This window comes from Rattus norvegicus, chromosome 10 (genome assembly GCF_021556685.1).
Source record: "Rattus norvegicus strain SHRSP/BbbUtx chromosome 10, alternate assembly SHRSP_T2T, whole genome shotgun sequence".
Lineage (NCBI taxonomy): Eukaryota > Metazoa > Chordata > Mammalia > Rodentia > Muridae > Rattus > Rattus norvegicus.
Window position 1 is genome coordinate 90,385,546 of NC_141543.1, and position 71,481 is coordinate 90,457,026.

The 71,481-nt window shown below is 43.2% G+C and overlaps 2 protein-coding genes and 1 long non-coding RNA gene across 9 annotated transcripts; 1 reads left to right on the forward strand and 2 right to left on the reverse strand.

Moving 5' to 3' along the window:
* Window positions 1-8,183: 8,183 nt before the first annotated feature.
* On the reverse strand, window positions 8,184-28,915 carry Smarce1 (SWI/SNF related BAF chromatin remodeling complex subunit E1). Of its 6 annotated transcripts, NM_001399629.1 has the most exons (11): window positions 28,848-28,892; window positions 26,965-27,016; window positions 26,745-26,788; window positions 23,585-23,689; window positions 19,239-19,319; window positions 18,338-18,469; window positions 17,898-18,069; window positions 13,278-13,450; window positions 12,494-12,595; window positions 11,722-11,932; window positions 8,184-9,338 (listed from the first exon to the last, which is right to left on the reverse strand). In NM_001399629.1, exons 2-11 carry the CDS (start codon window positions 26,969-26,971, stop codon window positions 9,130-9,132), a joined length of 1,236 nt encoding a protein of 411 aa, NP_001386558.1. In that variant the 5' UTR covers window positions 26,972-27,016; window positions 28,848-28,892; the 3' UTR covers window positions 8,184-9,129. The 6 variants fall into 6 exon arrangements, with proteins under 6 accessions (NP_001386558.1, XP_087428334.1, NP_001020164.1 ...); XM_087572208.1 differs by lacking the exon at window positions 26,965-27,016 and having other exon boundaries at window positions 28,848-28,915; NM_001024993.2 differs by lacking the exon at window positions 23,585-23,689.
* On the forward strand, window positions 12,994-18,054 carry LOC148003101 (uncharacterized). The gene is made up of 2 exons (XR_015632102.1): window positions 12,994-13,948; window positions 14,156-18,054. It is a non-coding gene; the product is annotated as an uncharacterized LOC148003101 (long non-coding RNA).
* Window positions 28,916-32,766: 3,851 nt separating the features above from the next.
* Window positions 32,767-44,611, reverse strand: Krt222 (keratin 222). 2 transcript variants are annotated; one of them, NM_001398856.2, is given in 6 exon segments: window positions 32,767-35,209; window positions 36,023-36,158; window positions 36,349-36,425; window positions 38,308-38,528; window positions 40,199-40,327; window positions 44,446-44,611. In NM_001398856.2, coding segments are annotated over 6 exon segments (888 nt in total). In that variant the 5' UTR covers window positions 44,542-44,611; the 3' UTR covers window positions 32,767-34,980.
* Between the last annotated feature and the right edge of the window lie 26,870 nt (window positions 44,612-71,481).

A 71,481-nucleotide genomic window follows, 5' to 3' on the forward strand; every position in this document is an offset into this window, starting at 1 on the left:
GCACCACATAAAAACCTTTGTGTTGCCTATCTTGAGTTATCCTGGGTTTTCTGGAGCCGTTGGCTTTCAGTCTGTGTGTGTACGCTTTCGTTTTGGCAGCACAGACAGCACTGGAGGGCAGAGGATGATTCAGAAGGGGGTCATTTTTACATGCGTTTCTTCCAGTGTAAGAAGCTGGTCTCTGGGTGGATTTGTCTGCCTTGACTCTTGTCTCTGGGTGGATTTGTTTGCCTTGAATCTTTTGAATTATTGACTCATATCTTACGTCACACTTAGCACCTTGTGCTATAGCCTGAGGCCATTTTCCTCTTTCGCCAGGGAATGTGTTTTATGGGAGTTTATTTATCAACTCAGGCCAGAGATCACATAGATTGCCTTGGTAGAGCGATTCATTTTAATATTCACTGTAGGATTTAGATATTCAGTCAAAAGGGCTAGGGAGAGGGCTCAGTGGGTAAGAGGGTTTGCTGCACAAGTGTGGGGGCCTCAGTTCAAATCCCCACAGCCCTGATGAAAAGCTGGGTGTGGTCTTGTACACGAGCTTGTATGAACCAACACTTTGTTGGAAGGGTACAGAGACAGGGGGATCGCTGGAACTTCCTGGGGCTGCCAGTCTAGCCCTAGGTTAACTGAGAGACCCTATTTCTCCAAGGAACAAGGCAGAGAGTTGAGAGGACACTTGGCATCCTCTCATTTCCTCCTACCCACGTGTACTTACAACAAATACACACTCATATACACTTATATGTACACAAATAAATCTTTGTAAAAAAAAAAAAAACAACAAAAACAAAAATTAAAAAAACCCAGAAATTACATTAAAAGCACTCAGGCATAGAGTAAACATTCATGTTGGCTCTTATAATTGTTGGGGTGACTATGGAAGTAAACTTCCTCTTATAGAGTGTTCACTCTGTGCCCGAGTGCTTTTAATGCAATCCTAGCGACTTTGAAATTATATATATGTACACACACACACACACACACACGTACAATTAAGGGTAAGTACAATTAATAAAATATGTATTTAAGACTATTTTCTTTTGCAAAGAGCAGTAGTTTTATATTTCTGCTAACTGAAAATTTCTCTTTAAAATAGAGAAGTAGAAGAAGCTAAGTCCAAGAAGGTTGTTAGTAATGACAGTAGAGGTGGTACCTAGAAATGCTACTAACTGTGCCGTGAGCTTCAAGGATCCTGGGCTCAGAATAAACAAGGTGTGGCTTATTCCAAAATCCCAGCCCTGGAGAGGGGCAGGAGGGGAATCAGGAGTTCAAAAAGCATCCTTTGCTACATAGGGAGTTCAAGGTCAGCCTGGGATACATGGGGGTGTCTCATAAACCACACACCCCCACACACACGGCAGGGAGGGGAGAGGCAGACAGACAGACAGACAGTGACAGGCAGACATGCAGACACACACACAGAGACAGACGCAGAGAGAAAGAGACAGACAGACACACAGAGACACACACACAGAGACATAGACACAGACACCCATACACACACACACAGACAGACACACACAGACACACAGACACACACACACACACACACACACAGACATGCACAGAGAGAGAGAGAGAGGAGAGAGAGAGAGAGGAGAGAGAGAGAGAGAGAGAGAGAGACATAGACACAGGCACACACACATGGAGAGAGGGAGGGAGAGAAGGAGAGAGAGACAGAGACAGAGACAGAAAGACAGAGGGAGAGAGAGGAGAGAAAGAGAAAAAGGGAGGAAGGAAAAAAGTATTGAGTTGGTGAATTTTAACTGCATGCTCTTCATTTTGCTACCTATGAAAATACCTGTCACTGGCTGATAGGCACACACTCCTTTAATCCCAGTACTCAGGAGGTAGAGACAGGTAGATCTTTATGAGTTCAAGGCTAACCTGATCGAGAGAGAGAGAGAGAGAGAGAGAGAGAGAGAGAGAGAGAGAGAGAGAGAGAGGAGAGTTCTATGATGGGAAACCATGTATGATGGCTTGTATATGCTCAGCCCAGGGAGTAGCACTGTTAGAAGGTGTGGCCCTGTTGGAGTAGGTGTGTCACTGTGGGTATGAGCTTAAGACCCTCATCCTAGCTACCTGGAAGCCAGTGTTCTCTTAGCAGCCTTCAGATGAGGATGTAGAACTCTCAGCTCCTCCTGCGCCATGCCTGCCTGGATGCTGCCATGTTCCTACCTTGATGATAATGGACTAAACCTCTGAACCTGTAAGCCAGCCCCAGTTAAATAAATGTTGTCCTTATAAGGGTTGCCTTAGTCATGGTGTCTGTTCACAGCAGTAAAACCCCACCTAAGACACTATGTTTAGAAAAACAAAACAGAATAATACAACAAAATAAAAACCAAGTCTGTCAATATTCATGGAGGTTGGGTCTATTACACAGTTAAAATGCTTTGTGTTGGGGCTGGAGAGATGGCTCAGCAGTTAAGAGCACCGACTGCTCTTCCACAGGTCCTAGGTTCAATTCCCAGCAACCACATGGTGGCTCACAACCATCTGTAATGGGATCTGATGCCCTCTTTGGCATACATGCAAGCAGAATATTGTATACATAATCAATCAATCAATCAATCAATCAATCAATCAATCAATCAATCATCTTTAAAAAAGTTTTTGAGTTGTATGGAACCCTGAGATTTTATATGGTGCCCTGCCCCAGTTTATCTGATAATTCTAAGATGTGGTGATCTGATGCCTCGGTTGAGGGTCAAACAGGGAGAAGAATGGTTTTTCTGTAGCAGACAAAATCACTTTCGAGGGTCTGGACCTCAAAGGTAGACAAAGCAGAGTTGCATGCAGAAGTAAGAGGGTCATGAGCTCAGGATCTCGAGGGACACCTGTCCGTTTGTCTTGAAATTGTTCATCGTTCACTGGAAAGGACATTGCCTTGGTTCTATTTCAATCCAAGGTGTATTTGTAACAAGATTTCAGATTAATTTTTTAAGGAGGTCATGAGCTGTTCAAAGACGATGGGTTGGCCTAGACTAGAAAGTTTTCTTTTAACAGGATGTGATGCCCTCGGGGACCCGTGGACCAAGTATTTGGTGGGAACTGGAGGTGGCTCATCTAAGCTTGTCTCTCCTAAATGACACACCTGCCTTTCAAATGACACACCAAAAGAAGCCACTGTCTGCAGATTCTATCTGAGTTTTATGTAAAGAGCAAACTGCGCTCGGGAATTCCCCCTCCATACTTAACATTTTTAATCCTAAGTAAACATTGTTGATAGTGAGAATGAGGAAAAACTTCCTTCGTAGCGCGACCGTGTAAGCATAGAATAGGTGGTTTGACTGTATGGCTCCTGGGGTGTGCGTCCCAGCGTGTTGGGGCTGGAGAGAGAGCTCAGTGGTTAAGAGCCTTTGCTGTATTTGCGGAAGACTCAAGCTCAGATCCTAGTACCCATATAAGGTGGCTCACAACAGCCTGCAGTTCCAGTACCAGGGCACCTGGTGCCCTCTTCTGGCCTCTGATGGTAACTGCACTCCCATGCATGCACGTCACACATAATAATGAAGTTCAAAATAAGTCTTTAAAGAAGGTTAGGTAGAGCGCTTACCTAGGAAGCGCAAGGCTCGGGGGTTCGGTCCCCAGCTCCGAAAAAAAAAGAACCAAAAAAAAAAAAAAAAAAAAAAAAGAAGGTTAGGATGTTAAGTACTGAGTCCCTTGGGATTTGAGTTTTAATCTGGGTTCCCATGAACACCCGAACTACAAGGGAATGCTGGTAGTTGGCAAATTGCAAACGTCATTTCACACTCAAAGCTGTGAGCAAGCACTCGTTCTTGCAGAGTAAGATGCATAAGTGCTAGTAAGCAGGTAGAACTGTCATTCTGTAGATAAACGGTGGGGAGGTGGCTCAGACAGCAAAGTGCTTGTCGTGTAATTAGGAGGGCCCGAGTTCGAATCCTTCATGTCTGTGTAAAATGTATGTGCCATAACCACTCTTTTAAAGTTAGGGTTTCGGGGTTGGGGATTTAGCTCAGTGGTAGAGCGCTTGCCTAGGAAGCGCAAGGCCCTGGGTTCGGTCCCCAGCTCCGAAAAAAAGAACCAAAAAAAAAAAAAATAATAATAAAGTTAGGGTTTCTCAGGGGCTGGAGAGATGGCTCAGCGGTTAAGAGCACCTGACTGCTCTTCCAGAGGTCCTGAGTTCAATTCCCAGCAACCACATGGTGGCTCACAACCATCTGTAAGGAGATCCGATGCCCTCTTCTGGTGTGTCTGAAGACAGCTACAGTGTACTTATATATAATAAATAAATAAATCTTTAAAAAAAAAGAATTAAAAAAAGATAAGGTTTCTTTATGTAACGGCCCTGGCTATCCTGGAACTCATTTGTAGACCGCACTGGCCTCACACTCACAGAGATCTGACTGCCTCTGCTTCCCATGTGCTGGGAGTAAAGGCTATGTATCCTTTTTTATTTTTAAAAGTAATATATATGTATATAATGTGTATATATATATATATATATATATATATATACATACATACATACACCATAGTTGGAGGCACACCAGAAGGCATTGGATCCCATTACAGATGGTTGTGAGCCACCATGTGGTTGCTGGGAATTGAACTCAGGACCTCTGGAAGAGCAGTCAGTGCTCTTAACCACTGAGCCATCTCTCCAGCCCACTGTGAGCTCATTCCTAATGTTCAGTGGATTGCGAACCTAGGGTCTTGCTGGTCAGTCAGACTCGTCAAGACAGTGAGCTCCAGATTCAGTGAGAGATCCATTTAAAAAAAAAAGGTGGAGTGATAGAGAAGAAGGCATTTGTTGTCAATCTCTGGTCTCCACATGCACACATGCACACATGCACACACATGAGCATGTAGACACATGTACACAATGACACATGCAGTCAAAAGCAAACAAAACCTACACAGGCAATTTTATATAGTTCAAGATGACAATTAAGACATCTATAAACAGCTTTAATGACTATTAACAGCTCATGTCATTTTGTACTACACTGTTTTCCTAACCAGACCCATGGAAGAAACATTTTCACAGCTTAAACCAAGTAATGTTTCAGCATGGTGTTGTCTAAAAAGACTCAGAGTTCCTTCAAGCTTGTTGCCCCACAGTTTGCTCTCCGTTTGAAAGGCATTAAGCCCCCTGCTAGTTGTCCCAGCAAGTTTGCCCAGGGCGAAGGGAATGAGAGAAAACCCACTCAGGAAGTGGAGCAGGTGGACTCACTAGGGTAGTGCTTCGGGGGTAGAGGGGAACTGTGTTTCTAAAAGGAGGATTTAACAAATTATGATCTCCGCTTCATTGCCTGTTCCCATGAATAACTAAAGCTTCAATTTAACTGCAGGCGATAGGAGTCTCACACTGTGGCACCAACTGTCTCCTCTCCAGCACTGGTATGGAAACGGGGAGGGTTACTAAAGAGCTAGACACAGATTAGCCGCACTCAGTAGCTATCCATGACCTCAGCTCCCCTTCTTGGATAGTCCTTGAATCTATATGTTCCATTTGGCCCTTACGTTATCACGTTGAAATGAGATAGCTCTTTGCTTCTCCCCAATGCTCTGCCAGGCAGAGCTGGGTCACACCTTTAATCCCAGGACTGGGGAGACAGAGGCAAATGGATTTTTGAGTTCAAGGCCAGGCTAGTCTGTATACAAGACTGTATACATACAGGCTAGTCTGTATACATACATACATACATACATACATACATACATATATATGTACATATATATATATGAATGGTTTAGCCAAAAGTATATTTTTACTTTAAAAAAATCTACCATTGTTTGATTTTTGTCAAGCAAACACCATGAACTGCATGTGTACAAGCCTATCCGGCTATACAACTGGGCTACAGAGGATTGCTACTGTTAAGTCCCTGAATAAGGAGGGAGATACAGCTCCATGCAGCCATCTTGAAGCCTGGGTTCTCTTATCTTTCAGAGACCTGAGATCATTGGCTTGGCCATAGAAACTAATTTTAGGATAAGACAGTATGAAGCAAACTTGGGGCTTATTAAAGACATCTTAAAAAAATTTTTTTTTAAATTTGAGTGTCTTGCCTGCATATATGTCTGTGGACTGCTTGTGTGCATGGTGCCCTCAGGGGCCAGAAGAGGACATTGGAGCCCTTATAGCTGGAGTTATTGAAGGTTGAGCTGCCAAATGTGTGCTAGGAATCATACCTGGATCTTCTAGAACAGTCGGTGTTCTTAACCACTGAGCTGTCTCTCCAACCTTGTATTAAAGGTATCTTAATTTAGATTTTATAAGCCATAGTCAGAGAGGTGTTCAGAAAGAAAACAAATACCCAAGAGCATGTGTGTGAACTTCTCAGTCACACTTCATCGTTTTTTACAATAGTCATATAGAAAATTTTGGGTTTTGAAGCTATTATCTTCAAAAGTATGCTAAGAAACCCAAATGAGATCACACGGTGGTTCCTGTGGGGTGCTGATATGATTATAAACTGTCAAGGGTGAGAGACAGGAAGTAAGGACAAATAACAAAGTGTTGAAATTCCTAGAAAATGTCTGGGTGAAGGAGTGAGATCCCACAAGACCACATACTCCAGGGCTTAAGTCTGCTTCATTGCTGTTTTCATAACACAGCCATGTTGGAAAGGAATGTCAAGGGCTGGAGAGATGGCTCAGCGGTTAAGAGCACCCAACTGCTCTTCCAAAGGTCTTGAGTTCAATTCCCAGCAACCACATGGTGGCTCACAACCATCTGTAAAGAGATCTGATGCCCTCTTCTGGTGTATCTGAAGACAGCTACAGTGTACTTAGATATATAATAAATAAATCAAAAAAAAAAAAAAAAAAAAAAAAGGAAAGGAATGTCAACTCTGTCAGCCTATGTCTTCTCGGCAAATGTCAACTGTGTTCTTTCCTTTCTGCCTTGCCTCATCATTCAGTATTGTGTTACCATATTCAGTAACTTAGGCAGCCATAATTCAACCGAAAGCCTTTGTACCTAAGCAGGAGGTACAGCAGAAGTTCTGAGCAGTAGGGACTGTGTGTATCTGTGTGATGGTCTCTCACACCTGGCTATTATCAGGTCAGAGTCATTTAGAGAAAGGCTTGGAGGTTGTCTAGGCAAGTTGCAGAACTTGACATTTCTACAAAATCGCATGACTGTGAATTCCCCTTTTGGTTTTCTTAGAATCTAGTAAGACTTAAACCTACAAATTTTATGCACTCATAAATAAAACAGATGCACTAGATATGAAAGTAGAGAGGCTTAAGATATTTCAGTGTATTTTATACTTGAAATAGACTGTCTTGAGTTACTTGCCCAAGCCTGTGAGGTCTTGTCAGACTTCTGCTATCCTCTGTGTTCTTTTTTTTTTTTTTTTCGGAGCTGGGGACCAAACCCAGGGCCTTGCGCTTGCTAGGCAAGTGCTCTACCGCTGAGCTAAATCCCCAACCCCGTCCTCTGTGTTCTTGAACTAAGAACCATTTCACAAGTCGGTGTCTACATGTACTTGTTTAACTGAAAAGATCATTTCTATCTTTTTCCATCGAGGTTGGCCCCTTTTGGGCAGGTGACAGCCTGTCCTGCCTGGGCAGCCTTGCTTCAGGCCTCCTTTCCCAGTGCTGTCCTCAGTAGAGGAGGGGTTGTGTCTGTGCTCTTGGCAACTGATGGTGCAGTTAGGAACCCAAGCCCCAAGTTTTCTGCTCTTACTTGGCAGCTCTTTCGCCCATCTCACCTTCCAGAGGATTTTATCTGTGGTTATCCAATTTATTTAAGATGAGACATTTTTTGAATTTTTAGCTCTCCATGCTCAAAACCCCAAACAGACCTGTTCACAGATAAGTTTTTTTGCCAGGATAGTCAGGGCTACACTGAGAAATCCTGTCTTGAAAAAAAAAATTGTTTGATTTTCAAGGAAGGGCAGAACCACGGAAAAACTGGCCTAAGGATGACCCCACACATCAAGCTTCCTCTCAGGAAATTGCTTGTTGCTGTGTAAGTCACTAAGTGGGGAGTGCAGGTACGGTTCCCCCATGAGCACAGGCTATATTCACTCGTTAGCCACACCAAACAGATTCCTTCACAGTCCTGTTAATACTGACAGTTCGTGAGGCAAGCTTCCTATGAGTGACAGACATTTCATGATTGTGGGTCATTCCATGATGTCCTGGTATCATAGGGACCAAATTATGTCGATTTTTTACAGTGCAATAAAAACACTGAGACCTTTGTCTTAATTTCTTTATTATGTTTGGGCCTTTAAGAAACATATAACATCATATATACCACTATTCAGTAAAAATCTATTCTAGATATCAGAGAGCACGCACTACAAACTATCTCATATCTAGTCTCTAACACCACTAAAGGGCTTATCAAAAAAGTAGGTTCGGCTCTGATCTATGGGATCTCGAGCCTTGAGGTTTTCATCACTATGAAGTATGCTCAAGTGGATGAACGTAGTTCCTGTTTTCCTTTTGCAATAGGCCAATCACTTTGAAGTCTGCAGTCCATTATAAGAATATCCCATTCCTTAGGCTCTGCTGTCTATCATGTCTTTGGAAAACCAATCTGGTAAAAACACATTTCTTTTCCCCCTGTACAATAAGGATGAATTTCCCAGAACACATCCCATAATAACTGCACAGATATGGATATGCACGTGCAGGGCTCACCTAATGAGAATCCACAGCAGTAACTACTCCCCCGGCCCCTCCAGGGCCATCTCTGCACAGTCTCATCTGTGTTTCGCTGGTTTCAGGCTACACCCTACCCTGTAAGAGGATGCCTGGTGTCTGATATCAGAGATAAAGAGGGCACTCTGTATAAATACACACGACAGGGGACTCGGAGAGCTGTAGTTGGTCTGGGAGGGGTTAAAGCTATGGCTTTGATGAGCACCCAAGTGAGCTGAAGGAAGGCATTTGGAAGAGCAGATTCTGCAGCATCCAAGTGGTTCTCAAAGAGATGGGTCTCTCGACTGATCTCAGTTCTGAGGTTTCAGAAGTTGAGAGCTAAGAAAGGTGAGCAGATGGCATTAGGCTATGCTATTGAAGACCTTCACGGTATCAATGGAAATAATACACAGACCACATAACACCATTAAAACCAAAAAAAACACATTTTTTTTTTCATTTAAAAAAAGTTTTAGGTCACATAAAACAAGGCAACATTTATTCCTTCTTCTCGTCTTCTGGCACAGGGTCCGTGGGCGGCTCCTCCACCGTTGCGCTGTTGCTCTCTGAGCCGGTGTTACTGTCACTGGTCCCTTCCACCTCCATGCTGTCAACCCCCTCCTGCCCACTCTCCTTGTCCTCAGGAGTAGATGTGCCTTCTTCACCATTCTGCTGGTTCTCCGCAGTGTCTTCAAGGTGTGTCTCCTCTGTAACCACACATTTGCACCATCAGTTCCGTTCACTCTAACTCTGCTGACGGCATTAAATGACCTGTCCAGTCTGACCGCCACTAGGCACACGTGGCAAGCAGTGAAATGAGCCAGTCTTGTGACTCAGGAATATTCATGAATATCTGAGACAACTCAGGGTGCGAAAATCTACATTTTTACCTACAGTATTAAGAAATTTAAATACATATCAAACACTTTTGTGGTGAGAATTGAGCTTTTGGGAGAGGGGCTGGAGAGACGGTTCAAAGGTTAAAAGCACTGGGTGCTCTTCCATAGAGGACCTGGGGTTCAGTTTCCAGCACCCATATGGCAGCTCACAACTATCTGTAACTCCTGTTCCAGGGGATCTGGATTGATACCCTCACACAGACATACATGAAGTCAAGTCACTAATGTAAATAAAATAAAAATAAATAAAAAAGAAGTATATAAAATACATGCTAGATTTCAAAGATTTGATACAATAAAAGAATGTAAGACAGCGAGAGTCTTGTATGTGTGCGCATGTCAGAGGAGAACCACAAGTGTTCTGTTCCTCAAGAACTGTCCACTTTAGGATCTCTCACTGACCTGGGAGTAACCAGGTAGGCCAGGTTGGCAGGCAATGAGCCCTAGGAATCTGCTGATCTCTAGCTCCTGTACTGGATCCTGAGGATGTAACCTGCTTTTCCCATATGCGCTCAGGTCCGTCTACTAAGCTTTCTGTCTAGCCTAGAGTATTAATTTTTAAAATCTTATAACATGTAAATATTTTTTTGGAGACTTGGTTTAAATGTAACATTAAAAGGAAGCCAGAAGCCAGAGGTGGTGGCACCAGAAGATTGCACTCCGGAGTCTGAGGCCAGCCTAGACAACACAGTAGAGCAAGATCCTGCCTGAAATACACAAAATGAAGGCACAGAAAGAAGCAGATGCTCTGTTTAAAGTGGTGCTGGCCACTTCCTTTAGGAAACTGAACACAAGGTTCTAATATCTTTAATTTTTTCCCTTCAGTTCTCCCTCCGTTTTCTTTCCTTAAGCTAGCAGACAGACATCTCAGTAAACATCCCAGACACCCAGACGCCGTCAGAGGGAGACAAACCTCATTTGGGGCAAAACAGACTCAAGACTGAAGACATGGTTTGGTTGCAAGATGAGCAAAGAACCACACTCTGGTTCGCCCAATTTATGGTAAAAAAATAACAAAACAAAACCAAAAACCAAAACCGGGTTCACAAAACCAGAAAGAGGCCCAGACAATGAAGACTAAAACCAGCCTGTCTGGAAAGGAAACCCACTGAGTTAAATACTGTGTAAATGCCTGGCAGAGATACTGACGTTTCCTTAAACACTGCCAGGAATTACTGTTGAGTACAGAGTATGCCCATGTCCCTTTTCCCAGCAAGTGCTAGTGTCCCCTGACTACTTTTGGCTTACTCCTGTTTATCCACTAGGCAGGGTCAATCGTGCTGAGAGGCAAGGTGATCTCGAAAACTTCAAGAACAACCAAGTTCATCAGTATTTGATCTAAGTTTTACCTTTCTTTTCTTTAAAAAAAAAAAAAAAAAATCCAAACCATGAGGAATGCCTTTATTCAGGAAAACCAAAACATCAAAAAGCATTGTTCCGGCTGGAGAGACGGCCCAGTGGTTGAGAACCCTGACTGCTCTTCCAGAGGACCTGAGTTCAATTCCCAGCAACCACATGGTGGCTCACAACCATCTGTAATGGGATCTGATGCCCTCTTCTGGTGTGTCTAAGACAGCTACAGTGTACTCATATGAATACAATAAATACATCTTAAAAAAAAAAAAAGCACAGTAGGCTGAGGTCGGTTGGCACCAACATGTAAGGCTTAGACGGTCATCACTAAAGGCTGTTGGCCAGGAAGTCTGTTTCAAGTCCCAAACTACACCCACACACACGCACACCCACACCCACACGCACACACACACACACACACACTCTCTCATGTCACCTCAAAGCTGTCACATGTAGTGTGACTCACAACAAGTGAGTCTGGCCATCTTCTAGTCAAACTTTGCCATCTAAGGACTAAGACAAATCTCGGGCCCATGACACATCTTATGTAAATAGTAGCCATAAAGGTTAAAGTATTATTGCCTATTAATCCTATGTCAAATCCAGCAGCAAGTAGCTGTTCAAATGAGGAGATGAGAGAAAGCTCAGCAAAGTCAGTGTCAGCAATGGGCAAACAGACAGGGCCCTGCACGCCCGTCTCCAGAGCCACCCCCACTTGAGTACTACCAAGAGCTCACACGGCAAGACTGATGCCACCATGCTGCTCTGAGAGAGACAGGGAATGGCAGAATGCCGGCTGTCAGGGCCCTCACACTTCCTGGGTTGGGGAGGCGGTTACCTGTCTCCATCGGGATGTTCTCCTCATCCTTCTTCTCCTCGGCTTTGTTCGCCACTTGCTCTTCCTCGGGGGCGATGCTGCCCTGGCTGCGCTCAGCTTGCTCGGCTGCCTCCTTCTCCCTCTCCTCCTGCCTTTTGCGGGCCTGCTCCTCCGCCTGTGCGATCTCTGCTGCAATCTTCTCCATGTCCACTTCCACCTTCAGACCACACAGCTGCTCGGGAAGAAGATCAGTGAGTGAGCTCAGCAACGCTTCTCCTTAGGACCTTGGAGTCAATAAGTTGTTTGCTGGCTTATGTAATGGTGTTTACATGGGGAGAAAAAGAAGCAGTGGCCTCAAAGTACAGGGCGAAGAGAGCTGCTCTAGTAGCCATCAGACACACAGGGGCAGGGGCTGCTAGGGCACCTCCCCATTCACACCTCCGCTGCCAAACACGGAACTTACTCCGGCTTCCTCAGTGGGGGATTAAAGGTGCGTGCCACCACGCCCCACTGAGCTGATACAAAAATGCAACTGAATTATATCTAATGCAGACATCTATGAATAGATTATAATAAAGTGAAAATAATTTACAACTACAAAGATTTTAAAAACGCACTGGAGAGTTCTAGCACCTGTGGCCTAGTCTTTATGTGTACTACATGACACTGCTGATTTATTATAAAGATTGTAGGTTTGTGCTGTGATGTTGGTATTGTTTCAAAGTGACCGACACTCAGTAGAAACATTAAGAACAAGAGCAGCTGGCACACGGAAAGTGAATGGAATGGGTACCCTTTTAAGCTCATTGTTAAAGGAGTCTGTGCTTTCCAGGAATTTCCTCTTCTTTTCCTGGTGTCGTTCCTCTATCTGAAGAAGCTCGGCTTCTAGTTTCCGCTGTAAGGTGACAGAGCAGATGTGTATAGTTATACGTTTTCTCTAAGGCAGATTAAGTGCAGAAAGCATGCCATTAGTTAATACTTTCAAGTATAATTTAAATTTTAAATTGTGTGCACGTGTGTGGGTAGGTGCACCAGTGCGGGTGCCCATAGAGCCAGAGAGGCCATTGAATGCCCTGGAGCTGGATTTACAGATGGTTGTGAATGACCTTACATGGATGCTGGGATTTGAACTCAGGACCTCTGGAAGAGCAGAATATGCTCTTAACCACTGAGCCACCCATCTCTCCAGCCCACTAATTTTGCATTAAAAAATTAAATCTAGCTATGTTTTTAAAAATGTTACATAGAGGAATGGCTGTGATTAATAAGATGTTAATGACTATTTTTTTGGGGGGGGAAAACATATTATAGTAATGCAGCAAAGGCAGATGGGGGCCCCTAAATTCTTCAGTTTGCATCCATCTCTTAACAGATAATATTTGCCACCACAATGTTCTATTACAGTTTTCAATGACAAACTTATTAAGCTTCCTGAATGGTCCCCTTCTTTCAGCTTCTGTCTTAAACCATGCACAGGTGGCACTACTTCCCAGGTGTCCTCATGACTGTGCAGAGTCACATCACCTGGGATGTGTGACACACACCCCTTCTATTATAATCAATGTTTCTGAACTTACCTGATGAACCATTAAAGACTGGACCTGTCGCTTGAGGACTTGCATTCTAGCTGTTGTGACAACCGACCGCACATCAGGTACCACACTCTCACTGAGGATCTCACTGATGAGGCGGTGGTTTCTCTGGAAACGGGCAGTGGCTGTATGCTTCATTGAAAAGCCGTCATCATAATCTGGAATGAAGGAAGTGTCCTGGAAATTAGGTGACCAGTTACCACAACAATGTTAACAAGCAGTCACTTAGTAAGTGTGGTCCTCAGTTCCCTAGCAAGTGGCCTTGCCTAACATCAGGGGCACCTGGGCAGACTAGTTATGAAGCATGCAGAGACAGAAGATACAACCCACCCAGGTGTTGTTCTCAGAGAGCTACTAAGGCAGTGATTCTAACCTGTGGGGCTTGATCCCTTTGAGGATTAAACAACCCTTTCACAGGGGTTCAGGATGCACACTGGATATCTGGCATATTTATATTACAATTCATAACCGCAGAGAAATTACAGTTATGAAGTTGGTACAAAAGTAACTTTATGGTTGGGGGTAAACACACCACGAGAAACTGTCTTAAAGGTTAGCAGCATTAGGAAGGCTGAGAAACTGTGTACTAAGAGATGATAAGTGCCTGATAGCACTCGATGCGCACTACACTGTGACGGGGAGGTATTTTTATCACAGTTTTTTTTTTTTTTTTTTTAATATTTATTTATTTAATGTGCATGAGTACACTGTAGCTGTCTTCAGACACACCAGAAGAGGACATCAGATTCTATTACAGATGGTTGTGAGCCACCATGTGGTTGCTGGGATTTGAACTCAGGACCTCTGGAAGAGCAGTCAGTGCTCTTAACCACTGAGCCATCTCTCCAGCCCCTTTATCACAGTTGTTAATGAAAATATCCATTTGTAAAATTAACTCATCACCATCTTCTCTAGTAATATTTACTGTTTTCCAGGTGGTTTTTATGTTTTATCACATTAAAAAAATGGTAAAGACTCAAACTAATCTTATAGAAAAAAGACAATTTGATATCAAGGATGGGAGATAGTTTTAAGATAGTGTTTACCAGGCAAGCATGAAGATTTAAATTTGGATCCTAGCCAACATCCAAGTAAAAGATGGGTGTGGCAGATTCTAGAGGCTCAATGGTCATTCTAGCTAAAATGGCAAGCTTTATATTCAGAGAGACAGAGACTCTGTCTTAAAACAGTGCAGAGAAGCCATTCAGGAAGCCATCTGAATAGCACCTCTACCTTCCACATGAACCTGGACAAGGAGTATGAGTGCACACACCAGACCCAACCTTATCACAGAGAGAGGTGAAGAAGACACCCAACACGCACGCATGCACATACACATGCACACACACTACACACTCATAGATACTTGAACATGCACACACACTACACACTCATACTTGATTCTAAACTTATTTTTAACTTTGCCAGTTTATACATGTACACGGCAGTTATTAATGTGTAAAGGTGCCACCTAAACTTAGGTACATATAGTACACATTTGGCTTATATGTTTTTTATGTGTGTGGGTTGTTCTTTTTTGGTGTGATGCACCCATATGGTCTACAGGTGTGCACACACGTGTACATACATGTGGAGGCCAGAAAAGGATAACAAGTGTCTTCTCTCTTTTTGTTTTATCCCTTTAAGACAACACCTCTCACTGAACTGGAAGCTTACCATTTTGGCTAGCTTAGCTGCTCACGGAGGTGAGGTGCCAGAATTTGCCTGTTTCAGCTCCCCAATGCTGGTGTTATCAGTATGTGCCAAGCCAAGCAATTTACATGGGTACTGGAGGTCTGAACTTAAGTCCTTGTACTCACAGCAAGAGCTCTGGAGCTCCAGAGTGTGTGATATTTTTGAGACAAAATTTCACTATGTAGCCCAGACTGGCTTTGAACTGAATTCTTCCTCCTACTCAGGTATATGCATGTCTTTGGGTGTCATTACTCCTCCACTGTTATCTCCCTAAACTCTTCAGAACTTCCTCTGGTATTTCCTAAGTGGGATCTTAAATTACACTCTTGCTGTGTTTGTGGCTGGTAGCTACTGCTTCCAATTCTGTCCACGATCCAGTAGAACACAGAGCAAAGTAAACACTTACCCAGCATGCTGGGTGTGTGGATGAGCACCCTCTTTAATGGAAGTGGCTATCTTGGACCCCTTGCAGCTTCAGTTAAAGTTAAATGCCTTTACTTGGCCACTAAGGGCCAGAAGAGTAATCTGTCCATCTGTACATAGAACGCTAACTCAGAAGCCTGGCTGTCTGTGTGTAATGTGTACTCATGAGTGATGTTATGGGTGGCATTCTCATACTCATACTGGATTTTAAAATAATAAGGCTTTTATAATACACTCATTAAATTTTGCTCTAAGAGCGCTTAGTTTAATTTGCTCCTAAGAACAAATTTAGGTAATTGATAAATTGGATAAGCCGATTAGGAGCATGAACAGCTCTTCTGGAGGACCACAGTTCAGTTCCCAGCACCCGCGTCAGGCAGTTCCCAACTCCCTGTAAGTCCAGCTGCAGAGAATGGCACCCACTCCTGGCATCTGCAGGCACTACACTCACGTGTACAAAACTACAGGCTTGCTACACACATTTAAAAAAAAGAAGACTGGGTGTAACTGTAAGGCATTTAACTTTTTAGAAAAGAACCTGGGTGTGGTGGCACACACCTTTAATCCCCATGCTTGAGGCAGAAGAAGGAAGATCTTTGTGAGTTTTAAGGCCAACTTGAAATGCATAGCAAGTTCTAGGACAGCTAGTGCTATGTGGATACCATGTCTAAAAAAAAATACCAACAAACAAAAAAGGAAGTTAAAAGGAAAGGGGAAAAAAAACCCAAAAAACCAAACACACACAAAGGGAAATCATATATTTTTTTTTTGGTTCTTTTTTTCGGAGCTGGGGACTGAACCCAGGGTCTTGTGCTTCCTAGGCAAGCGCTCTACCACTGAGCTAAATCCCCAACCCCCCGAAAATCATATATTTTATCAGGTTAGAGTGTGTTACAATTTGTATAAGCTTGCCCCAGGGAGTGGCACTATTAGAAGGTGTGGCCTTGTTGGGGTAGGTGTGTCACTGGATATGGGTTTTAAGACCCACATCCTATCTGCATGGACGCAGTATTCTGCTAGCAGCCTTCAGAAGATGTAGAACTCTCATCTCAGCTTCTCCTGTACTATGCCTGCCTGGAAGCTGACATATTCTCTCCTTGATAATAATGGACTGAATCTCTGAACCTGTAGGCCAGCTCCAATTGAATGCTGTCTTTCTAAGAATTGCCTCGGTCATGGTGTCTGTTCACAGCAGTAAACCCTAACTAAGACAGACATTGGTACTGGGAGTGGGGTGCTGCTGTGACAGGCCTGATCATGATTTTTATTTAGATGAATGTGGACTTTGGGACTTTGGATCTGGAAAGCACTGGAACGCTTTAAGTGGGGCTTAATGAGGCACCTAGTAGGAATATGGAAGACACTGGTGCTGAGTTGGATTTGAACTTACAGACCTGGCCCAAGAGGGTTCAGTGGAAAAGAATTTCAATATGAGGCCTAGAGACTATTTTTGTGGTATTTTGGTGAAGAATGCGGCTTGGCTGCCTTTTGCCCTTGTCTGAAGTCTGCCGGAGTCTAAGGTAAAGAGAAATTAATTACATGACAAAGGAAGTCTCAAAAAAGCCCAATAGAGACTTTGTTCTCAGGTTACGTCTCATGAAGAGGGTTTTGAACAAGTGTAGCGAGCTTAGAGAGGAAAAATATAAAATACATGGTTCAAGTATTAAAGGGGCACCGGGAAGTGACATGGAGCTGAATCCCGTCTTAGGAGGTAACAGATTAAGGATTTGGTATCATCCCATCCAGCTAAGTTTAGATCCAGGCATGGTGGTTTACACCTTTAATCTCAGAAGACAAAGCCAAACAGATCTCTGAGTTCAAGGCTAGCCTGGGACAAAGCAGGTTCTAGGTGAAGAAAAGCTTAGATCCAGGCATGCTGGCACAGGCCTTTAATCCCATCCAGCATTACAGGAGACAGAGCCCTGCAGATGTCTGCCTTCGAGGTCAATCTACAGAGCAAGCCAGTAAGCAGCACTCCTCCATGGCCTCTGCATCAGCTCCTGCTTCCAAGTTCCTGCCCTCTGTGAGTTCCAGCCCTGACTTCCTTTGGTGATGAACAGCAATGTGGAAGTGTAAGCTGAATAAACCCTTTCCTCCCCAACTTGCTTTTTGGTCATGATGTTTGTGTATGAATAGAAACCCTGACTAAGGCAAGGAGTGTCAGCAAAAACTTAACCCAGAATTTGGAAGCTGAGATTGGAGAATCAGGTAAATCTGGACAACACAGTGAGACCCTGTCTTGAAAAAAATCAAACAAATCCTTTATTCTAAGTATAAAGACTTTGAAAAGTAAAAGTACAGCTTTTTTTCCCTTAACAACTTTCCACTCTGTAAGGAGTATTTTTTACCATGGGAAAGTCATACACAAAAATCTTATTATTGAAAAGACAAAATTATGCTTTCCCATTTAAAAAAATAAAAGCCTTGAACTAAGATTTCTTCCCTAATTCAGAGAGAGCACACGCAACGCCCCACTTTCCACCTTACCGTCTGGGTCCTCCGCAGGCTGAATGCTCATGTAAGGCTCTCCTTTCTCCATGCGCGACTGTCTCTGTCGACTTTCTTCCTCTAATGCAGCTTCCGCACGACTTTTTGCATTAATATATGCAAGGTATGCAGGGGAATTGTGATAGGCCTTCATAGATTCATTGTACTCTATCTGAAATTCAAAGGGTTGGTTTTTAATGTACATTCCACTCTCCAGGTCACCGTGGGCAGCTGCATTGTTCATCTGAATCAGAGGGCAAAGGTGAACAGACGGGGGGGGGGGGGGGGGGGGGGCCCTCTGTGACAGTCATCTCTCCTTCTGAACAGAGAATGTGCCACTCAGGTGAGTGGGGCTTGGTGGACAAAACTTTAGTGCTGCCTCAGGTGTCTGGTCATGCTTTGCTTCTTCTATAAATAATGAGTGAAGGTGGTCCTCCTACCTTTTCTGCTTCGTACTCGTTTAAATATTCTTGTTTCTCTTCATCAGTGAGATCTCGCCACATGCCACCAATAATCTTGCCAATCTCCCACAACTTTAGGTCAGGGTTGGAAGCCTTTACTTGGTCCCAGACCTTAAAAAGTTAATAGTTGAAAATTCAGTATTAGTGACTAAAGTATATAGTCATTTAAAAATACTCTAATATGGGAACGTTTAAATACAAACAAAAGCAAAGACGACAATATCAAACTCATCTGTAGCCATCAGTCTGCTTCAAAACTGCCAACTTATGATGTCATTTTATCTTTACCTCACTGGATCTCATCACCACTGTCATTTCCTCATCAGTACTTCAAACTGATTAAGCTAAGAACACCATTAACCACTGTTCACACTTATATTGAATTAACTGAACAATTAACTCTATGTCTCTAGCTGTTAAGTGAATTTAGACGTAGTTAATTTGTACCATACTATCAAACACATATGTAATAATTATGATCAATATTTTTACTATACTTATTAATTATTTTGTATTCTTGGAATTGAACCTAAGGGCTCTTACATGTAGGCTAGACAAGCGTTTTACCACTGAACTACCTTCCAGACTTGTTATTTTTAATAAAAATAAGGTATCAATATATACAGTCTTATACTTAACATCCTTCTCATGCCTTTCAATATTCTCAAAAAGATATCATTTTCATGGCTATAGACTAATCTGTTTAAAAAGATCTTAGCAATTTATTTAACCATGCTCCTGAGTTCTAGAATTCTGAAATGAGAACGAGCTACTTAAACAATTACAAGTTTTTAAATTCTTCCCTCAATATGTCTATGGAAGGTGTCAAACCAGCCTGGAACTGCATGTAGAGCCAGTGGGCGGAGCTTCTGGCACCCACCTTTCTGCTGTACCTCATGTAGGGCATGAGCGGCTTATCTGGTGGCTTTGGAGGCTTTGGGATTGTAATGCCGGAGGACGCCTGCAAAAGAGTGAAATACATTCATTATTCAACTGCAGGACTTCACTGCCACCTGAAAAGAAAGTCCCTTAAAAATTCTAAGGCGCCTTTCTTCTACTCGTCCATGGGTACAAGATTCTTATATTTCCTCCAAAGAAAATAGATATCACTGCAAATTCAGAAATGTTTATATCAGAAGAAATGACTTTAAACACATATTTAATGTTTTACTTAGCAGTTTATTGCCACTGTTTTGACAAGCTGCCTGCAAGAATAAAATATTATATAATAATCCATACACTGAAAATGGAGTTATATGTCAACACCTCACATTTAGGACATTACCTGTATCCTTTTATTTTGCTTAGTACCGTTACACATACAGTCAACACTGGTTTATCCTTAGCACTTACCATACACACACTGTCTACAGGGGGTCTTGTTACCATGTCAGGAATGTACCCTCATACAAACAACACAAAGACTATCTTCCAGGTTAAAAAAAAAAAAACAAAAAACCACAAATAAGAAACAGAGATCTAACAAATAAACTAGAAATCTAGCAAATAAAAAAAAAAAAAGGAAAAGAAAAAATTTCCTTTAGAAGTAGAGGTTTATTTCTGTTAAATTTTTAGTCTCATAGTTTTCTGTTTTCTATTTTAGCAGTCTTGGGGCATATTTTCTTACAGGGATCAAGTTGTGTGAACTCAAGTCATACTTTTCTTGTCTCCAATGCTATGGTCACAGAAATAAAGAACCGTCTAAAGCACTGAGCACTGGCACTCCGGGCCTTGCTATGTTACTTCTGAGGCCCAGTCCTCAATGTTGCTTCTGTGGAAAAGCAACAAGGACAAGGAAAGGCAGGCCACATGGAAAAAGAAAACTAAAGAAAAATTTTTTTCAGAAAAGTAGTGAGGAAGTTAGTTGGTGAGAGAGAAAGTACAAAAGGAAGCACGGAGAGAGTTAAGTGCTAAGTCCTATCTGTGTGAGGAAACACAGGCCAGGAGACATCAGGTGACTTGTAGCCGAAGCCCCATTTAAAGCTGCTGCTTCAACAGCAACTGGTTCTGAACTATCTCCTCGTTTTATCAGTGCTTTGATGGAGGAGCCAAAATAAGAAGTAACGTGGCCTATCTCATTGGCTCTGCTGTCACTAGGGGGATCCTGACCCCAAATGGGAAAGAGGACCACTTTGCTCTAATTACAAAACACACACTTGCTGCTCTGACTCAGACAGATCTGGTCTTAGCCAGCAGTGGGCAAAGGAATGGAATGAGACCTGGAGGCACAAACTGTCAGTGGTTAGGGCAGCCGCTCAGGGAAGCAGGCACCAAGGAACCCACTTGGGTTCCAAAAAAAAAAAAAGTTGTGCCAATATTTGAAGGTACCAAAATATTATTAACAGTTAAAAATTCTAATGTGTGGGGGTTGGGGATTTGGCTCAGTGGTAGAGCACTTACCTAGGAAGCGCAAGGTCCTGGGTTCGGTCCCCAGCCCCATTTAAAAAAAAAAAAATCTAATGTGTACTTTTAAAGTTGTAAGTATAAATCAAAACATTTAAAAGACAAAATTTAGTAATATTTGCTCATATGTTCCAAAGAGTATTTTAGAACATTAATAGATTTGCTAATTCACCCCCTTTCCAAAAAAAGTACCAAATAATACTGAATTCATATTATTACACTATCATTTACAAATAAAAAATCAAAACAAAACAACACAAAACAATGCCCCCCATTCCCTAAGAATAAATTCCAGTTGGTTTGAGGATCTTTAGCACCACACATGACCAGTTTGCTTAATATCTCAGACATCTTTGAACTACCTCAAACATGTCTGTTCTGCTTTCACTGAGCTCCTTCTTTAACCCTCCCTCGTTAAGACTCAACTAGAAACAGCTACTGCTGTGTATGCTGTGCTCCTAGTTTGAAAAACTGCAAATGGCCTTTCACTAAGTGGCCAGGAACGAGATTTTGGGGAGTTCGACTTTGCTTTGTCAATGAAGATCTTTTCTGGTTGCTATCAGGAAACCCACCCTTGGCATCACTTCTCCATCTATCCAGTTTGTCTTCCTATTTCTATGAATTGAGGGTAGGGAAGCAAACACTCAGGCTTGTTAAAACTGTTCTTATCTAAGAGTCAGGTCCTAGGCAATCTGTGTGATAAGTTCACCATCCTGTTTGATCTTGAATAGCACAAAAGGGTTTTTTTTGTTGTTGTTGTTTCTTTCTCAGTTCTTAGCTGTTTCTCTGGTAAGGTCTTATTTAAGAATTTTCTACTGGAGAGAGGATTTCTACTAGCAAGAGGTAGGCTGCTTTTAACATTTTGTTTGAATCTGTTTACAAATCAGAGAGCATGAACCATCACCAGAACAGAGTGATCAGGTATGGGCTATACACTTAAAAGCTGTCCTAAGTCCTCCAAAGGTCTCAATCTGGTACCTAAGTGCTTTATTTTCTGAAAACTACCCACATGGAGCAAAGCTCTTGCTTAGGGTTGCACAGATCTATTCCACCAAATCACTGTGGCTTTATCTATCATAGCTTACTCACGAGGAGCATTCCCCAGGAGGTAGTGCAGCACTGGGGTCTCTACAACACCTTTTATAAGCAAGTGAGTCCCGAAACAGTTAAGTCAGGATAAAAGAGAATGCAAACCCCTCCGTTCTAGCAGTTTGCTCAAGTGTCAGTCTGGTGATAATAGGACAAAAGGACAAGAATACAAGGAAACAACTACAAAGAACGAAGATACCAAAGTTCTCAGCCTAACTGCTCCCCTATATTGGAGGCTAGAGCTCATTCCAGAAATTTTCTGAGTTCTTCCACTTCCCAGGAAGAAAAACATTGAAACAGATGACCAACCTAAGCCTAGACAAGGAGTGTCTCCTTTGTTCTAGTTCCCACTGTATGATCTAATCTTTCTAGCAACAGAGAAGTCTCATGGTTACATACAAATGAAGAGCTGGCTGTTTATACAAACCCCGAACTAAGTTACTCTAGGAGCACACTGACCGTTCCACTAGCATGGCCACCAAGAGCCTTAACTATATAGAACTATTCAGAACCATCTTCTTACTCACCACCCTTAAATAAATTTCTGTGTTAACACAAGTGATCCAAAACTAGCTGTGCTTACTGTGTGAACTATAATGTTCTTTATCATCTGATAACCTTGCCTCTCATTCCACTTAGGAAACAACACATTTAGACCAGGGAAAAACATGTACTGCTGCACACAGAGACTCTGTGCATTGTACAGTATACATATAAACATTCTGTCAGAACCCCTTTCAGATACTGTGAAATACGTATGGCACATAGAACTTGATATGCTTATGAAGTACAGATTATGCAGAAACAATGAAAAAATTAGACAAACAAAACCTATCCAGCTAAGCAATATGCTTACCAGGACAGACACACAGTTGATAGTGACAAGTTTTCAGCTCTAGCTTTACTACAGGGTGAGAGGGCTTTTTTATGAATACAGAAAATGAAAGCCAGATGCTACAAAGTTTACAGCCATCTGTGTCATAGATATTCTCACCAGTACCACATTCTGTTGGAGGTATTTGACTTTTGGATTTATTACCTTAATTTCTTTTGAGTTTAAGATAATTTTAAAATAAAAGCTTTGAAATATATCATCCAATTTGGATTATCTTAGCTGAATCAATGAAATGAAATTCCTCCAAGTTTTAAGAATCATCTGTCTATAATGGAAAGTTATACTTATCTAACACTTGGAAATTTTTATTCCAAAATTCCTTGAGGAGACAGTAAAATGCTTTTCTGTATTAAACTGGAAAGAAACAAGTTTCAGACATGTCCATTACTAAATCCAAAAGACAAACACTGAGTGTAGGTTGGCAGGCAGGTCTGCCAAGAGCTTTCTAGTTCAGACAAAGCCAGGTCTTCAAAGTCCTAGCACTCCTTTAGAAACTGCCCTTGAGAATAACGCCAAATACCTTCAACAATGAAAGATACTCTTCATGTCATAAAGAATTTTAACCAAAAGAATTCTACATTTGTTTACATATACAGCATGAGCATTAAGTGTTCAAGGCTTTATCCCTACTGATCACCAAGTAGAATGGGATTTCTTTTCTTCCAGGTACATAGCCAGACTGCACTTTCTTGTTCAGTGTAAGACTGTACAAAATATTTGAAAAGTCAGGTTAAATTGTTTTTAATGGCTGTGCTTCTGATTCAAGAGAACCTAGCTCTGGAGGCATTTCTGGTCAATTCCAGTTGTTTGCCGGAGGCTGTAATAGTTGATTCTCCTACCGTGACCCGGCTGTTGGTGCCCGGGTTCCCTCCCAGCCTGTAGTTGTTGTAGGCGAGATGACTGTATGGATTGTATCCCACAAACCCTGGTGTGCTGGGCATTTGCTGATGGAAACAAATGAGACAAAAACACGAATGAGAAATGAGCTCAAACGAGGGGAACACAGAAATGAAAAATGATCTGCATATGGCATGCAAAAGCAACCTGACTTAAACAAGCAATGATGTGTTGTAATTGGTTGTTTGTTACTATTTTTTTCCACTGAGAAACCAGTCTGCAAGTATGCATGTGCAGGGGTGTATGCATGTTTCCTCTTTCCTATTCTTCCTTGGCAGGGGTTAGGGATGCTTGAGAGACTGAGTATGTTGTGTTTTGTTCTGAGGAAAGCATCACACTGCAGTTGCAAACGTCTAGAACTACTTCATGGTCAACAGTATGAGATAATTTAGCAATCTTTAATGTCTGAGATAGGAAAGCTTCAAGTATGATAAACCTTAAAGTCTGAAAACACTACATGCAAACAAAACATGATTATTTGACAGTTATGTGGATGCCACCAATGCACTCATTTACTAAAAACAAAACAAGAAATGGATCTGCTTTTCCAAGACAGCTTTAAATACTTTATATGTGACAAATGAAAAGAGACTCAGATCAGGAAGCCAGGAATTGTCAATAGGATAGAATATGTCAATGGATGTCACATGCATGATTTCAAAACAAGGACTTGTAAGAAATGCATAGATTTCATACTGGGGTGCTATCTGATCTTTAACCCAGTCATTCTTTCACAGACTTTCTCCTCCATCTCTTCTTTGATCCATCTTCCATGGGTATCATGAACACTTTATGCATTTAACTTTAATGGGAACTACTGTTTTTAGTTGACAGACTTGAACTTCCTTTCTCATCTGGTTTTCTGAAGTCTCTCAGCCTTTCCAAATACAACTGCTCACCGCAGCAACAAAACTCTTGATTTTTGTGAATTACATGTTGATATCATCACAAATGGGTTCCTATGTAATTGTGGCCTTGTGGTTAATACAATGACATCCAGTGTTCATAAAATCAAGACAAAATGCATAAAAAGAATGTGGTAAAGAGACCAAAAGTGTAGCTGGTTTAGTGACACTCAGTCATAACAAGTGATAGCCATTTTTACATGCAATTAACATACTCTCCTCAGTTCTACAAAAGTACACTTGAAACATCCCTGCTAAACTTTAGTTGTCACAAAACAAATGCCATTTCCTAAGACATGCCTCGTATACATCCTTAGTATCCAAAGACATTCAAGCAGGCAGCACATGTGATACTTTTTAAGAGGAAAACAAAGTGATCAATTTATAGCCCGTAGTTAGGAAAGACGCTGATTAAGCATATTTAAGTAGCAAAACACAGATGAAACCATAAAGCACAAGAGAAGGGCGTGTTCCGCGTGGAGTGGTTCATTCAAGCGGTGGCAGTGGAAGGGGTGAGTGGTGGTAATGGTGGTAAAAGCAATGACATTTAAAAAAGAAAAGACTAACTCATTTCGGATCCCTTCTGTGGATATTAGAAAGCCTAGTTTCTGGATTTGTGTATAAATGTGCAATTATGATGAGGGTTAAAAAAAGGATCCCTTCCTTTGTGGGAAAACTCAGAAGGGGATCTCAGTCTTTAAAATATTTTATTTAAAAAATAATAGCAAGTTTGTTCACGTTACACTCCTGGAGGTAGTATTTACATAAACTTATACCTCCGAACACTGATTAAAAATTAATATAAGCAAATAAAGGGCTTTAAAAAAATGAAACTAGTATATTGCAATTATAGTCTAAAGTTTATATTTTTGAGGTGAGGCTTTTAATTGCTCAACTCAACCTGCACACACGAGTGTAATGTGATGGAGACGGTGGTAAGAAATGTTCTTTAAGAGAGAGCAAAAACGAAGCACAAGACTTTACAGTCTCCTGGGAGCAACTTTACAGACTGCAATTCACATGAAGTGACCTTGAGAATGTATGATGTGCCTTTTAAAAGGAGCATCTGAGGAAAAACAATGTAACTAAAACATTCACCAAGGGTTAGTAAATCAGACTAGTTACCTACTGGAGAAAACAAAAGACACAGGAACTCATTAGTAGTAAAGTAGACTAGCCTGAAATTAGTCGGTAGAGGGTATGGAAGGAAGAGCTAGCAGACATTAAAGAATCAATTCTGGGCTGGGCATGCTGATAACTCCAGCGTTTGGAAGGCCAGGGGAGAAGGATCACCATTTGGAAGCCAGCCTAGGCTACATAAAGACCCTGTCTCAAAACAAAACAAAACAAAACAAAACAAAACAATCCTGATTCAGATTTTGAAGGGTATGGTTAAGTGGTCTTTCATGGTTGTTTTAAAATGGAAAGAAAGCCATTTCAGCATTTTAGGCAAACCTGCACTGGTTGCCGTTAAATCAGAACTGTGGATTGGACAATTATTTTACATGCTGTTCAAGCTGGGTAAGAAGAGCTCAAAGCCGTCAGACACCTTTAAGCAGAGCAGTTGGCAAACCAACCTGAACAAAATTTAGAAACGAGATCTGACCCATGGGTAATGAAACCCTTACTTGAGCAGCTTGAAAATAAGATTTATGAGTGTAGTTATCCTTAGAACAAGACACTTTATTTAATGTGAAAATTTTATACACAGATAAGAAAGTTTAATTAAAAAATTTGTGCTGCTGGGGTTCCAACCTAGGGCCTTGCGAATGCTAGGTGAGTGCTGTCACTGAGCTACCCCAGCCCTTACTTACAGTGAGAGAAAAATGTAACCGGTTGAAGGTTAGGTTTAAAAACAACAAATAAAGGAATAACCAACAGCAGGATGAGCACTGACTCACTGTCAGCTGCGAGGCCCTTTACCAGGGGAAAGGCTAGAAAGGAGTGTCTCACTGATTTCCTGCTAGGAGAAAAGAGAGCACAGGAGGTGGGGAGTTCATAGCATGTAATTTTAAATGTTGGGTTTGGTTCAAGGTAAGGATGAAAGGAGTTATTTTATTTAGTAGGAAGTGCTGATTTTTAGCTGAATTTTCTATGCTGTGGCTGTGAAGACTGAGTGACTGTCAGTGGAAGACATCTGGGTTTTTGTATCAAGGCCAGACTTGGCTATTACATTAACAAGAAAATTAAAACTTACTGTTGCAGGAGCTGGGGTGGGAGGTGGGGCATAAGATGGTCTTTCTGTTTGAAAGAAAATAAATAACTTCTTGTAAACAACTGAGATATAATACTATGCAACAAAACTACCAATGGTCCTGCTTTGAAGAAAAAAAAATGAGAGTATTTTGGAATTCCCATTTGCTAGGGCATTAGTCTCGTATTAATACAGATTGATAAATATAAAAATTGAAACTTACTTGACATTTTGGAAGATTAAGTTCTCAGTTCCTTAAGAATGAATCTGAGACACTAAAATAAAAAAAAAGAAAAAAAAGAAAAAAAAAGAGAATCAAAACTCAGCAAGCATAAGAGAATGTTTTCCTAAAGAATAGGGTAGTTTGGTATTTCTGAGCAAAATTACTTCACTGTTAATTGCTAGTAATCAAGCCTTTTTGCATATTTTAACTAGTCCTTATATTCATTTGATTGATCAGAATTAAGTGATGAAAATGAATTACTGGGAAATTTAGAGTTCTATCAGAGATGGATTTTTTTTAGGTTTTTGCTTATGACATTGAGAGCCACGTCTTGTATGGAAAACATTTTGCTGATGCCATGCGAACGATTACTTAAGACTGATAAAAAAAAAATAATGACAATAGAATGTGATGTATTATCAGGGTGACCCCAACAAGGCCTACCAGATACTGACCAATAACCCCTGATCAGAAGCTCTGCCCTATCGAGGGGGCCTCTTTTATCGAAACAGAGCAACGTCTTATTCCTGGAGGCAGTGTGAAAGAAAGATAACTCATGCTAACAAACTTTACATTCTCTTTTGTTGGTAAATAGTTCCCTAAGAGCTGGAACAATTTTCTCAGGTTACTGACAGGACACCTGTTGTTCCTTTACTGTCCATTTCAGAAATTACCTCAGGTCCTCTCTGGTGAATTATCTGGACAGAACTAATTGCCTTGTCTCTGCGTTCCTACAGGGCTTACTAAAGATCAGTGGCATTTTCCCTCACACAACATGTGAATGTGGCTGGGTTCTGTCTTGCAAGAGAGGAGGGATGGTCTAACCTATTACTCAAACGTAGCTCGATTCTTCATAAATTGGGTCCTAGTATTACCAGCTCAAAACACGGACATTATCTGAGCTTGCTCCTTTCTCAACACAGACCACAAATGGTAATGCATAAAGAGATGAAAATTTATTTTTAGAAAGATGGTGAATACATTTTTTTCTTTCTTCTAGTTTTCATTTAAAGGAAGTGCCTCAAACCATCAGGGTTAAGAGTTTTTGATGTGTTAATTGCTAATTTTTTTTCAACCCATCTCTTTTACTTCCATCAACACCCAGTAGGCCTTGCTGTGGGGAGCCCCGACAGAAACTGTGACAGGGTCCCTGGCACCTTACACTTCACTGCTAATACTTACAAATGATTGCTCTCCTGGGCTACAAACTCTAGTAGAGAGTGGATCTAACCATAGTGCCTGGCATGCAACTCAGTATTTGTTGAATTAATTACCTTACGGGTCAGGCTTTTAACAGTCTTGTTCACTAGTCACAACGACCCTACCAGATACGTATGGCCTGTCCCCATTTTACAAAGGAAAAAAACAGTCCCGGGGCGATTAAGTGTCTAAGGCCATAGGCCCAGAAATGCCAGAGGTGGGTTTAAACCCAACCCACACCGTCTCAGACTTCATCCAAGCCACCCCGGGTGTCTTTAGGCCGCTACTTGAGCCCCACCCCCCACCCACCAAAATGGGAACCACCTTCCTGGGTGAGGACCCCCGCTAGCCTTGCCCATTGGGCTTCCCGAGATCCTTTCCTTTGAGTTTGTGGCGGGCGGAGGGTGAGCTTTTCTGGAAACTCCCCCGCAGAGGGTTGTGCATGGGTGCTCGGCCAGCGTCCGGAGTCCAGCATAAAGGGACTAGTGGCGCCTCCGAGAAGCTGTCCCGGATGGGGCTCCCCCACCGCCGCTAGGCCTCTCAGAGGCCGCACCGGCTCTAGCTCCCGCCTCGCAGCCGAGGCCGAACCCCAGCACCCCGCGGGAACTCGGGGTCCCGCCAAGCCGAAACACCACAGCTCACCACCCTCCCCGACCGGGTCGGGCCCACTGGGAAACACTCACCCGCGGGCCGAGAAGGCGCCCGCAGCTCCGGCTTCGCTTCCCTTTGTCCCGCGCTCGCCCCGCCCCTCGCGCCGGAGCTTCCGCGCTCGCACTTTCCACACGCTCCGGGGAATTTTCTGCGGGCTGCGGCCGGCCCTCCTCCGACGAACAGCCCTTCCAGTGAAGACGCGGCAAGGTTTAGTGCGCCAAAGATTTTTTTTTTCAGGCTCCTCGGATCCCTCAGAAGTCTTTCAATTTGGATCCTGTCCCAGCCGGGCGCCGATTCGTCACGGCGAGGAGGGCGGAGAAGGTTGGGCCGCGTTGCGGGCCCTGGTTCGCGGCCCGGCGGCAGGAACTGCGCAGACTGCGTACCCCGGCTTCACTGAGGCGGTGGGTTCCGCTGCGTGAGGCAAGCGCTGGGGGAAGGCTCGCTGGAGCCTCTCCCGGGAGAGGGCGGGTCGCAGCTCCCGCACACCCCAAACCCTGGCGTTCCCCTTCGCTCTGATCCTCTGTACTCCGCTGATGGACGTGTGGATGGAGGATGGAGAATGTAGGCGGGGAGGACCCGGATCCCCGCGTTTTGGTCCTTGCTGGCGCTCGGCAGGGCTCCCTGCCTCCACCTAAGCGAAAAGCAACACGGGAGTTTTGTAGTTTTTCCAGATGCTTCTAGAGGTTGAATGATGGCGACAGGTTTCAGAGCCTAGGGTCCTCATATGTCAGCTCACTCTTTCCAGCTTGCATACCTGTGACAATTCACATCTCTTACCAGGAGGGCTAATTCAGCTCACCCTCGCTTGTCTTTAAATAGTCAGCTCAATGTTTCTTTGTGATGCCCTCCTAGAACTTTTCCAGGGCCTGTTGAAACCCTCTTGATGGGATTGGGCCATCTGCAATCTTGGAGAGTCTTGAAAACCAAATTTCAGGCATCTGGACTGGACAATTTCATAATTACCAATGATTTCGAAGGGCTAGACTTGTAATTAGGTGCTCAGTAAGTGTGTGTGTAGCCACCTTTCTGGACTATTCCAGGGCTTTTTTTTTTTTTTTTTTTTTTTTTTTTTTTACAAATTACAAGTATTTGGCGGACCATAAGAAGTTGGCTAGTGTGGGTCACGTCATGGTGGAGGAAAAAATGAGCAGACCGTCTGTGGTTATCTAAGGACAGTGTTAGCATCTAGAGAAACTGGTTGAATTCTGGGACTACCTCTTGGCCCTTATCCTCGTGAGGTATCTTTAGAAGTCTGCAGAGCCAGGAATAAATGATAATATTGTTCAGTTCTTCCATTGTCCAATATTTTCATTCTGGTGAGATGAAATTAATGAAATAAAAGTGTATTGAAAGGAAAGGCTAAAGGAGAGTTTTCCAGATGAGTGAATAGCATAAGGAAATGTATCTGAAAATGTTTTTTTTTTTTTTTTTAAAACACAAAAAGCATAGAGAAGATGAATGTAGGATCCACACAGTTACGTCAGGGATCCAGTGTCTTCTTCCTCTGTCTGCCCAGTAACTCCAGCCTTGTTACGTCCCTGCTTTAGCAACTGTGGGATTAAGGAATGGTAGGAAAGAGGGTAGAGGGCACAGTGCTCTGAGGCATGTGTGCACATACGTGCCCCAACTGGGCAGTTCTCTGAAGCTCAATGGTGGTAGGACAGGGCTGGCACAAAAGTGGTTTAAAAAACGAGGGGATGGAGTTCTAAGTGGACAGCGGGATGGGTGTTCTTTCTTAGTCTTTTTACTTCTGTGTGGTGCTGGGGTTCGAATCCAGAGTCCTGAACATGGTGAGCCTATGAGTTACATCCGCAGCCCTCTAGTGTGCCTTTATTCCAAGGGAATCTTGATAGGTCTTCTGACCTAAAATCAGACCTGTTTCCCATCCCTTGCTTCCTCTTGATGGCCTGTGTTTCATTGGTTTGCTTTTTACCCCCTCTGGCTTATATGTTATCTGTAAATACTTCTTTTATTTCTTCGTTTTGACCTCCTGTTGGAGTGAAAGCTTCTTTGTAATGGGGATGTTTGATATATTTTTAAAATTAATTTTGAAATTAAAATATAATTATATTATTCTCCCCTTTGTCTTCCTTCCAACCCCTCTCATGTTCCTCTCCCTGCTTCCTCTCAAATTCAGGGCCTCCTTTTCTTTGTTTTATATATATCTCGATATTTAATATATAGCACACACATGTGCATGTGTATATTGTATAACTATATGACTACAACCCATTCAGCCCATTTAATGGTATCTACGTATATGATTTCAGAGCTGAACATTTGGTACTAGGGGGTTCATACCTGGGTGAATAACCAATTAGGGGCTTCATCCCTGGGGAAGACTTTTTCTCCTGTTCTCAGAATTCCCTGGTTGCCTGTAGTTCTCAGTCTAGGGGTCAGGATATTTGATATCTTGAGCAGTGGTTGATATACATACACACTTATCATCTGTAAAGTTAGAGGATGAGGATCTCAGTATCCGCCTTTGGTTCTCCCTTCACCCGTGAAGATTTCAGCAATGTATAAAGGGGCTGTTAAGATGGCTCAGCTGGAAAAGGTGCCTGCTTTACAGCTTGACCATCTGAGTCTGACCTCAGGACTCCTGTGGTGGAAGAGCAGAACCAAACCCTTCAAGTTGTCCTCTGACATCCACACGATCCATGTGGTCCACATGAACATATATGTACAGAATAGGTAAATCATAACATACAATATACATACAATAGATAAATCACATTTCTAAAGTAAATTATTTTAAACCTCAGTATAAAAATTGTCCCTCTTTCTTTAGACATTACTCGTACATCAAACACTGTCTCACAGGACAGAACAGTCCAAGTTGGTAATTGCCCAGGAAAGAGTCATTTTTTTTTAATAATTGAATTTAAAGTAGCTACTGTACTTTGAGATATTGCCTAATCATCGTCAGCTATAATTTTCCTCACACATTCTTTACTCCCAGAGACGGTTTTCATTTAAGTCGAATTGTATGTTTGAGTAGGGCCTTGCCAGGTATTTCCATGTGCATAGTATTTCAAGCAATTGTGAGGCAGGGAAGGCAGCAACTAGAGGCTTGTCTTGCCTTCGCTTTGTCTTCAGGGATGAACGTGAGGCCTAGGGGACAGTGTGATTTCCTCTCACACTGCTTCTCACTGGCGGAGTCAGGGCTACGATCCTATGCCTGTTGGTAATTGCAATTACTTTTTGTTATTGTGTTTTGTTATGAGCTCAGACATTTGAAATATTTCCAGGAGCTGGAGGAATATTCATTTCTATTCCTCTCTAAAAGAGTGTTTTGCAGACTTCCTGTGAAGATTACAAAAAAATTTGCTGACTGTAGTGCCTTCGGTCCTGCAGCACTTTGCAGATAATGCTGTCTGCTATTATGTAAATCCAGAATTATAGGATTTTATAATTATGGTTATGGTGTGTGTGTGTGTGTGTGTGTGTGTGTGTGTGTGTATGTCTGTGTGTATGAGTGTGTCTGTGTATGTGTGTGTCTGTGTGTGTATGTGTGTGTGTATGCGTATGTCTGTGTGTGTGTCTGTGAGTGTGTATATGTGTGTGTGTCTGTGTGTGTGTGAATGTGTGTGTCTCTGTGTATGTGTGTGTGTCTCTCTGTGTGTATGTATGTGTGTGTATATGTGTGTGTTATGTGTGTATGTGTGTGTGTGTGTGTGTGTGTGTAGGACCTTATATGTACTTCAGGCAGGCCTGGAACTCAAAATCTTTCCTCTGCTTTCCAAGGGCTGGGATTGTCAGTATGTACTGTCAACACCCACTGGATTTTAAAACGTAATCCTTAATTTATCTTGAAAACCAAGTTAAACCCATCATCTCCTGTGACTGCAGTTTTCTTTCTTCCTCAAGCGAGGTAGCTTTGTTTGGCTTAGCGGTCGTGCACAGACATCTTTGAAATATGAGAGCTGAAATACAAGGAAGCCTTAAGAGTTCATGTTTAATTTTTTTTTTATTATAGTGGTATCATTTACTTTGGTAAACTCATATTCTGATTTTTAAAATGCCTCAAAGCAAACAGAAGCAAACTCATTTAGGAATTCAAGTACTGCATGTTACACACATAACTGCGGCACAGAGGGATTTCTCTAGCAAGCGGTTGATTTACAAGGCCCAGCACTAACGTGGCGGGTGACTGCACTAAATGTATCGCCGTATTATAACCGTGGTTGCATAATACAGTAGCCAGCACAACAGCTCATATGACTGCAGTCAAAGCTTTAATAAAGTTGAAGCACTTAATGATGAATGAAACTCCCCCTCCCCCCACTTTTTATTCCCTGAGGTCCAAACCCAGTACCTCCTGTGAGCTACGTGTAGCTTTGCACCCTGCCATACCCCAGCCCTGAAGAAACAATTTTATGTAGAGGATACAATTTTAGGTCAGATGCTTATTCAAGAACAAGCCCTTAATATGCCGTTGTGACTTTACACTTGATCTTAGCCAAGAGGCCGAGAAGTGATGCCGTTGTGACTTTGACAAACAACATCATTCCTCTTTTACTAACCAGACTGAGTCAGGCTGAAAGAAACCTAGAGTAATGGAAAAGACGAACGTTAAACCCCTGGATTATACTGAAGTAAGTTAACCTAAGTTCCTTGTGGCTAAAGCACATTTACTAGTCAACATATATGCATATATACACACACGTGGAGAGAGAGGGAGGAGGAGAGGGGAATGGGTTTTGAAGGCCCCACTAAAATGCTAGTATAGCTGTAGCCCTTAGATGATACTTCAGCTGCAAACGAAGAACAGTGGCGAATGGTTTGGGTTCCCTTTTTGTAGTTTAGGAAAAAAAGCCTAGAAATGTCTAATGTCGTAAGACAGGTATTTATTACTTAAGGTCTCAAAGTAAATGTACCCGCATTAAATTTAGGTTTTTAAAAAAATTTTGCAACAGGGCTGGAGAGATGGCTCAGGGGTTAAGAGCACTGGCCGCTCTTCCGGAGGTCCTGAGTTCAATTCCCAGCAACCACATGGTGGCTCACAACCATCTGTAATGGGATCCAATGCCCTCTTCTGGTTTGTAGAAATATACATATAGTAAATAAATAAATAAATTAAAAAAAAAACAACAGGAAAAACCCTTGCAACAATTCACTTATTCACAAATATTTTTACTTCTCTATTTGTTATAGTTTGAACAATTTAAAAACAAGTCCTGCAGACACTCTTAGCTCAGAGAGCAATGATATGCTGTGAGTTCACAGAAATGACTGCAAGAACCATTTTTCCAAGTTCACAGAATCTCTCCTCTGAGGCCCATAGTAAATGCTACTCACACTTCATTTTACAACTGGAAGAGCAGAAGTGAGCTGTTGAGAAACTGTCCTACTAACTGGAGTCACCACCTTTTCAATGTGCTTTTAAAAGGTCTGTATAGCTGGAGTGTGTGTGTGTGTGTGTGTGTGTGTGTGTGTGTGTGTGTGTGTGTACACAATCTGTATCTTTCAACAAACTGACTCTTCTCATACTGATTTTTAAAAACTTTTAAGATATAGAGTAACCAAATTTTATTAATCAGCAAAATAGCCTGGGGGCATGCTTTGCACTTCACTCAGAATTGCTCCTGGGCAGAACACTTCATAATTCCCAGGGTTCCAATGATTGTCTCAAAAGCAGAAGTCCTAAGTGAATATCGAGCCCCCCTCCTTCAACGTTTGTCCCTAACTGCTGCCTTCTTAGAAGTAGAACATTTTAGGTTCAACTGGTCCTGGAACCACGGAGAGAAACTCATTGTAGCTCTTCAGGCTTCAAACAAGCTATTCTATTTTCCTTTGGATGTTCAGCCTTTGAGGAAAATTACAGACTTGATGAGGCCACCTTAATACTTAAAGTCTCTGATAAAGCTTGCCAGAATAAAGACTATTTAGATGACAAATAAAACAGAAACCACACTGGATTTCTGATTTATTTTTAAGCAACCCTGCTCAAAAAAAAAAAAAAAAAAAAAAAAAAAAAAAAAAAAAAAAGCTCCTCTGGAGTCTTAGCAAAGTTCCTCTTTCTTATGTGTTTTCTGAAGAGAGCCACAGCCCACAGCATCCTCTCACTCTCCGTACATATAAAATAACTTACATTTGGGACTGGGGGGTCTGTACGGCCTACTTAGGTCCATCCTACCGTCCTTGATAAATACGATCTCTGGGTTAGTTGGTTCCTGGTGGGGGTTTGATGGAGGGAATACTACAGGACCTTCTCATGATAAGCCTGACTTCGATATCTGGCAAATTATCTTGTCTACTCTCTAAACAGCCCTCATCCGTGGCTGCCAAGTGGAGATCGAACCGGAGGGAAACAGACTTTTTCCTCAGTCGAGGGTTATCCTTAAAGAACGAACCTTCCCATTCTTTTATAACTTCATCCACTTTCTCTGTCCTGAAATGAGAAAATAAACTTTTTTTTAATAGACGAAATAGACACAATGTATAATTCATCTTAATGAAGAAGAAATGTGTGTAGTGTATAGGTTGTAGGATTTTAACAATTCAGATTTCTTTATTTCATGCGTGTTTTGTCTGCATGTGTGTATGTGTACCACTTGCATGCCTGGTGCCCACAGAGGTTAAAAGAAGGCCTCAGCTTCCCTGGACCTGGAGTAGCAGTGGTTGAGAAGCAGCATGTGCTCTATACCTTTGAGCCATCTCTCCACCCCCAGGCCGCGGGATTTCTAATTGACACATTTAACAACCTTATAAATATGATTTTTAATATAGAACTGTATGGGATTTCTACACCTTTTCTAAAATTTCGTATTTCTTTTTGGTTCTTTTTTTTTTGGAGCTGGGGACCAAACCCAGGGCCTTGCGCTTCCTAGGTAAGCGCTCTACCACTGAGCTAAATCCCCAGCCCCAAAATTTCGTATTTCTAATTTTATTTTTGAGACAAGAATACTCCTGCCTATTCTAGAACTCACTATGTAGACCAAGCAGGCCTTGAACTCACAGTGGTCCTCCTGCCTCTGCCTCCCGAGTGCTGGCATGCTATACAATTCTTATGCTCCGAGTTTAGTTTTAGAAAAAAGAAGTGAATTCTTTACACACTCTCTTTGTGTCACTATGTGTGTATGGCATGCCTGCCTGAAAAATTGCAGTGTCCTGGAAGTGTTTGAAATATTTGAAAACGACCGCTAAGACTGCTCAATTGAGGTGACTTTCCTCCCACTTTGCCCACAGTCAAGCAGTCACTTACTGAATGGTGCCGTGGGCCTCCGCACTCTCCTTCGCCACGTCTCCATTCACCACTGCCTGTTTGGTCACTGTCTCCACACTTTCATTTTCATACTTATGTGAGACTTTTGTCGAAAAAGATATTTCATTTATAATGGCTGTGAAAACGTTACACGAAATTACAATGTTGAAAAAGAGAAGCAGAATAAAGTCCATTTCAGTGTGGGGGTGGAGTCCCAGCATGGCAGAACTGGACGGCTCTCTTTTTGCTGCTTTGGAGGGATTTCTGTCTCATCTCCACAAAAATCCCATCTACTTTCAAATGAGGTTATTGTGGCAGAAACTCACCTGAGGGGAGAAGAAAGCCAACTTTACTTTTGGCAGGCTTGTCTTCTTTTCTCTCTCCTTGGATACAACCGTAATACCTGAAATGGAAGGAGTCAGAGAAACAACACTGAGGTAGCAAAACTAAATAAAAACAAACAAGGAAAGAGAGAAGACAATGGGTAAGTCGCTACAGTCACACAATGGGAACTGTTCAGCACTCACAGTGGTGAGCTGGGCCATTCAGCATCCCAGTGAATCTCCCAGGCACAAGGAAGGTGGAGGGAAACTAGGAGCTAGTTTTATAAGGGTTGAAATAATGGATCGATTTTCTACACTGTATACAGCTGCATCTGCATTACCAAAGGAGCTGGGTGAGATAAGTTATCAGATTCTGAGCCAGCCTGAGGTGCGGATGTAGAGTGCATGTGAGGGGGGGGAATGGGGCAGGGACAACTTCAGAAATGTTACTTCTTCGACTGGAGAAACTAGGAGAAGCATGTTAACAGGTCAAAGGTCGTAGGGATACAATGTATAATAATAACATTGCTCATTATATTTTCTGGGTTTTGTATAATAACATTGTTTATTTGTATTTTCCTGTATTTATATCTTAGACATAATGATACAAATATAGAAAATTATAAAATATTAACACCCAGTTTGTCAATATCTTGAATGATTAGAAATCGACTTCTACCATCATTATTTAATAATATATTACACACACATCATATATAAAATTGTGTATTTTTTTTTACACAGCACAATGTGCTAGATAGTGCCTTAAGCACTTCACAATGTTAGCTCATTAAGGCCTCAGCAATATTGTGATGTAGACACTATCATTCCCGTTTCGTCGGGAAAATGGAAGCACAGTGAGCTTAAGTAATTTGTACAAGGTCATTCAGCTAGTAAGTGGTATATTTTGAGTTGCATTTATGATTTTTAAAGATTTAACATATGCCGAGGCTTATCATAGGCTAACCCTATTCCATGCAGAAGATTCAGGATTCTGAAACAAGCAAGAACAACGATTTATTTATTTATTTATTTATTTATTTATTTATTTTGGAGCTGGGGACCGAACTCAGGGCCTTGCGCATGCTAGGCAAGCACTCTACCACTGAGCTAAATCCCCAACCCCCAAAGATTTATTTTTATGGGAATATAGAAACTTGGAGGTGATTCCACTGTTTAAAGATCTAAGACCTTATAAATGTTGTAAAATATAATACTGAATAAACAAGAGTTCCCCGGCTAGCACATTTGTCTTTTAGGATTATTCAAAGCCTTAAAACTGTGACTCCAGCCACTATTGCTTTTCATGCTTGTGTAATAGAATCACATTATTATTATTTTCACTTTTTGAGAGGTCTCTTGTAGCCCAGGCTAGCCTCCAACCTGCTACGGAGCTGATGATAATCTTGAACTCCTGGTCTTCCTGTCCTGACCTCCCAAATGCTGGGATTATAGGCATGCTGGATTACGTGAAGTTGGGGAACAAACTCAGCGCAAACTCAGGGTTTCATGCATGGTGGTCAAGCCCTGTTCTGGCTGTGCTCCCCCCACCCCCCACTATAGTGTTATTATTTTTTTACTGGGGGTGGGAGTGGGCCCTTGGGCAGGGTTGTGGTGATGTCTGAGTCTCCAAACTTCTTGGGGTGATCTATAAAAGGCAAAGACTAGTCCTAAAAGGAACAGTGGGGAAAGTGGGAAGACCGAGAAAAGCCTCCGTAGTGACCAAGAAGTGTATTAGCCAACTCTGGTTATTAACGTGTCAGTTTTAGCAGCAGACACAGCTAGTTCGTTCTTCATGCTCTCAGGAAGGTGCGCTACGCCTGCGTCACAAAAGAAGCTCAGTGAACAGGCCGTGGTGGTGGAGGGCTTTGGTTTGGATTTGATTTCTCTGATGGCATCACCAGTGGCTCTGTGCATCTGACCCAGAACCTCTCGTGCCATTATTGACGAGGATTTAAGTACCTGATCTCTTCCTGTTCTAGCAGGCGGCGGTACGTGGCTATTTCCTGCTCCAGCCTCATCTTCGTGTTGAGAAGCATCTCGTGCTCTTGAAGCTGCCTCTCGATGCCACGCCTCACTTCCTGCAGCTCCTTCTCCAGTCGGCCAATCACCGACTCCAGATCTTGCAGCTGCATCTGATAATGCTGCTCACTGGCCTGCAGGGAGTTTTCAAGGCCCCTTTCCTGTTGACAGACATCCTCAGCAGTGAACCAGCAACAGGACAAGGGCTTCTGAAATCTCATTTGCAATGTTTTCCGCCGTCTAGACCACGTATTTACCTCCTATTTATTTTTTTCCTTTCATGGCATAAGCAAGCAAATCAGGGTCTTGAACAGCATCGCCACTGAGTCACACCCGTAGCCCCACCTTTTTTGTTTGTTTTGTTTTAATTTAAAGGTTATAATAATCGTGCTTCAGTTACTCAAGAGGACTTTTTCTTTTTTGCTATTTGAATTTTTTATTTTTATTTTTTATTTACTATTTTTTATTTTTTTACATTTCTCTATTTGTGTATGTGAACGTGTCACAGCACACATCTGGAAATCAGACAGCAGCTTTCAGGAATTGATTCTCTCATTCCACCATGTGGGTTTGGGAGATCAAACTTAGGGTATCGTCCGGCTTTGTGGCAAGCACCTTTACCCGTTGAGCCGTCTTGCTGGCCCCTCTTTTGCTGTTTGAGACAAGGTCTCGTGATGTAGCGAACCCCACCTGGCCCTGAACTTGGAATTATGGCTGTGTGTAAGCAGGTCTAGTTCATTTTGTAGTTTCAGATGACCTTGAACTAAGGCCAATCCTTCTTCCTCAGCCTCGCAAATACTAGATTGTAGACGTGAACCACCACGCCTGACTTTCATCTTTTTTTTTTTTTAAAGGAAATTATATTTAGTGGCTGAGTACGATGACACTTAATCTGAAATAACAACTATTCAGGAAACAGAGGCAGGAGGGTCACCAGTTCAAGGCTCAACTGGGCAACTTTGTGAGTTGATGCCTCAACAACATCAAGGAGCAGGGGGTAAGGATGCAGCCTCATAGTAAAGCGCTTGTTTAGCAAGCACAAGGCCCTGGGTTCAGTCTTCAGTACTGGATATTTAAAAAAAAAAATAACTAGATAGCTTTCTGTATTTCAAAATAATCTTGTAATCATTCTTTTGGCAAGAAAAAAAGAAGTCCTTAACACTGGGATTAACTTTCTGTTATTCTGAATTATTTGATTTTTTTTTTTTAAAAGGATTGGAAACAATGTCAAAGGTGAAAACGGATGCTCGGGGCTGTGACTTGGCTCTCTGGATAAAGGTTTTGCTGCTAAGCCTAGCAGTCTGAGTTCAAATCCCTGGTCCCACATGGTAGAGGGAGAGAACTGGCTCACAAAAGTCCTCCTCTGACGTCCACATGTTTGCACACACTAAACAAACAGACAAATGAACGAAGAAATGAGCAAACAGACATAACTCCAAAAAGGCGTGCTAGAAAAGCTCTTAGCTATTTTTTTCCCATTAGAAGTCTCACCGACACGAATGCAAGAAGCCAGCGGTTAGGAGACTGTAGATAGTAGTAACAGTACACAATCCATTTTCTCATAGCGTCAGTCAGGGAGGCCCAGACTCTCAAGCAAATACAATGGAATTCCTCCCAGTACAAACCGAACCTCGAGTGAGCTCATTACAGCCAGGGAAAGGGTGAGGATCTGGGCTAGCATTCGGTGGCCTCCACTGTAAAGTTCTGGTGTCTCGCTGTTGTACACACTGGGTAGATGCTCAGCCAGCAAGCTCCCTTCCCAAGCCCCCTCCTCTCTCTAAACCACATAGGCTCTGGGGTGAGGAGCCAGCTGCTTTGGGGTCTTCCTTACCACAGCATGGAGAGACTCGATTTCCACTTGCAGGTGGTGGCACTGCCGGCGAGCCTCCTTGAGTTCAGCCTGAGCAGCCTTCAGAGCCTCTCCATCCTTGTCCATTTTTTTGGTTAAATCTTCCTCCAGCTGCAAGAAAGCCAACAACAGCAACAGGGAGCAAGAAAACCAAAGACGCTCTTGAAAGGGAGGCATTCGAAAGCAACCACAGAACAATTATACAGGGACCAAATAACCTTTTCTACTTCTATCAGATTACAAATGTGCATTCTGGGCTGGAGAGCTGGGTCAGCGGTTAAGAGCACTGACTGCTCTTCCAGAGGTCCTGAGTTCAATTCCCAGCCACCACACGGTGGCTCACAAGTGTGTGTGTTCTGGTGTTTCATTACTAAATCAATCGAGCCAGTCAATTATGCTTTCTGCCCCAATCTTCTCTGCTATAAAGTGATCTCAAAAGTTCCTTCCGACGATATCAGCCTATGAAATACAGGAAAAAACAAACCACATCCGGTTAACAAAAAGTTTTCGAGACAAATTTGCGACCTCCGATTCTTTCACTTTTTGAATGTGTTAATAAGAAAGGTCGTTTGAAATTGGTGATTATGTTCCCGCACACTTTGTAGGCTGCTTCACAGAAGCAGATGCACATCTGTATATCCCAAAGGGGTTAATTCTGCCTGTATGGACTAGGAGCAGACACCGCTAAAAAAAACCGTGTTACTAGTAAACTGGAAGCTTAAGTTGTCGTGGGCATCAATGTTCTCAAATGAAGTTCTGTATTACAGAAACCTTTTTACTGCTCTCAAAATGATGTTTTTAGGAGGGCTCTTCAGTTTGGATATTTAGGGTGAGAAGAACGGTCCCCTGTGTGCACGTCCGCGTGTCCATGCAGGTGTGAGTGAGTGTGTGTGTGTGTGTGTGTGTGTGTGTGTGTATCCATGCAGATCTATGTTTGTGTGTATGTATAACCTACATATACTATATGTTGGAATCTGCCTCAGGTATAGTTTCTCAGAAGTTTTGTTTTTCATTTTAATTTTTTTGAGATGCTGTCTCTCACTGGGACTTGGGCTGGTTGATTAGACTAGAATGTCTGGCCAGTGAGCCCCAGGGATCTATATGCCCGTCTCTAGATCTCACTGCTGGGATCACAGTGTCCACACCACGTTCCACAGGTAGTCCTGCAGATCAAAATCAGGTCCTCGTACTTTTACGATAAAACACTGATCTATCCTCCAAGTCCCTTAAAATACATCTTGATGATCATTTTCTTTTTTTTCTTTTTTTTGTTTTTTTTCGGAGCTGAGGACCAAACCCAGGGCCTTGCGCTTGCTAGGCAAGTGCTCTACCACTGAGCTAAATCCCCAACCCCTGATGATCATTTTCTAACTGTTCTCCTATCATAAAAATAATTGGGGGAAGACTCTCACCGGTAGATCACCCGTCTAGCAAGTGCAGTGGGAGAGTGGGGTTATTTTCTATTTTGCTTTAAATGTTTCCATTCTGATGGAATTAAAAAGAAAACACCTGTCAACAGTGTTACCAACGCCGATCTCATAAGGATCCATGTGTTGAGTTGATTAGAAGTTTAAAAAAAAAAAAGGCAACTTTTAACGTTTATTTAAACTTGTAAATTTGTTTATATGGTGGATTTTGTTGAAGGGAAGTTTTTTGTTGTAAAAAGTCTGTGAATAAAGTTTAGGGCCAGTTATTAGAGCCCAGGGGAGGTGGCTCAGTAACAAAGTGTGGTCATGCAAGATTACAGACAGGAGATCTCCAGAACCCATGCAAATGCTGGGTGGATATGGGCGCCTGTAATTCTAGCCTGGGGAGGTAGGATAGGAAATCTCAATCCTATATATCAGTGAGCTCTGGGTTCAACTGAGAGACCCTGCCTTAGGTAACAGTGGAAGACCAATGGAGAATGATTCTTGAGATCAACCCTGGCCCCTCCGTTAGCGTACAGACCAACATGCATGTAAATCTCACTCAGTTGCAGTGTACATGCAAGCATGCACACAGACAGACAGACAGACAGACACACACACACACACACCCTCCCTCTGAAAAAAAATGGAAAAAGAGTGACACGAGGGAATTTTCCCCTCTTCTTCTGCCAGCTTGTTCTTAGCGTTAACTTGACAAAGTCAGGCAACCAGTATGTACAGGAGAAACTCCAAAATAGAATGTACAGACTTTTGGAATCGAGATAAAGTTGCGGGACCACTGGCATTTTGAAGTCCCATTGGAGAGCTGGCAGATAAACTGTGTGTTAGATTCCCAAGATGGTTCCCAGTGGGCCACACCTCCCCAAGTTCGTCCTGTGACTCAACATCAGGTTGAATCAGCCATCCTGAGTCTTGCTGTGACCACTTAGCTATGGAAGAGGCAATGCTGTGCCAATTCTGGGCTAAGCCATAAGGAGGCTGTTGGCTTCCACGAGATGCTTTTGGGAGCCTGGGGCATCATTTTAGAAGTGTGGATGCCAAGCTGGAGAGGTCATATAGGGAGGCTCGGTGGAGAGGGACCCGAGGCCACATGGAGAGGGCGGGTCGCAGGCTCAAGGCTCTCAAGCTTGCCTTCCAGCAATGTTTTGCCAGGTCCCAAACACATTAACCAGTCACTTTGATTATGCCAGTCAGTAGGGCACCATTCAGCAGCTCATCTTGTGTAGCACCAGAGTCCTCCCCCGACAGCCTCCTCGCAGCCTCCTCACCCCACAGAATTACCAGACAGGATACCTTGGTCTAAATTTTGGTTTGTTGAGTTTTGGGAGGTGACTTGCTAACCAAAGCAACCATGTATTTATTTTCTTTATTTTCTTGTGTGGTTCTAGGGCTTGAAACCCGCCCCCCCCAACCAGGGCTTTGCAATATGTTATGATAATAAAAATAAACCGACTTTGTAAGTTATTCGGGGAAAACACATTTCTCTCAAGAACTTTTATGTTATAAAACTCTTTTTTTTTATTATTCGAAGTCAGTTTAGCATTGACTTGTAAACTCAACTTAGATCTCTGCTTTGTAAAATATTTATTTGGGTTTGTAATTTTCAAAACTTGTCACATCTTTCAGTATTTTTCTTCTCTACTGTGTGGAAACTTCTGCATCTAAACCAGGTAACTGGCGACCTCATTTAATCTACAGAACTGATCATTTTTTTTTTTTTTTTGGAAAACTGAGAATATCACCCACAGGCAAAATTTATAATGATATCGCAATAAGTTGCTCACGAAACAAAGTCCTGTGATTTTTTTAAACTACCTTTTCTTTTTCTTTTCTTTTCTTTCTTTCTTTTTTTTTTTTTTGAACCCATCCTTAAGCTAACTCTTTGCTCTGTCTAGGTGCCGGGAATACAATTTGAACTTGAGTATAAGAGATAAACTAATAAAGAAAAGTCCTAAATTTTTGAAACTTTGTTTCCCAAATATTTGCTTTTAAACTTATTTAGATTCGAGACCTTAATTATTAAAAGGCATTTAAAACTGAGCCTATGGAATTTGAATGGATCCCTGCTCTGAGTTGGCTCTCTTTCGTTTATTATTTATTTTAAATATCTTGCAAGCTTTGTGTCGGAAGTAAACAGTTCTCATAGCTCCAAAGCTAAAGTGGGTACTTTTAAGGGCAGAATCACTCACTACTCAGCTGGGGGATTTTTGGTTGTCAGAATTTGTATCCTTGGTTCTGAAAGCCATCTTCACGTGCCCCCGATGGTTCTATTTATAACCATCAGTGTAAAACCGAATGCTTGGAAAAAGATGATAGAAACCTTCTAGAAATATTTTTTTCTCCCTTTTATCTCCTCCCAGAGTGTGCAAGGCAAACAATCTTGACTATCAAGCTTCGATTCTACAGATGTTATTTAAATCGCCTCTATAATTAACTCCGTAATATCTTTGAGGAGTTGTTCGGAATGCTCCCTTCCTGAAAAAAAAAAATCTAAAGAGGTCAGAGAGCGCCGTTTTATTGCTTATTGACTCCATGTTTTAGTAATGACGGTCACCTTACGATCTCTATCAAATTCCAATGCATCAATCGATATTTATTGAATGGTCGTCCAACAGCACAGCCAAAGGGTTTTTCTCCCTGCCTGTCACCCCAGACCCGGTGCAGAAACACCTACATTGCCTCCCCAGTAGATGCTGCGTGGAAAAGGAGATACTGTACCTCAGAGAGGCCGGGACAGGAATCGGGTAGACAGGGACTGTCTCCTTATCCTGAAGGTGCCTGGTTGAATGAAATCATTACCTGGATCCGTGTTGACAGCACCGTGTCTATCTGATTTCTGGTGAGGAGCTGCTCATAGTTTGCCCTGATCTCATTGAGGAGCTGGGACAGCTCCATTCTTTTCCCATCCTCCACCTTGGCTAACTGGACCTTAGCGATGGGATGAGTCGCTGCGGCAGAGCCTGCCCTGCCTGCGTCGCCGGAGCAGACAGCCCGGCGGAGCCTTAAAGATGCAGAGATCCATTTCCCCCACCAGAAGCCAGGGAAACTCCGGGCTTGCTAATTAATCATGCAAATGTGAGAAGCCATTCCCTTCCAATGTTACTACGGCAGAAATCTCCAAGTCTCCAGGAAGAGAGGAAAATGACACCCACAGGGTCACTGCAAGGGTTTCCTATGCAAGAGAATGCTTTGCCTGTGGGGGCGGGGCGTTCGGTTATTTTGGGGTAGGGAATGTGGTTCCAACATTTTGAAAATTGTAGTTTAGCCAGTCACAGTGGGCAGGCATGTTATCTTAGCACTCAGGCATAAAGATTTTGAGTTCAAGGCCAGTCCGGACTTCATAGTGAGACCCTGGATGGGGAACAAAACAAAACAACATCCAAAAGAACCACGGCCCCAACCCAAAATAAAACAAAATTTTATTTAGCTTTCCTAACTTATTGCATAGGAATTAAACTGGAGAGAGATGGCTTAGTGATTAAGAGCACTGACTGCTCTTCCAGAGGTCCTGAGTTGAATTCCCAGCAACCACATGGTGGCTCACAACCATCTGGAATGGACGCCCTCTTCTGGTGTGTGTGAAGACAGCTACAGTGTACTCATAAACATAAAATAAATAATTTTTTTTTAAAAAAAAGAGAATTAAACTGGGGTCCAAATATGATAGTTTAAACTTTTCTTTATTGTATTTTTTAAAAAAATATAAGTATTTTTATTTATTTTAACAAAATGCTAAAGGAGAGAGAATGTTGAAGGAAACCAAGGAATAAAGTGACAGGTGACAGCCTATGGTTGGAAACGCTGAAATGGCATTCCCTGTGACTTTGTATGCTAATTTGAAAAAATTAATTTAAAAAACCCCAAATGCTATGGAAAGTCATCTGAATGTGCTTGTACATGTCAAGCATTCCGACAGCTACTCTCGGGTGAGGTTGATAATTATCATTAACCGTATTTCTCAAGCGGGGGTGGACCACCAGCCCAAGAGTAGAGTGTGAGGGCTGGAGAGATGGCTCAGTGGTTAAGAACACCCGACTGTTCTTCCAGAGGTCATGAGTTCAATTCCCAGCAACCACATGGTGGCTCACAACCATCTGTAAAGAGATCCGATGCCCTCTTCTGGTGTATCTGAAGACAGCTACAGTGTACTTATATATAATAAAATAAATCTTTAAAAAAAAAAATAAAGAGTAGAGTGTGAGAGTGTGAGGGATGGAGGTGAATTCCTGAAGTCACTCTTCTTACAGATGAAGCAAGGCTGGAGGCAGGCACTGGAGCGGGGTGGGAGCTATGAGTTAATTCTACTACTGTTGTGAAGTTGAGCCCTTCGGTCCCTGCAATGGGGCATCCACTGAGGGAGACTTTTGTTACTAGAAAACAGGCAGAGACCAACACCTCCCCTTTGAGACACTCGCCTTCAGCTCTTCCAGCAACATCGTTCCACCCAATCTTTTCAGTCCCTGACATCGTGGGACCTGTAAAGATGGAAGGACTGTGGTCAAAGGGGTCATGTCCTTCCCAAGGTTGGCTCACTGAAGTGGCAGCATCACTGTGTTGGGGACTTTGACTGCATGCTGGATGCTTGCTACTTCATTCTCTCCTCACCAGGACTCCCAGTCAAGATGGCAACCTTGTGGGGTTGGGGATTTAGCTCACTGGTAGAGCGTTTGCCTAGTGAGCGTAAGGCCCTGGGTTCGGTCCCCAGCTCTGAAAAAAAAAAAAAAGATGGCGACCTTGTTAGATGCAACTGAAATACTTTTGAGAATGGGCCTGTTGTTGTTTACAGAGTAAACTTATCAGATCTTTGTTCTAGAACCCGGCAGGCCTTTGCTATGCTTTTTAAGTGTGTGTGTGTGTGTGTGTCTGTGTGTGTGTGTGTGTGTGTGTCTGTGTATGTGTGTCTGTGTGTGTATGTGTGTGTGTGTCTGTGTGTGTATGTGTGTCTGTGTGTGTGATGTGTCTGTGTGTATGTGTGTGTGTATGTGTGTCTGTGTGTCTGTGTGTCTGTGTGTGTATGTGTGTGTCTGTGTCTGTGTGTGTCTGTGTGTGTCTGTGTGTATGTGTGTGTGTCTGTGTGTGTCTGTGTGTGTCTGTGTGTATGTGTGTGTGTGTGTCTGTGTGTATGTGTGTGTGTCTGTGTGTGTCTGTGTGTGTATGTGTGTATGTGTGTGTATGTGTGTGTGTCTGTGTGTCTGTGTGTGTATGTGTGTGTGTATGTGTGTGTGTATGTGTGTGTGTATATGTGTCTGTGTGTATATGTGTGTGCGTCTGTGTGTGTGTATGTATGTGTGTATGTGTGTGTGTGTGGGGGGGGTTATACATGGGCACAGGTCTGGAGGTCAGAGAATAACTTTCTACAATCGTTTCTCTCCTTCCATGATGCAGCTCCAGAAATTGAACTCAGGTTGTCAGTTTGTTGGCCAATGTCTTTACCAGCTGACCCGTCTCATGAGCCCACTTACTGCTTTTAAATTTCTGTGTTAACTTACGAATGTAAGTTTTTAATTTACGCTTGCATATGCATGTGTGTGTGTGTGTGTGTGTGTGTGTGTGTGTGTGTGTGTATGTGTGAGTATATGGACACGTGTGTATTTGGGTTCCTGAGGGGATCAGAAGAGGGCCTTGGATCCTTTGGAGCTGTAGTTATGGGTGGTAGTGAACCACACACAGTGGGTCCTGGGACTGAAACTCTGGTCCTCATGATTAAGCAACAAGTGGTTTTAGCCACTAAATCACCTCTCCAGCCCCCAAATTAAACTCGACTTAAATTCAGGAGTGAAAAAACTAAATGCTCCTGTTATTTCAGATTGACCCTGCCCTGAACCCAGAGAGCCGAGTCAGATGCAGCGGAGGCCCGACTTGTCAGTCTGCACTTCAAGCAGGCCTCCCATCACTTTTGTACACCTAGGCCAGTGCCTCTAAGTGAAATACAATGTGAACTACAAATCTGAGGTATGCATGAAGTTTTAAGTGCTTTAGTAATTGCATCAGAAGATATAAAAATAGGTGAACTAAATTTTAATATTATATTTTGTTTAATCCCATATATTGAAAATATAATATATTTACTCTTCTCTTTTGGTAATATCTTTAAAATCTGAGAAGTATTATATATCCCATCTCAGTTTGGACAAGTCACATTTAAAGTACTCAGTGGAGGTCTGGGGGAGGATGGTTCAGTGGTAACATGCCTACTGCACAAGGGTGCAGACCTGTGTTTGGATGTCCAGTTCTTGCACAAGAAGTGAGTGTAGTGTCTTGGTCTTCATGTGGGAATGGAGGGGGACCGTCTCAATTTCTGTTCCCTGCCATTGGATCCCCTTCCCCCCTATTTGGACTGTCTGGTTGGGCCTCAGTGGGAGAGGATGTGCCTAGACCTTCCGGGACTGGATACCCCAGGGTGGGTGGGGTGATACCTTTTTGGAGAAGAAGGGGAAGGGGATAATGGGCAGGAGATTTCTTTTTAAGGATGGAACTAGAAAGAGATGGGGGTGGAGGCTGTGATGGGGACGTAAAGTGAATTTAAAAAAATGGAGGCAGTGACATATGTTTCTAACGCCTGCATGGCGGGGTCAAAACAGGTGGATCCCTGTAACTCATTGTCCAGCTGCTTTTCCCAGACTTAGGAGCTCCAGGCTCGGTGACAGACCCTGCCTCAAAAAGAAGGTGGGAAGTGACTGAAGAAGATACCCAACACCTACCCCTGCCTTTATACACACAGGTACCCGTTTACGCAGCCACATGAAAGGCACATACAGTCCAGACATACACCAATAAATAAGGTTCAATAGGTTAGCGATGTATCCAGTGGTAGAGAGCAAGGTCCTAGGTTCTACTCCTAGCATCCCGGGGAGGCGGGCCAGGTGTTGGGGTGGGGTGGGAGAGGGGGAGGGGGAGGGAGGAGGGGGATGTGACTAAGAGCTACTGAATACAGTGTAAATCTGAAATCTGAGCCCCTTGCTGGTAACCCTCCTTGTACCCACCAGGAAATGCTATTCGCATATTTTTCGCATGCATAAAAGTAATAGCACCAGATTGGTTTTGAGGGGTTAGTAGTCGCACATGTGCAAGCACGAAACCGGAAAGGTTAAACCACTTCAAGATTTCAGATCCAGTCCCCTCCCCCTTGTTTTAAAGAGGAAAAAACAGTGTAGCTACTTTTGAAAAGTCACGCTGTTTATTAAGAACCCAGTCACACCACCGTTTGTGGGGTTCATGCGATTTTTGGTGACTAGCTGTAGACTTCAGAGTCCTATCAGAAGAAGTGAGCATGGATGCCGTTCTTACGGAGATGACCATAAACTCACTCAGAAGTGCCTGGCTCTTGTGTTCATTGCAGTATTTGCAATAGCCAAGCCGTGGGAATAAGCTATGGGTGGGAGGTGGAGTAGGACAAAGGGAGCTAAAGGTCAAAGGGCACCACGTGTCAGGTAGGGAGGGTGACTAAACCTAGAGATCTATTTTTTATTTTAATTAATTAGTTAATTCATTTTTTAATGAGATAAAGTCTCTCATTTAGTCCTAGCTGTCCTAGAACTCTCTTTGTACACCAGGCTGACCTTGAACTCACAGAGACTGCTGGGATTGAAGGTGTGCAGCACCACTCCTGCTAAGCTTAGAGATCTAATACACAGTTAACAAAATGATGTTGGGGTTGGGGATTTAGCTCAGTGGTAGAGCGCTTGCCTAGCAAACGCAAGGCCCTGGGTTCGGTCCTCAGCTCCGAGAAAAAAACAAAAAAACAAAAAAACCCCCCAAAAACAGAAAAACCAAAATGATGTTATGTGGGTTTTTTTTTTTTTTTAATTGAGTAGAGTTTAGTCGCCCTTGCCATTGAAGAAGTAGCCGTGTGAGATGGTAAATAAATTCATTCTCTTCACCACAGAAACCCACCACAGCATATGCTGCAGACTTCAAATACACACCATAACATTCTTGTAAAAAACAGACACCTGAAGAAAAAGAGGCACGCCTACTTTATTCTCAATTGGTATCATTAAACCTTCCCATTAAAATTGTTAATCTGGGGCTGGAGGGATGGCTCCACAGTTAAGAGCACTGGCTGCTCTTCCAGAGGACCTGAGTTCAATTCCCAGCAACTACATGGTGGCTCACAACCATCTGTAATGGGATCTGGTGCCCTCTTCTGGTGTACAGGCAGACCACTGTATACATAGTAAATTAGTAAATCTTTAAAAATAAAATTAACATAGTCTCTCCTTTGACAACTTCATATGCATACATAGTACAATCTAATTGCTTGTTTGTCTACCCTTTAAAAAATATTTATTTTTTATTATACGTGTAATGGGGTGTTTGCCTGCCTGTATCTGTGTACCATGTTCAGGCAGTGCCTGAAGAGGCCAGAAGAGGGAGTCTGAACTCCTAGGACTAGAGGTGAGGACTCTCAAGTCCCCTCATCTTCTCATCCCTCTCATTCCTCCCCATGCCCCACAGTCCTGTCTTTTCAGATCCACGCCCTCAGGCTTTGCCTCGTACCTATTTTGTTTACTACAGCTCTCTGTGTGAGCGTTTGATCACAACTGTCCATTGGAGACTGGTGGGATTGCCATTGGATGCACGACTGAAGGCAATGACTCTCCTCCCTAAAGTCTGTCGGGAGCAAATAGCTCAGCCGCAGGGTAGCATTTTGTATCCTTTCTCCTTATCCTTCGGTTTGTTACATTCTTTCTGCCCTCTTCCTCCATATTTCCAACCCTTAGAACGTTACACCTTTTCTTTAAGGCTGAATACTCATCTGTCACTTATTCTCCGTCACCTTCTGCACCTGCGAGTCTCCACAGTCACCGCCATCCACTATGAAGAAGACTTAGATAATTATTAACTTTTAAAAATGGGTTTGAGACGGGTCCTAAGTAGCTCAGGCTGGAATGAAATTTTCCATGTAGCCAAGATGACCTTGATCTTTCAATACCCCTGGCGCTGGTGTCACAGGCTTCTACTATCATACTCAGTTTATGAAGTGCTGGAAATCATGCAAATTAAGTGTCCTACCAACTGAGCTGTACCTCCAAGCCAAGCCTCTTGTTTTTAGCATCCAGACATTTTCTCCCACACATCCAGCATGCGAGGACTTGAAAGTTGGCAGCAAGGAGAGAGCAGGTCGGCTGTTTGTTGGCCTCTTCTGTCCACACTCCATGTGCACCCATGACCTATTTGGCTCTTGTTCCTTTCCTGGGGTACAATCCAGGAAGCAGGGCACAGTTTTCCTATAGGATCATGACCCCAAACACCCCTGCAGTTTGGTTGGTTTGCAGGCTCTCTGGTACAGGGGCAGGATCTGCAGTCTCAATCTTGAGGCCAACCTCTTCCCATGCCCTTGATCTTGTCTTCTTTCCCCTTAGAGTGGGAAGGCTGTTCTCTCAGGGGTGGGAGGGAAATCCCTGCTCAGTGCTGGATGCTCCGTTGCACTGTCTGGTTGATGCAAGCACCAGGGTGTCAGCGCTTTCTAACTCTGGGCCAGGTTCAGAGATGGCAGAGAGCGAACACGTCAGGAGATTAGCATTTCCATTGAACCTGTGTCTAGACCTGAGCTCTCTTCACTGAGACGAAGGCCTGGAAGATTGCTTGACTTTTGTTCAAATTTCCCCAAGGAGACTGATCACAGAGAGATAATGTTATACAGAAAGAGAGAGACGAATCAGAACGTCCCTTTAAATCCCCTTTTCCGTGCCTGAGAAACGCTTTGCCTTAAAAAACTGCAACGCTAAGATTGTAACGGGCGATAAGGATGTTCTGAGCCTCTATCTCACCTGTGACAATCTGATATCAAGGGAGTCAAGCGGATGTAGTTAGCCTCATCATTTATCTTGCGCCAAGCAACTGGTTGGATCAAGATTTTCCACTTGTAAGAAGTTGATTTGTGTGTTCCACTCATATCTATGTCCTCTTACTCGAGTGGAAACGCCCTTTGTAGAGGAACTAGCTTGCATCTTCCATATTCCCTATCTACTTAGAGGCAAAGGCAGTGAATTACCAGGAGATAGAGGAGTAGGTCAACAATGCCCCATTCCTCGAATTTTTAATGTTTATAAACTCAAGCATCGGAGACAGGCAGCTGTCTTTCAGGTTGGGGATTTCTCTTTCCTTCTTTCTTTCTTTCTTTCTTTCTCTCTTTCTTTCTTTCTTTCTTTCTCTCTTTCTTTCTTTCTTTCTTTTTAAAACTAAACAACGTGGTAGGAATTTGGCATTGACTTTAGAGTAAATGACATCTCTCAGCCTATGCTTATGAAAGCCTGTGACAATCATGAAGGGAAAGTTTGCTTTGAAGAGGAAAAAGTATTGAAAGCAAGGTTATGGATCAATTTATTTTATATGATGTATTGTTATACACAAGGGTGATAAATCTTTTTGGAAATGCTTCAATTAATTAATTAATTAATTAATTAATTAATTAATTGTATATACGTACACTGTAGCTTCAGACACACCAGAAGAGGGCATCGGATCTCTTTACAGATGGTTGTGAGCCACCATGTGGTTGCTGGGAATTGAACTCAGGACCTCTGGAAGAGTAGTCAGTGCTCTTAACCGCTGAGCCAAAGGATGATAAATCTTAATCCACTTAATACTCTTTTCTGTCATACACAGCTATCTCTATGATCCTAATTATCTATCTATCTATCTATCTATCTATCTATCTATCTATCTATCTATCTAAGTATATCATCATCATCATCTACCTGTACATATATAGTTAAACACTTATTTATCTACAGGTGTGAGTATACACGCTATGGTGCATGTGTGGAGGTCAGAAGATAACTTTATCCTTTGGGTTCTTGGAATCAAACTTAAGTCATAAGACTTGGCAGCACATAGCACCTTTACCTGCCGAGGCATCCTGCTGGCTTCCTGGTGTTTTTATTCCAAAAAAGGGGCACAGAGAGACAAACAGTTATACAAGTTCATACTCGTTGGCTTTTCCTCCGGGCAGTTTTGTGCTTCTGCCTCTCTTTAGATAGACAGGTCCACCCACTATCTTTTAATTTTGGGCAATAATCTCTCAGGGCTTGGGTATTATCTGATTCACAAGGTATAATTTCATTAGCGGCTTAAGATACTTCTTAATCAAGCCTATATTTTAATAGGATTAAAGATACCCAATTAGCCAGCAAATACAGGTTTTTTTTTCTTTTAAACTTTCAAAATAATTGCTGTGTATGAGAGCCCTTACCGGCTAGTCCCCTTTTTTGAGATTCGGTTGATGTTCTCTGCTCACACAACAGAGCGTGTCTCCACATGGTGTGGTTGAGCTTGTTCTGTGTGTTAGCTAAGGAGACACTTTGATGGAGAGTTTTGCAATGAACCTGCTTGCTTGTCAGCATTTTCCAGCAGGCTTTTGTGTGTACGAGAAATGCTAACACGCATGCCCATCTGTCCCGGACATCTCCTGTGGAGTGATAAAGCAGGGAACTTGCCATGCACTGAGCTCATCTCTTGTCCCTGGAGCTCAATGGTACAAAGCAGGACCAAGTCTCCTCTGACATCTTCCAGGATGCTTCGGCTTCCTGCTGTGTTTCTTGCCGTTGAGCACAGGCAAACACTTTATTACTGGATGAGCTCACGTTAGAACCTTAATCACACATGGTTACAGAGTAGCACAATTGCATTCTATTGTTAGCTTGACAGACTGAAAACTTTAGCATCTGGTTCTTCCTCTCCACCCTGTTTTTCTCTGTAGCCATGGTGAGAAACATGGTTTGTGTTTGCTTTTTTGTGCTTTCTTTTTTATTAAAGGGTGGTTAGCTGGACAAGGACTTAGGTCTCCTAAGTTTCCCCTTCCTCTTTGTGACTATCAGCGAATCACATCAGATGGTGGAGTCGAGCCCTTACTAATTGGGGTTGAAACACAGTTACCAGTTGCTGGAGGGATGAAGAACTCAGGGCCATGTTGGTGCCTTTACTTATCCTAGTTTGAGTTTCCTCACATCTCCCCCTCCCCTTCTTTTCCAAAAACATTTCCTTGGGGAAGTACTTTTGCTTTCTACCTTCCTCTGTGGCACACTGAAGCTACTCCTAACACCAGCCTTGGATTAAAACTTGTGACTAAAATGACACTCCTGTGCGCCAGGCCCACATAGATACAGACTCACCTTCCAGAAAAGAGAGGAAGATCTTTGTTGGGACCTAAAAAGGCAAGATAAAACAAAACAAAACAAAACAAAACAAAACACAAAGCTTAGAGAGAAGAGCCCCTCCCTCTGATTGGTGTCCGGTTGAAGTCTCCCAGGGTCCTGAGTATTAGCACAATGAATCCATGAGCCGTGAAGGTTGCCGAAGGAAAGACTCTAATTCCTTCATATAACTACTTAAAACAAGAATGTTGAAACACCAACAGATCCTCACTCAGGCCTAAGTGCGTGTGATCAAGTGTGGCTTTCTCCTTGCCCAGATGCAAACCTGCAGTTTTCTAGGAATCAAACAAACTTCTGTTGGGGGATAGTTTTGTGCACTGTGTATTCAGATGCTGATTTCTATGCTCAGACATCTGGTATGCTCATGGCCGGCTCAGCTGTGTTTTTTCTTTTTTTTTTTTATCAAAGGGCAGTTAGCCGGACAAGGATTTATGTTTCCTAACTTTCCCCCCTTCCTCTTTGTGACAATTAGCCAATCATATCAGGTGGTGGCCATGAGATCTTACTGATGGGGTTGAAACACAGTTATCACTTGCTGAGTGGAGGATGGCTTGGTCAAGCACCTCTGGTCTTTATGTTATGGAAAAATTATTTTCCGTCACCTGTGGTTGGTTCATAAAAGAGAGAGCAGCCATGAGGAAACACATGGACCAGACCAAGGCAAAAGACTCAGATGCAGTTAGAGGACCGTTTGCCTAGAGGTAGGAGCCTAGATGGGCTAGAACAGATCAGAGTCTGCCTAGCTATTAGAGCTTGCAGATTATTAATAAAGATACCAAGTTTCTGTGTCTTTATTTGGGAGCTAAAATGGGCTACAGCAGGCATAGAAATGCCCTGAAGTTATTTGGGAGCAAAAGGGGCATAGAAACCCCCCAAGAATTACATTTACAAAATTCTGTTCATAGTACAAAGCTTGCCTTAGTCCCATTGTTTAAACTTTGTGACCCATGGGTTCATCTTATGTGATTTTGTTTTTATCTAAAGCACCCCAGGAGTTACCCTATGTGCCATTTACCAAAGGCAGGGTTCTTTGTAACCATTTGAAATAGAACTAGAGAGAATCCTGAGTCCTGGGACAAGTCAGTGCCCGTGCTTGGATATGTGCAGTTCTTTCCCAAGTGCTTCTCTTTCTAGTAGCCCCCTGCTTAAGTCTATGCTAAAAATATCTTTTCTTTAGAGCTGGAGAGATGGCTCAGCAGTTAAGAGCTCTCCCAGAGGTCCTGAGTTCAGTTCCCAACAACCACATGGTGGCTCACAACCATCTGTAATGGGATCCGATGCCCTCTTCTGGTGTGCAGACATACATGCAGGCAGAACATTGTGCACATAATAAATCAACATGTAAAAAATATCTTTTATGTGTGGGTGCTGTGTATTTGTACCTATCCATGTGTATCTATCTGTCCATTCTCTCTCTCTCTCTCTTTCTCTCTCTCTCTCTCTCTCTGTGTGTGTGTGTGTGTGTGTGTGTGTGTGTGTGTGTGTTAGAATATATGCCTGTGCTTGTGGAGCTCAGAGGTTAATGCTGGATGTCTTCCTCAAACGCACCCTGTCTCTTAGTTCTTGAGGCAGGATCACACTCACAACATGAAGTTCATGGATTGGACAAGGCTCGCTGGCCAGTGAGCCTCGAGGATCCTTCTGTCTCTACTCCCCAGGGTTGAGCTATAAACTACAGTGTATGTGACCACTTTCAGCCTTTTCTGAGGCGCTGCAGACCCACCCTCAGGTCCTTGTGCTTTCCAAGCGAGTGCTCTACAAACTGATGCTGACGCTGTAGACATTGCTCTGATTTAGAGGAGGAGGTAGGAAGTGTCCCAAGAAACAGTCTTCAGGGGCAACAATTTATTGTTTTGTACAGGGAACAGAAGCTGGGACCTGCTGCGTGCTGAGTGTGTGCATCTGTCATGGAAATACATCTTCGCTCTATAGTTTTTCTGTCTCTCTATGTATCTATAGTTTATCTATTATCTCTCAATTGATTTACCATTTATCTACTTACATTTTGTTGTAAGAATAAGTAAAGACTAAAGAGGGTAAACAAAATTTCAGAATTTTTCTTTCTGTTAAAAACAAGGGAAGAGGGGCTGGGGATTCAGCTCAGTGGTAGAGCGCTTGCCCTGGGTTTGGTCCCCAGTTCTGAGAAAAAAAAAAAAAAGCAAGGGAAGAGTAGTTCTTCTAACTCCCAGAACAACCACACATGCGCGCATGTGCGCGCGCGCACACACACACACACACACACACACACACACACACACACACACACCATGCACATACACATACACATACACGTAAACACACAAACACACATATATACATAAGCACACACAAGCACACACATGCACACACAAGCACACACATGCACACACAAGCGCATACATGCATACTCATACACACCATGCACACACACATAAGCACACAAGCAAGTACACACATGCACACACATATACACATATGCCCACACACATATATACCATGCACACACACATATAAGCACACAAGCATGCACGCACATGCACACACACATTATCATGGTCATCGTCATCAACAACAGCAACAAGGGAAGAAGTGGGCATGGGTACATGGCTGTAACCCAGTGGCACTGGGAAGGCTGAGGCAGAAGGCTCTAGTCTGAAGGTTCTCAAAGACTATATAGTAAGACCATCTCTCAAAACAAGCAAAACCAGGGAGCTGCCGTCCCCTCTACTCCCTTTAATTTGATCACTTACACATGCTTTTGTAAATTCTTTCTTGAGCTTTTTGAAGCATTAGTTTTCCGAAAAGTCCAGCACAGGCTGGGGCGATGCTCAGTGGGCAAAGGGCTTGTGGTGCAAGCATGGGAGAGAAATGAGGATTCTCAGAGGCCACATCAAAAGTGGGGTGCGGCTGCGTGCCCCTGCTACCTCAGGGCTGAAGGCAGACACGGGTGGATCCCCAGTGTCTCTTCACTGTAGACAACTGGGAAACTCTAGGTTAAGGAAGAGACCCTGTTTAAAAGAAGAAAAAATATGGCAGAGAGTGAAGGAGAAAGACACTGGGCAAGAACCTCTGCCTACAATGGATCCATACCAGCAGCAACACACATACCAGAACAAAGGGACAAGCACACTAAGAAGTTCAGTATGACTTTTTGGCAGCTGGATTTTTTTTTTCTATTCTTTTTTTTTGGAGCTGGGGATCGAACCCAGGGCCTTGCGCTTGCTAGGCAAGCGCTCTACCACTGAGCCAAATCCCCAACCCGGCAGCTGGATTTTAATAGCAGAAAATTACTCCTTTTTTGTTTTTGTTTGAGATGGGTGTGTGTGTGTGTGTGTGTGTGTGTGTGTGTGTGTGTGTGTAGCCCTGGCTGTCCTAGAACTCACCTATAGACCAGGCTGACCTCCAATTCACAGAGATCTGCCTGCCTCTTCTGAGTGCTGGGATTAGAAGTGTACACAACCACTCCTAGCTAAGAAATGCCTTTTTTAAGGACCTGGAAACTCTCTCTTTGGGATGTAAATATTCAAAAGATACTACGCAGGTTGAAAAAAAAGCCTAATGTCCATGGGTTCGTTGTTCCCAAACTACCTCCTGTTATAAAGGTAGGAGACGTTGTCTTGTGTATAAAGCCTATTAAATAAGACAGACGTCACCCTAATTACCGATATCTAGGTTAAGTCTGTGAGAAATGGTCCACTGAACCATCTTCCTAGAGAATTAATTTATTATTTTGAGAGCACAACCTTGTAGGATAGATCTGATTGACAGTCTAATATGTTAACTTTTGCTCTGTGCTTATAAACTCTTAATGAGTCATTTGCCACACATTACATCCTGACTTAATGTTTATTGGATAATAAAATGTTTTATCTTTTGTGAAGAATCTTATTTCCCCAATGGATACATGGGGGCGATTAGTATAGTATTCTGTTATAAGTGATTTATTTGAAATATCTAACACTTCCTATTTGTAGTTTAAATTCCAGATGGGGCACCTTAAGATTTACTTATTTCTGGGGCTGGAGAGCTGGCTCAGCGGTTAAGAGCACTGACTGCTTTTCCAGAGGTCCTGAGTTCAATTCCCAGCAACCATGTGGTGGCTCACAACCATCTGTAATGGGATCTGATGCCCTCTTCTGGTGTGTCTGAAGACAGCGACACTGTACTTATAAATAATAAGTAAATAACATTTTAAAAAAGGCTTTAAACAAACAAACAAAAAAACAAGATTTACTTATTTTTAAAATATGCATTACGTGTCTGAGTGTGGGTTTGTGCCCATGAGTATAGATGCCCACAGAAGCCAGAAGAGGGCGCTGGAGTTAAGTCAGTTATGAGCTAACCACTCAGCGATCCATTCAGAATATTAAAGTTGAGTCATCACTCTAGCCCATACAGTAGTATTTTAAACAGAAGGAGGAGGAGGAGGAGGGGGGAGGGGGGAGGAGGAGGGGGAGGAAAGAGTTTACTTTCAAATTAAAACCAAAAAAATTAACCAAAGTTCTGATAAAATAAACAGACCCACTCACAAAGTTCTGTCACCTTCACCACCCTCTCGTTCTAAACCATTTTATTTCTCTTATTTCTTTGGAACCTTCCCTTTAAGGTTAGCAATTAATGTTGTTGTGAATAAATATCAGAGCAGACAATCTTGTTTTAAAGTTTACTTTGCATTTTTACATTGTGTGCATGTGGGGGTTGTTGCTGGTCTTTGCTACTTCGTGGGTTCTTCTTTTTCCCACCCTTTACCCCCTGCCCTTGATTTCACCCTCTAAAACTAAATGAGAGAGAGAGAGAGAGAGAGAGAGAGAGAGAGAGATATCCCTGAATCTATTTTGTTTTTTGTTTATGATCTTTTGTTTATGGTCTTTTTTTGAGTATGACCACTAACAAAGCACAACCAATCCCCCTGAATGACCAACAACCACCCACTATGTCTCCCAGGGCCCTAGCATTTGTATACCCTTGGAAAAGTTCCCAGAATCCCAAATGGCTACAGCTGGTAAAATGTCTTCTGCTAGAGCCTGAGGCAAATAGTCAGCTGCTGCGTTCAGTCTGAAGCGGCCCCAAATCCCCACACCTGGGATTAAAACGGAAATGCTTCCTCATGATATTTCTGGTTTCTGTTTGTTTCGTTTATCAAGACAGGGTTTCTCTGTGTAGCCCTGGCTGTCCTGGAACTCACTATGTTGTCCAGGCTGACCTCAAACTCATAGATCCATTTGCCTCTGTTTCTGGAGTGCTGGGATTACAGGTGTGTACCACCATGCCCAGCTTATTTCTGTGCTTTTTAAAGAAACCGAAATTCTGGGGCTGGGGATTTAGCTCAGTGGTAGAGCGCTTACCTAGGAAGCGCAAGGCCCTGGGTTCGGTCCCCAGCTCCGAAAAAAAGAACCAAAAAAAAAAAAAAAAAAAAAAAGAAACCGAAATTCCAAAATTGTCAGGATAGGTGGTGGTGGGGTCCATGTACCACCACTCTGTGTGTGTGTGTGTGTGTGTGTGTGTGTGTGTGTAGGTCAGAGGATAACTTGCAGAAAGTCTGTTCCCTCCTCCTCCTCCACCTTCTTCCTCTCTTCTTTTTTTAAAGATTTATTTATTTTATGTATATGAGCACACCATAGCTGTCTTCAGATACCAGAGGAATGCATCAAATCCAATTACAGATGGTGGTGAGCCACGCTGTGGTTGCTGGGATTTGAACTCAGGACCTCTGGAAGAGCAGTCAGTGCCCTTAACCACTGAGCCATCTCTCCAGCCCCAAGCCTGTTCTCTTCTATGATGTGGGGGCCAGGAATTACACTCAGGTCATCAGGCTTGTTTACCTTTACACATTGAATCGTCTTATTGGCCTAACAATCTTTTTTTTTTTATAGTGATAATTTTTAATGCAAATTAATTTTTACAAATGAATAGACAAATTAATCAATCCATGCACTATTCATTCATCCATGCATTCACCCACTCATTCACCTATGCCTCTCCTCATCTGTGCATGGAAGTATCCATTCATCCATATGTGTGCTCTGCCTTGGTCATGTCCATACTTCCTTTGCCCTCTTCCCTAATAGTTCTTCCTTTCTCTTCTCCCGGACAACCCTTATGGCTGGGATCACAGAGATGTTTCCAACATCTGGCTCTAGGGCAGTCAATCGATCTTTTACTGGATTTCCTTTATATCTTGCCCTAATGGAATGGACTAATGTTGAACCCATCATCTACATTTTGCGCTCAGAAAATATCCAACTGCGGGGGGTCCAAGTTTCCCTGTGGTGTGTGTGAGCAGAAGATCGCTCACTTGGGCACTGCTGTTGTGTAATTCGGATGGAACGATAATCTTTCCCTCTTGGGCGTGAGACCAGATTAAAGACATGTATGCATCATACCAGCAATTATCCAGTCTGTGGCAGCTTAATTGTGTCAACAGGCCATCTCATTTTGCACAAATAGAATACATGTGTTCCCGTAAATAGCTTTGAACATTTGGAGAGAATGCTAGGGTGTATAGTTTTTGAACTCTCAGAAGTCATTGTTTCTGGGACCTCCCTAAACAGCCATTGGACAAGCAACTCTGTGCGGAATGAGGGCGCTGAGGCCAGCGCTGCTGTGGGGATCAGGGGAAGCACCTCCCTCCCTTCTTTCTGTCAACTCTTCAGTGTGAAAGTGTGAACATAGCAGGTTTGACCCTTTGAGAGTTACGCTGTCTGAGGTGACTGTGGCACTTTGATGAGTACTCAGTGGGCTTTGAGCTCTCTGTGGAGTGATCATCTAGCAGTAAATCGAAGGCACACACAGTCCACTCTCCAGACGGTGAGCTGACCAGCTCCTGGTCACCTTGCCTAAGCATAACCAACCCACTGAGTGCTTGGTGTACTCCTGAACACTGTAGTCTGAAATACTCTTGCACTTGGTGCCATAGAGTTCTCAGATTGAGTGACTTGTATATCCTTGTAATTAGCTCTTGAGCTGAATGTTTCTTTTTCTTTTCTTATTTTGTTCATTTAGGTTCTCAGTCCTGGCAAACATATTTCTTTACTTTCTCCTCCTCCTCCTCCTCTTCCTTCTACATTTTATTTACTTTGTGTGCGTGCGTGCCTGAACGTGTGTGTGAGTGAGAGAGAGAGAGAGAGAGAGAGAGAGAGACAGAGACAGAGACAGAGACACAGAGAGAGAGACAAGCAGCGAGAGAGAGAGAGAGAGAGAGAGAGAGAGAGAGAGAGAGAGAGAATGAATATGGAGGTCAGAGAAGGACTGATGGCAATCAGTTTTTTCTACACACCACGTGGGTCCTGAGATGGAACTCAGGTCATAAAGCTTGGTGGCAGTCACCTTGCCTGCCACATCAACTTGCCAGCCCTGACTTTTATCCTTTATTTTTCTCTGATTTCATGTGATTGGTCCATTTACACACACACACACACACACACACACACACACACACACACACACACACACACACACACACACAAAGCTATACTGCCTTTTCAAATGCCCTTTGCCTTCGATTGCAAGCTTTTCCATTTTGGAAACTGCGAACACCACGCCAGCCTTTCTGAAATGCAGTCCGGCGGCGGATGTGAAAGCAAAGCCCTTGGTGGGACAAGCTGAATGGATGAGAGCCCACATTCGGCCACGCCCTTCCCAGATAGTTTTCACACGGCTGCCAGGAGAAAAATCCATTATGTGGATCCACCAAGCTTCGGCTCATCCTTAATTGTTTTTCTCACGTTTCGTAACTCGCTTGTGGCTCCGCGCCATCTGTCACCGCTGAGTCCAGACATGGGACTGGAGGATTTGCTGGCCTACAGGTACCACAAGCTCGGTCACCTTCAAAAACCATTATCTCTGAGATGTCTGCGAGTTGCCACCGTGCACTCACTTGCTGACGCCTCCACTGAATGAGATTGTCACCGAGGTCGCTGTGCTTCTTTCAAAGTTTGGGAATGGTTCTTTTACGAAAGCAAGGGCTGCCTGGCAAAGAGCGTGGGCTCTGTGGCCGTACTACACGAGCTGGGAGCTTGAAGAGGTCACGGGGCAGCTCATCAAGTTGTTTAGTTGGTGGGTTTCGGCTTTCTCATGGAGAAAGCAACACTCCCATCTTCTAGGACCAGAGAGAAGGTAGACTCAGCCGATGCATGTGAACTGCTTAGAGCAGAACCACGTGTAATAGCTCAAGCAGAAAGGAAGGAGGGTAGCAAGTATGGAGCAGAGGGGAAGGTCAGGACGTGGCCGGAAGTTAGAGCCTTTGTACAGCTGAGAGAGAAGAACGGAATTAATCAGGTTGGTGCCAGCAGGTGAGGTGGGCCATGCACAGGAAGCACAAGGGTGTTGGGAAGAAGAGAAGGATGAGCTCTGACCTTAGCGGGTGTGGCAGCAGTGTGGACGATGGCCTGATGGGAGCACGCGCGCGGACAGAATGTAAGAAAAACCCTCTTCACGGGTTTTCACCGCAGTCTACCGGAAGAAACGAGTTTTGCATTGTGACGTCAGCACATCGCACATACGCATCGAATCATTTTCTTTTCTATTGCTGTGATAAAACACCATGATCAAGGTACCTTCTAGAAGGAAGGGTTTACTCAGGCTTCCTGTTCCAGCCGGCTTAGAGCACATTATGGTAGTAGATGGCGGCATCAGACAGCTGACTGGCGACTCGGAAGGCGGAGAGCTCAAGTCTCAAATTGCAAGTAGGAAACAGAGAAAGTTGAGAGTGGTGTGAGACTTTGAGTCCCCCAAACACCCCCCCTCCCCCAGGGTCTCTCTTCCATCAAGACCAGAGCTCCTAACCGACCCAAACATTGTCATCATCTGGACAAAGTCTAGGAACATCTGAGCCTTTGGGAAGATTCTCATTCCAACCACCACACAGATATGGAAGCAAAACAAAACCTTTGTAAAATAGTATTTGTGGACACCTCTCCCTATGTGGTTCAGGGTGGGCTTGAACTACCCAACCTCCCACTTTTTCCTCTGGGAGGCTGGCTAACAGGAATGTAGTAGCATACCCAGCTAATGTCTGGGTTGTTATCTCTATATGAGATAATGCCTGAAATATATGAAATATTATCTATTAAAATTTATTTATTCATTTAACCATTTACTTGTGCATTTGTGTGTATGTGTGTATGTGTGTGTGTGTGTGTGTGTGTGTGTGTGTGTGTGTGTGTACATGCACGATACAGCATGCATATGGAAACCAGAAGACAACTTACAGGAATCAGTTCTCTCCATTTACCATGTGTGTCCCAAGTACTGAGTTCAGGTCATCAGGCTTGGCTGCAAGCACCTTTACTCACCTAGCCATCTTGCTGACCCAACCATGGAATGTTTAAAATACTGCCTACTACCCCTGTGTAAAGGGTTTTGGTATTTTCTGTTCCATTCCATTTTAAAACGCCGATTGTGTCCCACTATTTTAAACTAAGAGGTCACAAGCGGCAGCTGGAAAAACTACATTTCAACTTGCTGAGAGATTTAGACCTTACCCAATCAAATTTTTGTTTCCAGTTAAGTGTCATGTTTTTAAAAACTTGATGTGTTTCTTTTCCCTTCTTTCTGTCCTTTGACCTTTCCCAGTAAGTACAGCCGAAAGTGTCTACCTGTATTCTGCCTGAACCAAATGATGTCCGGAGGAAGCAACTTGAATATGATGCAGTAATGGTGTCTAAGAAATGTATTATCTATTCTTCTAAGTATGCTTTTGAAAGAAAAACACAGCAGTGCTTGGATCAATAGATTAGAGGAATGGTCCCAGGGATGGTTTCTGACTTTAAGTGATGGTGACTTCTTCTTCCCCCCGACCCCGGAGCTGGGGACCGAACCCAGGGCCTTGCGCTTGCTAGGCAAGCGCTCTGCCACTGAGCTAAATCCCCAACCCCTGATGGTGACTTCTTAATGACAATATTTAACTCACATACAAACTATCCTTTCGGGCCATAGCATACATTGTAACTCTGAAGAATAAGAGGTGGAATAATGAAAAGGTTTCTTGTAATGCTTACCCTTGGGCTGGGGAGGTAGCTCAGTTGGGAGAGGGCTTACTTAGCATGCAGGAAGCACTGGATTAGACTCTTAGCATTGGGGAAACCCTGGGGGTGCATATCTATAAACTGAACCTTTAGGAGAAAAAGGAGTCAGGAGGACCAAAAGTTCAAGGTTATCCTCAACTTCAAATTGAGTTCAAATAGGACAGCCAGGGCTACATAAGGTCCTGTTGAAAGACGACGACATCATCATCATCATCATCATCATCATCATCATCATCATCATCATCATCGTCTATAATATAATAACAACAACGACAACAACAACAATAATAAACCTTGATTTTACTTCCTTTTAAAGATCAGTTTTAAAGCTTATAAATAAAAAGGTAACTAGTCTTGTTTTGATTGCCTTAGGTATTTATAAAAGTTGCAATATGTGGAATGCTTCTTAAAGTTCTAAAGTTGCCCAAGGCTAGGGAGAGGATGGCCCAGTCAGTGGTGATGTCTTTCAGACATACTGAGAGAACGGGAGTTCAGATGCCAGCGCCCACATCAGGCAGCTCATGATTGCCTGTGACTCCAGCTGTCCTCTTCTGCCCTTTGCACCTGCCCCCTCAGATGTGAGCATGAGAGAGAGAGAGAGAGAGAGAGAGAGAGAGAGAGAGAGAGAGGAAGAAGAAGAAGAAGGAGGGAGGGAGGGAGGGAGAGAGAGAGAGAGTTGAAAACTATTAAATCTTTAAAAAAAAACCTCAAAAAGTTGGAATCACATTGCTTTAAGTTTTTCATCTATCTCTTTTATTCATTTTGCTTTTGAACTAAACCACCTCCAATGACTACTGAGTTTGACACCCCCTGGGCACATGGATTCATGGATTTGTTTTAGTGTAGGGCTCCCAATGTTTCATTCTGTTGCTGTGACAGACCCTGTTACCAAGAGTAACCTAGAAGAGGAATGGCCTTATTTCAGTGTATAGGTTAACAGCCCATCACCGAGGGAAATCAGGGCAGGAAGTTGAAGCACAAATCATGGAAGGTTGCTGCTGGCTGCTTCTCCTGCTCACCCATCCTTAGCTTTCTTGTAGTGCCCAGGGAATGGGCTGGGCTGGACTCTCCTACATCAATTAACACGCAAGACAGTCTCCACAGACATGCCCAGGAGTCAATCTGATGTGGGCAATCCCTCAGTGGAGACTCCCTCCTCAGGTGACTCTGGGATGTGTCAAGTTGACACTTTAAGCTAACTAGGACAGAAGGGAAGATGAAAGAGTAGTGATGGCCTAGATCTGGGTGAACAGCCTCTTGTCCCTGGAGCCATGGGTGAAACTAGGGTCTGGTTTCTAAACTAAGAGTTAGACATCGTCTTCACAGAGCTGGGATGGGGTCCTTAAGTCACCCTTAATAGATGGGCCTCGTGGAAGTCAGTTCAGCCTTGGTAGTATGGTGTAGTATTGGTGCATTTAATCTAAAGTGCAAGAGTGATGGGTGCTGTATTTGCCCCATCCCCTTCCGCTCCTTCCTCACCAAATGTGCAGCAGCTTTTATCAGTCCTGTCCCTCGTGCAGGTGGTAGCAGGTCCAAACGTTTTTGGAAGTCCAGGAGCTGCACAGAGCCTGCTTTTCTGTGTTTTGTTCTCTCTAGGGTGCTGGGTCTCCAGAGTGCTGATTTGCAATTTTGATCCCCGAAATTGAGTTTGGGAGTTGGCCTTAACTTTTCGAGGAATGTTTTCTGGGAGTGGGAGTGGTGTTTTTTCCAGGAGCGGAGAGATGAGGAGGGTTGTCTGGGTAGGTGAGCCACAAGAAGAGGGTGCACGTTGTGCTGACACCTTCTCCTTTCCATTCCAATCTCCGTCTTCCCAAGTATATCAGGGATAATCTTTCCCGGCGGGATTCACATCTGGGGGAAGGCTGAGTCATGATTTTACAGGAAGAGGCCATCTCAGGCTTCTACGTATTTCATAACAAGCTGTATTCATGGACGGATGTTGGTGCTGGAGTAGAGTAGGCAGATCCTGGTTTTCAGAGACTAGGAAGTAATCGTGAACTGTTTGGCCTGCTTTCTACTTGGTGACATTTGGAGACAGTTTTGATTGTCACAACAGAGGAGGGGAGTACCTAAGACTGTCTTCCTACAATGCGTAAGACAGCTACCTTACCCCCAGGATTTATCAGCCCATGACATTTCGGGAGCTAAGATTGAGACACTGTCAGACGTTATGTATTACACAAGTTCTAGGACACTGCTCTAGCCAGGGCGTACTCTCCTGGACTCCAAAGCCAGAAGGGTCCATCACGAGGACACACTACTTGGGATAATTATTAATAAAGAGAAAAATGTTATTTATTTACTTATTGTCCGGGGGATTCAAACCCAGGATCTTACATATGCTAGCCTTCTGATCAGCTTCCAAATCGTCTTCTGTCTGCTTGACTTGGTTTCAGAGGTTCCGGGTCACCATCTGGCAGACCCATCCATCGCTTTGCGTCTTTGGTGAGGAAGATGGGGATGGTAACGGTGATGGAGTAGGGCGAAACAAATTGATGCGGAAGAGAAGAGGAGGAAGAGGCTTCAGGACCGACACCTTCTTTAAAGGACGTCACCAGTGTCCCAGTGATCTCCTTCTTGGTTCCAGGTCCTAATAGTGCCACTTTGGGGACCAAACCTTTGACACAAGGCCTTTGAGGGGAGAGAGTTAAGATGTAGGATATAGCATCACTAAGCGTTGCCAGGGAGCTGGCTTAGCCGTACAGCGGTGGGCATCACCAGCTATTAGGTGTTGTAGGAATTGCAGCCTAGGGAAGGTCTCCTGTGAAAGATCAATTTCTCTAAGATTATACAGAGAATTTATAGACAGCCCAGAAGTAAGGTGCTCATGGGCAGCACGGCGACTTCGTAATGCGAGGTCAGCTGATAAGCCTGTCTTGGTGTCTGCCTGGACTTTCCGGAAGATGAAGTTGCTGTCGTTCTGGATCCTTCCTCACTGCTGTTGAAGCATGGAATGCTGAGTGGGTGAGCAAGTGGATGCCCACCATGTGGGCGGGTGGGCACTCCTCATGAATAATCCTAAGTCCTTAGAGTATAAATGGACCAGTGGGGTGGCTCCGTGGGTAGGCAGTAAAAGGCACTTGCTACCATGTGTGACGACCTGAGTTCAATCCTGGGGACCCACGTGATGGACAGAGAGAAACAACACCAGCAAGTTGTCTTCTGATTTCTATATGTATACCGTGGCACATGTGCCCTGTCCCCTTAACAAACAAACAAACAAACAAACAAACGTAAAAACAAATACAATGCAAGAGAAAGCAGATTCATAAAGTGGAATAAATAGGGATTAAAAAGTGGCCAGAGAGATGGCTCATTGACTAAGAGCATTGACTGTTTTTCTAGAAGACCCAGGTTGGATTCCCAGCACTGTCATGGTGGCTCACAACCATCTGTAACTCCAGTTCCAGAGGATCCAGTACCCTCTTCCAGCCTCCTGGGACACCAGGCATATTCGTGATGCATGGACATCCATGCGGGCAAAACCTACAGACATATAAGTTTAATAATATTTTTAAAAGGTAGGACCTTATTCAGGTTGAAGTGCGCTGTCTTCTAACTAAAAAGGGCTGCGTTTGTTTCCCGGCGCTGAACAGAAACCCAAATGACCTACATGCAGGCTCTGTGTCTAGACTGTTTCTTAAGCTTTCAGAGAGGAGCCTGCCTTGCCACCTGCCAGGAGAGAGGAGAATGACGTCATTCTGAAGCACGGCCAGCTTTCCTGACAGCACCTCTCCCTGACATTCTCAGTAGCTCAACTCGGTCTGTGGCTGTAATATTTTCAAAGCAGGGACTGCTGTGTATGGTGGTTGTAGGTGCCAGATTTTTAATTTTAATTTTTTTATTTTTAGACAGGTGGAAAAAAATTCTTGTCTAAGTTACTAACTGAATAATTCCAAGATCTTGGAGGACCCCCAGCCCCATCCCCGTGTGCAACATCTCTCTTTCTCTTTCTACCCCCCTAACTCTCTGTTTTTTGAGACGTGGTCTCATATGGTTCAGGTTTGCCTCAAACGTGCTATGTAGGTGGAGATGTCCTTGAACTCCTTCCTGATCCTCCTGCCTCCTCCTACCAAGTGCTATGATTAAAGGCATGCACCCCCACCCCCGCACGGATTTTTCTTGAATCTTAATAAAAATCAAAACACCCTTATTAGGAGACATAATGTTTTCAAAAACACATTTCATGGGAGATTGTGAAGCTGTCTGTGAGGGTCCTTGGGGGATGACCTGTTCACTCTGGGGAAGATTGTTCAGGAGCAGGGCTACTGTTGATGATCAGTCTCCGGGTCCTGAAAAGCCCTTTGGGCTCATTCTTCTGAGCCTGACTGGTACTGCTGCCGCAGCAGGAGCTCTAGCGTCTGAGGCAGCAGTTTCCTTCAGGAACACTTCGCTACAACAGACCATAAATATCGCGTTCATTGAGGGAGTCATTGAGGGAAAATCATCCTAGGTTTCCTGACCTTGGCTGTGGGTTTTTCTTGGGAAGGATCCTATTAGTAGTCCAGGCTACATAACCCACTCCACTCCCATCCTCCTCCTACTTCGGGCTTCCAAGTGCTGGGATTAAGGGCGCGTCCCACCACGTCGCCACCAGCTGTGGCTCTAGCGTACCTCATTCCAGCCTCTTTCTGATTCTGCTTTGTCGGGGTTGATTTCTCTTGTCCTTGTAATCCTGGCTTTTACTGAGATGGCTGGTTTTTGATGGGGCGGGGAAGTGACTAAGGGACTTAACCGCTGTGGTGGAAGTTGCTTCCTTCAGGATCACCTCCCCGTAAGAGCTGAAGAGACCCCAGGGGCTGAGTAAAATAGAAGAGGTCGCTCCTCGGGCACCTGCACACTGGTGGTTCTTCTGAGATAAACTGACTCCTGCCCCAAGGTCTCCATTGGTCTCAGGCAAGGTCAGGGACCCCAGGACATAGTACACATGGTGACTGTGAGGGTCCGCTTGGATTCGCACCAGGAAAAAGGTTTCTAACACTTTTGATGGTCATTATCTATTATATTGATCTATTTAGGACATTTTATGGAGAAAGGCTAACCTCTAGTTTAATATTGGTTAATGTAATCGGCTGGTTTTTTGTGTATGTTTTATTATTATCACAATTAATTAATTAATTTACTAATTGATTTAATTCTCTGTGTAGCTCTAGCTGTCCTGGGATTTGCTCTGTAGACCAGGCTGGCCATGCTCTCAGAGATCCACCTGCCTCTGCCTCTCAAGTGCTGGGATTAAATGTGTGAGCCCCCACCACACCTGGCTGTAATTGGCTGTTAATGGTTCCACTTGCAGAATGCTGGAAAGTCAGGACAGACTGTTCTTCAGCATTTAGTGTTCTAGGTCACTGTGGTCACTCTGTGTCAGCCTCTTGGATGTGGAGGACTTGCTATGTGTGTAAAGGAGAGAGAATGAGAAACTGCTTAGGAACACCAGGGTTTTTGTTCCTTCGTTTGTTTTGTTTACAGGCACCTCACTTGAAACCCACCTAATTCAAAGCCCTGGGGCTGGGGGTGGAGCTTGGTGGGAGAACACTTATCACCACACTTGATGCCTTGAGTTTGAGAAAAAAAAATTTCTGGGTGGTTGTGTCTCTATTTGAGACAGGATCGCTGTAGCATGATTGTGAGTAACGAGAGCTAGCTGGGCCTGGTGCCACTTGCCAACACAAAAGAAGTGGAGACAGGAGGATCAGGAGTTCAAGGCCATCCTTAGCTATGTATCAAGTTTGAAACCAGCCTGGGATGAACACCCATCTCAAAACACCAAGAAAAGAAAAATTGAGTTATTACAAGATTTTTAGTATTTTATTCTTTCCAAAAAGGAAAATACTGTTGCAGAAAATAATAAAAATAGAAGGCGCCAACTCACACTATTGTCGGCCCCGGTGGGCCATGTGGCACCTGTGGGCTGTTTCCATTTCTTTTTTTTTTTTCTTTTTTTCGGAGCTGGGGACCGAACCCAGGGCCTTGCGCTTGCTAGGCAAGCGCTCTACCACTGAGCTAAAACCCAACCCCGGCTGTTTCCATTTCAATCAGCAAAATGTCTCAACCCTCGCTAAGTTTCCAATTTCCATCCCACACTGCGGGCAGCTACTCTCTGAGCCCTGTGGTGAACTCACTGCCATGGCTAGCCCCAGAAGCGACGGCCCTTCTAGTCCCCATGGCGGGTCGAAATTCCCAGTATGCTGTTAAAATCAAAACTCAATATGCTTGTAATTTATCAATCAGATTTATATCAGTAAATTCTCACCCCATAAAACGTCCACACAATAAGCTCTGAACCAATTAATATTGATATAAACTGCCCACCTAGATAATAAGACAAACTGTCCTATAAAAATCCATCCCTTATGAAATATTCATAACTACCTGTGGCCCTTTAAGGCCACACAGGTCTGGGTCATCCTTCTCTGCCTCAATCTTGGTTCTTCTTCCCTCATTTTTTCCTCTCTCCAAAACTCTGTTCGTGCCCTACTTTTTCACAGGCCTTGCCTTAGCTTGTGCCTGCCCTCACTTGCATACAGACATCAATCCACAATTTACTCTCAAATTTACTATTTCTGTATAAAAAGCTTGAATTCACATTTTGATGATCTCACAGCTCCTGTTTCTACTGTGATGGGGGAAAGGTATGCCCAGCGTTTCTCTGAGGTCTTCTGTCAACTTGGGGTCCTGGGGATGAGAAGCAGGTGCTCTATCACTGGAGCACATCCCCAGCCCTAAGCTGATGTCCACAACTGCGAGCTTTAGGTCTTTCAGAGAAATTAGACGATTAAAATATAGATACACGCCCCCTCCCCCCATAGATAGGATTTCTCTGTGTAGGTCTGGCTGTCCTGGAACTCTCTGTAGATCAAGCTGGCCTCAACATCACAGAGATCCATCTCCTTCTGCCTCTCAAGAGGTAGGATTAAAGGAATGCACCACCACCACTCAGCTTAAAACATGGATACATTTCTAGTTAGTTTCTTCAGTGTCCGATACATCAAACTGTTGTTTAGCTCTTTCTTTTAAAAACTCATTTATTTATTTTATTAACTACGTGGATATGTGCATGTGTGTGCCCATGTGGAGCAAGGGTAAGTGCATGTGTGTGCAGGTGCCCACGGAGACAAGAAGAGTGGAGCAAGTCACCCTGGAGCTGGAGTTATAGGAAGTTGTGAACCCTGCGAGTGGGCACCGGGGACTGATCCTCTGTAAGAGCAGGATGCACTGTTAACTGCTGCACCATCTCTCCAGCTCCTACCTGTTTCTTTATAGAATTTACCTTGGCCTCTGAGAGTGAAATAACTGCAAGCGATGGATGGGCAGATAATAGCCACGTCAAAGAACTCGTACTTTCCCATGTACAATTTCTGCCGCCATCATAGATTTTCGTTTGTTTTCAAGGCTATGCCAATAAAAATTTACATTCCTTTGGGATAGTGTGATACATTTCCAGATGTGGTAGAAGGTTCTCAGGGCACGCATACATCCTGTGCATTCAGTCTTGGAACTGTTTAATTGTAAAATCTAGGGAGGAAAAAACAAAACGGTCAGAACCATCTTACCAGTTCTCCTTCTGGAACAGTTTTGTTAGTTAAGAGGAAGCTTAGACATCTGTTCCGAAAACTTGCCTTGGAATTTTGAAGTGACCAGTGATGTCTCACCATCCCGTCTTATTTTACGACAGT

What these genes read in the sequence shown, in the direction of transcription:
- Smarce1 (NM_001399629.1), bottom strand. An exon ending in GCACCAACAGCCGGGTCACG is followed by an intron (nt 19,320 to 23,584) that starts GTAGGAGAATCA and finishes ACTCTTTTGCAG; the next exon opens with GCGTCCTCCGGCATTACAAT. An exon ending in AGTCTTTAATGGTTCATCAG is followed by an intron (nt 12,596 to 13,277) that starts GTAAGTTCAGAA and finishes GTCACCTTACAG; the next exon opens with CGGAAACTAGAAGCCGAGCT.
- Krt222 (XM_087573748.1), bottom strand. Translation starts at nt 40,303, where the DNA reads ATGGACAAGGATGGAGAGGCTCTGAAGGCTGCTCAGGCTGAACTCAAG. An exon ending in CTAGAACAGGAAGAGATCAG is followed by an intron (nt 36,426 to 38,307) that starts GTACTTAAATCC and finishes CTTCCATTTCAG; the next exon opens with GTATTACGGTTGTATCCAAG. An exon ending in GAGGCCCACGGCACCATTCA is followed by an intron (nt 35,210 to 36,022) that starts GTAAGTGACTGC and finishes TTCTCATTTCAG; the next exon opens with GACAGAGAAAGTGGATGAAG.